Raw genomic sequence first — 72,089 nt, forward strand, 5'->3', positions numbered from 1 at the left:
GGTTCGTTTGATTCCGATGAACGGTTTAGGAGAAACGGCCGTTTTAAGTAACGACGTTTCGCGAACAAACCCTTACCCCTCGCCTTACTTTGAAACATAGGTTAAAGACCTTAAAGGGTTAATTAATGTATGAAACAATTATGTTAAGTGTAATAGGCAGTTGGTAAGACACTCGCGAAGGAATTGCCTTAAAACTCGTAATGGTTAAATTATTAAAAATGGTGGAGCCGAGGGTACTCGAGTGACTTAAGAGAATCAGTAAGCGCAAAGCGAGCGTTAGAGTCTAAGTTGGTTAATATATAGATTTACAAGTGACTTTGGTTTAATTCCAACTTACTTGTTGTTTATAGGTTACCAGACTCGTCCCGAGCCATTGTAACCCCCAGTCGCTCAGGCAAGTTTTCTACCCGTTATACTGTTGTTGTGATGTATACACTTGTATATGCATTATCTTGTAATAGATGCATGACGGTTATATTAGCAAATTCTTGCGATATATTGTAGCATGTGATATGGTTCATATGCATGCCTGTTTCGTATTTTTTCCATATATATCTGTTGGTTCAGTTGATAATACCTATGCTAGAGAATAGCGGTAAATTACATATACCCTTAGTATATGGACCCAAAGGTGAAAACATTTTCTAAAACCGGGAGTCGAGGATCCCGAGTAGATTTTATATATATATATATATTTATATATATATATGGTTATAGTTTTCAAAACTATTAATCGAATAAGGTTTATTCGATAACTTTACTTTATTAATGAATATTATTTGGAATATTCATTCGAGGACTTATGACTCCGCTTATTTTATTTAATGAATATTATTTTGAATATTCATTCGAGGACTTATGACTCCGCTTATTTTATTTAATGAATATTATTTTGAATATTCATTCGAGGACTTATGACTCCGCTTATTTTATTTAATGAATATTATTTTAAATATTCATTCGAGGACTTATGACTCCGCTTATTTTATTTAATGAATATTATTTTGAATATTCATTCGAGGACTTATGACTCCGCTTATTTTATTTAATGAATATTATTTTGAATATTCATTCGAGGACTTATGACTCCGCTTATTTTATTTAATGAATATTATTTGGAATATTCATTCGAGGACTTATGACTCCGCTTATTTACTAAATAATATTCTATATTTTATTAAAGAATAATGTTTCGATAATCAAACTTATTTTCGATTATTCAAATAAAGATCATACTTTCGTATAAGTATATCTTTGGTTATTAATATTCATTTCAAGTATGAGTTTTAAAACTTCTACTTCAATTATTTTTATAAAGATTATTCTTTATGGGAATATTATTTAAATAATAATATTCAGATATTTTCTAATATATTGGGACTGATTTATTTTATTAAATCAGCATTACTCCAAATATTCTTAAAAATGTTTTCGAGTCTTCAAAATGATTTCTAAAAGTTAGGGCGGATCCCAAAACTCATTTTCAAATTTAAGATCTTCCTTTCGAAGGGGATTTAAATACTCGCTCAAAACCTGGGGGATCCGGCTCTGTGGTGTATTTTACATTCGCAACGTGGTTGCTGTTTTGAGAAAACAATTTGATTACTTGCCCAACGTTCGGGAAGTAAGTCCATCTAATTGAGTCGGCATAAGCGACAGGCCGGGGTACGGTCTATCAAAGTGTAAGTGGCTGGGTGGCAATCCATCAACGCGTAAGAGGCCGGGTGGCGGTCCAGCACAAGGTCCTTATGTGGCCAGGGTGATGACCGGTGGGGGATTCATTCATCTACTAGTACAAAAGGTTACTTATTGGTATATTTGCCTGATCAGCAAGATATCAGGTTTATGCCAAAATTTCTTTTCTTTCCAAATTCATTGGATATTGCAACTCTGTTCATACTTTACATGACAGAGGTTTTCAGGAAATGTATGAGAGATATATATAGGTGTATATATATATCGGGACTTAATGAAGTATCTCGTAACTTCATTTCATTCAATAATATTTCAAAGATTGAATCTATTCAAGTATTATCTTGTAGTCTCATCTATGTGATGAACTTTTGAAACTAATTATAACTTGAACGGTGGTAGTTCAAGTAGTATTTGGAAAATATATAAGTATATTGGAGTATCTTGTAACTTCATCTTTTAAACTTATATCTAGTAAATGATTATCTTGTGCATGTCAAAGATTTTCAGAAAAACGTTGAGACAAGGTTAGATATATGAGATCACCTTGCAACGGTATTTTTATACAGTTATACACTGGAACTCTGTGTGTATTATAAATGGAAGAGGACTTCCAATATTTTGAAAAGTATATATATATATACTGAATATTTTGCGACTTCATCGCATTAAGATATCAACTTGGTTCATTTCTTCTTAACCAAGACTTTCTTGAGTACTATGAGAATGCTCATATATTGTAAATTATTATACATATTATTTTGGTGGGCTTGCTGCTCACCCTTGCTTTCTTTTTTCATCACACAACAACAGATAGAAAAGATGAACAGGACCAAGCTCCCGATTCGCAAGCGATTAGGAAACGTTCCGCAGTTTCCTATAGGCGTTGATGTCGCTGTAGCTGAGGTAGGAACTACCAATAGGCTAGGCTTTCAACTTATGATGTACCAGACTTATGTATAATTATGAATTGTAATAATGGCAAAGAAATGTAAATTTATTCAGAAACCTTTTAAGGTGTATTGACATATAATTGTGGAATAAAATGACTTGTGATTATTTTTGGATGTTCATCTCTGAGACTATAACGTGTGGTGTGTGTGTTTATTGTGGGGTCACAGTACAGAGTAGTTGATTAATTATTAAGATTGGGTGTTATTAAGGGAAATGGAACTCGTGACAACCCGGATCCCCGACCCCGGATTTGGGGGTGTTACAGCTTGCATCTAGATTTAATAATTTCTCCCCCGTTTTGGCATCATCACCAAGCAGTAGAGAAAGAATCAGCTTCATTGAAGTTTGTACCTATGTAAGTTGTTTAGACATTTGAGTTTGTGTAGCTTCCAATCTAGCTTGATTGGCTTCAATCGTAGACTATCTGGCTATAACACCCCCAAATCCAGGATCGGGGATCCGGGTTGTCACGAGTTCCATTTCCCTTAATAACACCCAATCTTAATAAACAATCAACTACTCTGTACTGTGACCCCATAATAAACACACACACCACAAGTTATAGTTTCAGAGATGAACACTCAAAAACAACACAAGTCCTTATATTCCACAATTATAAACCGTTACACCTTAAAAGAGTTCTGAATAAATTTACATGTTCCTTGCCATTAATATAATTCATATTATACATAAGTCTGGTTCATCAATAGTTGAAAACCTAGCCTATTGGTAGCTCCTACCTCAGCTACGGCGGCATCAACGCTTCCAGAAGACTGCGGAACGTTTTCTAACCGCTTGCGAATCGGGAGCTTGGTTATGTTCATCTTTTCTATCTGTTGTTGTGTGATAAAAGAAGAAAGCAAGGGTGAGCAGCAAGCCCACCAAAATAATATATATAATGATTAACAATATATGAGCCTTCTCATAGTATCATGAAAGTCTTGGTCAAAAGAAATGAACCAAGTTTGATATCTTAATGCGATGAAGTCGTAAAATATTCAGTATATATACATATATACTTTTCATAATCTTTGAAGTCCTTTTCCATCCATAATATACACAGAGTTCCAGTTTATAACTGTATAAAACTATCGTTGTAAGGTGATCTCATATATCTAACCTTGTCTCAACATTTTTCTGAAAATCTTTGATATGCATAAGGTAATCATTTACTAGATATAAGTTTAAAAGATGAAGTTACAAGATACTCCAATATACTTATATCTTTTCCAAATATACTTGAACTACCACCGTTCAAGTTATAATGAGCTTTCAACAGTTCATCACATAGATGAGACTACAAGACAAGATTTGAATAGATTAATCTTTGAATATCATTATAAATAATGAAGTTACGAGATACTTCATTAAGTCCCGATATATATACACCTATATATACATTCTTTATACAGTTCCTGAAAACCTCTGTCATGTAAAGTATGAACAGAGTTTGTAACATCCAATAAATTTTTGGAAGGAAAAAGAATTGTGGCATAAACCCGATATCTTGCTGATCAGGCAAAGATACCAATAAGTAACCTTTTCTACTAGTAGATGGACGAATTCCCCACTAGTCATCACCCTGGTCACAATAGGACCTTATGCTGGACTGCCACTCAGCCACTTACGCATTTGATGGACTCTACTGAGCCACTTACACTTTCATGGTAACCCACTGAGCCCATGTTGCTTATGCCGACTCAATAGATGGACTTACTTCCCGAACGTTGGGTAAGTAATCAATTCATTTATCAAAACAGCAACCTCGTTGCGAATTTAAATACACCACAGAGCCGGATCCCTCTGGTTTTGAGCGAGTATTTAAATCCCCTTTAAAAATGAAAATCTTAAATATATAAAAATGAGTTTTGGGATCGGCTCTAACTTTTAAAAATCATTTTAAAGACTAGAAAACACTTTAAAGAGTGTTTGGAGTAATGCTGATTTAATGAAATAAATCAGTCCCGATATATTAGAAAATATCTGAATATTATTATTTAAATAATATTCCCTTAAAGAATAATCTTTATACAAATAATTGAAGTAGAAGTTATAAAACTTATACTTGAAATGAGTATTAAATAACCAAAGATATACTTATACGGAAGTACTATCTTTATTTGAATAATCAAAGATAAGTTTGATTATCGACACCTTATTCTTTAATAAAATAAAGAATATATTTCAGTAAATAATCGGAGTCATAGGTCCTCAAATGGATATTCAAATAATATTCATTAAATAATATAAACTGAGTCATAAGTCCCCGAATGAATATTCATTAAATAAAATAAAAGGGGTCATAAGCCCTCGAATGAATATTCGAATAATATTCAATAAAAAAAAGGAGTCATAAGCCCCCGAATGAATATTCGAAATAATATTCATTAAATAAAATAAAAGGAGTCATAAGCCCCCGAATGAATATTCAAAATAAAATTCATTAAATAAAATTAAACGAGTCATAAGCCCCCGAATGAATATTCGAAATAATATTCATTAAATAATATAAAGTTATCGAATAAACCTTATTCGATTAATAGTTTTGAAAACTACATCAATATATATATAAATATATATATAATATACTCGGGAACATCTACTCCCGGTTTTAGAAAATGTTCACCTTTGGGTCCCGTTTCCTAAGGATATACGCAACTACTGCTTATCTCTAGCATAGGTATTATGCAACTTATAAGCATTGAAATCAACAGATAGATAACCAGATTACGAAACATACATGCATATATATACTATCTCAGCATGCTTCAATATATCGCAAAATTTGCTAATTAACCAACATGCACTTATCACAAGATAATGCATATACATATATACATCACAACACAGTATAACGGGTAGAAAACTTGCCTGAGTGACTGGGGGTAATAAAAGGCCTGGGACGAGTCTGGCAACCTATAAACAACATATAAGTCGCAATTAAACCAAAGTCGCTTATGAATCTATACTGTAACCACTCTAGACTCTAATGCTCTTTGCGCTTTACGCTTCACTTAAGTCGCTCGAGTACCCTCGGCTCCACCATTTTTAATAAATTAACCATTAAGAGTTTTAAGGCGATTCTTTTGCGAGTGCCTTACCAACTTCCTATTACACTTTACATAAATGTTTCATACTCCAATTAGTCATTTAGGGTCTTTAACCAATGTTTCAAAGTAAGGCGAGGGGTAATGGTTCGTTCGCGAAACGCCGTTACTTAAAACGGTCGTTTCTCCTAAACCGTACTTTGGAATCAAACGAACCACATATCAAAACGAAGCTCATAACATGAACTATCTAAATATGGCAATGGTTAATACCTAGCAGGGAGTTCTCGGGTCCTAATGTTATGAACAAAAGCAGTCTAAAGTAAATCGGACATTACGACGACTATGTTTACGCGATTTCCCAATTTTATACCATCTCAAATCGACCACCAATCAATCCCAATTTATTCATACAACCAAAATCCCTCCAAAACACACTACAACAGTCCCAACACCTCAAGTTCTTCCAATTTATGTTATTCTCATCATGAATTTAAACTATACTTAATTCCTTTAACAAATCAACAAGATTCAACATTCATTTCACTACCACTCCAACCCAAACTCTAAACAAACAAGCTTCATGCTTTACATATACTATATCAATCATAACCATTCCTAAATACTCAAAACTAAAGCTAGGGTTTGGATTTTATACCTTCTTGAAGCTTCTTAACACAACACAAGAGTTTTGAATGCCTAAAGAACCTTGATCCTTGCTTGTATAACCTTAAACTTTCATAAAATTCAAGAAAACTAAAGTTATTTTTTTGAAAGTTACTATTCACCATCTTCTTCCTTGAATTATTGGAAGAGATTGTGAAGGAATTTGAAGCTTAAACTCATGGGATAGCTATATCTATGCATAAGGAGTACTAGATAGTTAACTTACCAATTAAGGAAGCTTGGAACTTGAATTTTGAAATTCTTCTTCTTGAAAATGGGGAAAAGTCGAGAGCAAGCTTGGAAGAAAGAGAGATTTTTGTGTTTGTGATTTGTTTAGCTTAGCTTGGTTGGTTTTGTTTTGATTTTTGGTTAATTACCTTATTAACCTTATATTTGTGTGGTTATAAACCAACCACACCTCCTCCTTCCCTATGTCATGCTTGCATCACCTTATTGTGTCATCATCTCTTACTTGCCCTCTCCTTATTGGTTGGATGACCTCATCATCCCTAACCTCCTTGATTAACTTCCTAATTGTTTGCCTAATGACCGCTGATCTGTTATACGGTTCGCTTAACTTTCGTTTTCGTTTATCGTTTGAGGGATCATACCCGGGATCTTATTACTGGGGTTTCCTTAACCTTTCTCAATACATTATAATCCTTTTATGATCCTCTCTTAAAATCCTTTAATTTAAATCCTTTTTATCCTGTTACCTTATACTCAATTCTTTCCGTATCTAGTGGATTTCCGGGAAAAATCAAAGTGTTCGGAATTGGATTCTGACGATCATTACATACACTTATATACCATATAGAATACTAATAAAATCTCAGAATATCAATCAAAGAACCCCTACATAGTGTGGCAAGAAAAGTTTCTTTATTCAGCATAATCAGCAAAACACTATTCATAAGGGTTACAAGAAAGTTCAAAATTTTGGGGTTATTACAATCTCCCCTCCTCAAAAGGATTCCGTCCCGGAATCAGATAGAAAATGAATAGGGATACTCTGTTAGCATTGCACTTTCTAACTCTCGAGTAAATTTTCCCACATTGTGGTCCTACCACCAAACTCTGCCTAGTTTGATAACCCTTCTCCTAAGCACTTGTTCCTTTTTCACTCTATAACCCTTCCTGGTTGCTCCATATAGGTTACGTCGGGTTGCATGTCTATGCGCTCATATATGCCCCTATTTATCTGGCATCCGAATTACACTTCCTTAACATTGATATGTGGAACACGTTATGAACTTGCTACAGGTTCGGGGGTAGGGCTAGCTCATAGGCTAACTTCCCAATATGTCTTAATATAACCAAAGGTCCATCAATTCGTGGACTTAAACTTTCCTTTCTTTCCAACCCTCATCAGTTCTTTTCAAGGGAATACTTTTAACAATAGAAGGTTCCCTCCTTCATACTCTTTGTCCTTTCATTGTCAAATCAGCATACTTCTTATGTCCATCTTGGGCTACTCCCAGCCGTCCTCCGATTAGATCTATTATATCCCTGGTCCTTTGGACTACTGCGGGTCCGAGCATCTTGCGCTCTACAGCTTCATCCTAACATAAGGGAGATTGACATTGTCTTCCCTCAAGGATCTCATATGGCGACATCTCGATAATGACATATGATCTATTGTCGTAAGAAAACTCAATCCGTGTTAAGTGATCATTCCAATTTCTTTCAAGTCTATTGCACAGACTCTCATTATAGCTTTTAGCATTAGAGCTTTTGCTTCTCAATACCCATACTTTTCCAGTTCGTAATCGCTACTACCTTCCGTTCCTAATATTATATTGGTTATACTTTTGCTCGTTAGCGTTCTATAACCTTTTAATAACCACGTCAACCTTAGTATCACGAACGCGTTAGAATCAGAAGACCACCGTACTGATACTACTTCCTTTAGCTGCTTCCATCTTCGAAAGCTTGATCCATCATATAGAAGTAAAGGAATTTGTCGAGAGATCACTATGATCATGAACACTTGTTCTATTGCATAGTTAGTACAGAAGGTGGCCAGCCTTTAGTACTTGACAAGCAATTAAACAACATGTGGTATCCTACTAGGCTTCTATCACACAGATAGATAGTCATTCGGCAATACCTCCCCTTCTGGAAGGGTTGTTCTTCTCAGCTTATATGAAATGAAAAGAAGAGAAAAGAACGAATTGAAGAGAATTGTATATATGAAAAAATATACTGCCACAAAATATCTGGCTTGGAACCTACCTCTGAGTTATAGAGGTTTGTCATAGGAGAACAAAACATATGCGTATATATATCAACATCAGGTATTATAACATCGTATTTCACCTGCCTAAATATTTTTGATATTCTGTCCATCATTCTATGGACCCATGTTCTTGCTCAAGCTTATACACAATCACCTTTGAAACTCCCTCGACATCGAAAATCGAATCTGGGATTTCATTCTAGACATCATCGTTACTAGAATTCTATGCTTGCACCGCAACCTTCCTCATATAGTAATACCACTCTCTTTTCATAAGAGGGAATAAATATTCAATAGGTAGATACTCTACTTAATTAGTCTATCAATGATAACTTATACACTACCATGACCCGATTAGTGGTACTCAATCTCAACATCCATTCCAATACAACTCTCACGGTTGTAAGTAATCGGCTCATTACTCGTAGAATCATTCCCGCATTACTGTGGTCCACCATTGACCTACTTAGTCATTCGTTTTCCATGAAGTCTTAATAGCTAACCATACGGAGTCCATACATATGGTTAGGAGTCCATACATATCATATCGAATTCTTCTAAGGAGGTAACATGATCACCGTTCATGATTTATGAAGAACACTCCTGAACTTGACGTACATATGACATGAAGCAGATAAAATTGCAGAAGAGTTTCAATGAAAGCAACGATAGCAGGTTAATACCATTATTAACCATATGTCTTTATTAGGAGACATGAAGCTCAAAGGTTCATTTAGTCCTTTCGTAACATGGTCCTGGCTTATCTTAAGATATGACCCTCTAAGATAGATAGCCCGCTCATGGCGATTATACGAATTAAACCTTTACCAAACTACTATTACAGTTGAGTATTGCACAGTCATCAGAAGGAATGTCAATCTTCCGAACCATAATACAACCTTCCCGGCTTCAACCATCATCACTGTATTCCTCTCGCACGAGCGCCTATAATTATCCTCTTACATTTAAAGTGTCGGCCACCTCTTTGGCCTTTCCTGATAGTAAAATTTCCTTACAATCAATGTCATTTTGACCACCTCCAACTAAATTTTCTACCTCATTTCAATCACTGCTTATGTGAAAATACTTTTCTTAAGTCCTGGTGAGAAGAAAAAAAATCACCATTTTTTTTCCATAAGTCATTGCCTTAGTCATTAGATGTGAACATTGCCACGACTGACTCTCAATCATACTTAGAACATCTTTTATCTTAGGCCCTAATGGCCCTGAACAATTTCAACATTTACTGGTTCGATCCATACTTTCTCGTGGTTTAACACGTGCCCCACTTGGCATCATTATAATTACGTCATATTTCCTTTATCAACATTTTTACTCTTGAGAATTTTGAATATTACCTTTCTCCTTATAAAACCTCTAAGGTTATCCTTGAATCGTTCCTCCTGTATTCCCTTGACACAGGGCATATCGAAATACCCTTTACTTATACTAGAACCATTGTTTATATGTTTCTGAAAAATTTCTCCACTGATACTTAAAGGTTGTTATTACCTTAATCCTTTCCAATTCATACTGTCAAAACTCATACTATCCCTATTAAGGGTGAAATGCCAACCTTTATGCATTCCCCTAGGATTCATTTTAAGTTACTGATGTTCTATCTTTAATGCCACCTTTAAAAAGATACATGCATCCTTCCATGGATAAATCAAGTCATATATCCCTGATAAGGGTGTCTTATTCAATCATTCCCACCTCGATAGTATATGCCTATTTTCACAATAACATCTGTATTCAAAATGAGGTCAATCAATATGGCCTCCAAAAGATAACTACGGTTATCTACTTTTCTTGCTTGATTTGGTAACGATAACAAGGATGTTCTGGAAGATATTGGTCATGTTCAACGTGAACCTCTTCTTAATAATTCCTTATTTACTTTTGTTGTTTATCTCAATAGTCATCTCAATGTTGGGATATCTCTCATACCTGGCGTCTCCCTTCCTGGGTATCAAGCCGCCGGTCTTACACTTCACATTCTTGAAGGTCACTTCCTTAATCCAATTTTCCTAATTTCTTACTTCCTTGTCTCCTCGGTCTATCCGCGTCTCAATATTTATCCTTCGAACTTTCTCAAGGTTTCCTCAAATCCTCCCAACTTACAGGGGATAAAATATATGTATCTCTTATTCCTTCAATCATCAACTTTAACTCATGGTGAATCACCCTCATCCTGACGATTACATACTTTTCTATTTCTATTGCTACGAATCTTTAGGGTTTCCTCATACCCAACTCCCTTATCATTCGTCAAACTCTGTTGCCTTTATATTCCTTTCCACTTCAGTTTCTTTTTTATTTTCCTTTCTCTTATCATTATTTCATGAACCCACTAATCATTGACTTCAAGCATCACATCGTTCTGGGATTCTTGTCATCAGAACGAATCTTGATAACTTTTACAACTTAGCTTCATATTTCATCATACTCGTCCGCCTTTGTTCTGACTCTAAAGCTTTTACACTATCTCCATAACCTTGGGAATTACTTTCCCGAAAACAATTGACTGAACTTTAATCAGTTTATTCTAACCTCTGGCTCCGTGCCTTTCTTGGTCTTTCACCAGTGGTGGCCCTTCTCTTAGGAGGCTAAGTGACAAAAATAGTCTTTTGTGATTCGTCCATCATTTAGAATCTCAAATGATTCCTATATTTCCTTTAGCCAGGCTCTTTCCTCGACTGGGTCAGCTTGTTCCTTGGAACTCTAAGGGCTTAGCGATTTAAAGGTCCTGAAAGAATTTTTCACCGCATTGTTTCCTCAGGGTGGTGGTTGGGAATAATAGTCTAAGTTCTGTCTAGAAAGGTCCATAAATTTTCGTATAGGAGTACCGTCTCGGGTCTCCTTTCCTTACTCGACTTATGTTTCCTTAGTCTGAACATTCCCTCCTCCTCCCCATAATCGGGGTCCTCCTACATATTTTAAATCCTCATTTTCCACTTCATCATGTTATGGGTTCCTTCTATCTTGATGGCGACCTCCCTGACTATCACGTTCAGGGTTTGCTCTAAATCTTATTCCTCAAACTAGCTTTCATCTAAGATCTCATCTTTAAGCTCTTGAACATTTGGAACCCAAATTCTGTAGGAATACCTCATTATTCCCTTATCATCTTTCTCGGTATTAATCTCTTATCTATTTGTTGGCTCTCTGCCTTCATTCATCACTTTTTCTGGCACAATCTGTTCTTTTCCAATTATTCGGGTTGTATTGCAATCTCAAACAGCTTTTCGGTACCGGCTCCGGTTACCTTCACTTCTATTTCCATTTTCTCAAAACCTCTTATAAACTCTCTCAAAGACATTATCATCTTGAGTCTCTCCTTTTTACTAAGGGCATCAGCTACCACATTGGCTTTCCCTGAATCATAAAGAATCTCATAATCGTAATCCTTGATTAGCTCTAACCACCTCATTTGGCGCATGTTGAGCTCTTTCTGCGTGAAAATGTACTAGAGCACTTATGGCTTAGGTAAATCTCACACTTCTCTCCATACAAGTAGTGCCTCCAATCTTTAGGGAAAAACTATTGCCACGAGCCCAAGCTCATGGGTGGGGATATCGAATTTTATATTCCCTTAATTGTCTTGACGCGTACACGATTACCTTGATGTGCTGTATAAGAAGCACCTTAATTCCTTATGCGAAGCGTCACTACAGATCACAAAATCTCCTTTTCCATCCGGCAATGCCATCATAGGGGCCGTCACCAATCATTGCTTCAGTTCTTAAAAGCTGTTCTCGCATTTCTCTGTCCATTCGAACTTCTCATCCTTATGAGTAAGCCGCGTTAAAGGGGCTACTATCTTTACAAACTTGAACGAACCTCTGGTAGTGACCGGCCAATCCTACCTCTGGTAGTCGCCCTTACCATGGTCATCAATTCCTTAGTGGTCCTTTATTCATTCTTGTTAGGATCCTCCACGAGATCCTCCTCAGCAACAATCCCATCTAGGACAACATCCTCAACCACTACATCCTCAATATGAACATCATCCGGTCCTGCGTTAGGACGCTCTATCGGATCCACAATCCGATCTCCAATTAGTAATAAAACATCCTCTTGCCGATGCTCCTGAACCTCAGGGTTCGGTGCCCCGCTGCCCTATACGAGAACGAACCATGTTACTATTACGATATTTATAAGGGTTCCCGTAAGGGTTTTAACTGTCAGTACTACGTTAGGTAGCCCGACTATGAACTTGGCAAGAGTTCTTATTATCTTTGTGAGTTTATTATTATATCGTCGCATCATCTCTGAGGTTTATAACGCTTAGCTCTGATACCACTTCTGTAACACCCCCAAATCCGGGGTCGGGGATCCGGGTTGTCACGAGTTCCATTTCCCTTAATAACACCCAATCTTAATAAACAATCAACTACTCTGTACTGTGACCCCATAATAAACACACACACCACAAGTTATAGTTTCAGAGATGAACACTCAAAAATAACACAAGTCCTTATATTCCACAATTATAAACCGTTACACCTTAAAAGAGTTCTGAATAAATTTACATGTTCCTTGCCATTAATACAATTCATATTATACATAAGTCTGGTTCATCAATAGTTGAAAACCTAGCCTATTGGTAGCTCCTACCTCAACTACGACGGCATCAACGCTTCCAGAAGACTGCGGAATGTTTTCTAACCGCTTGCGAATCGGGAGCTTGGTCATGTTCATCTTTTCTATCTGTTGTTGTGTGATGAAAGAAGAAAGCAAGGGTAAACAACAAGCCCACCAAAATAATATATATAATGATTAACAATATATGAGCCTTCTCATAGTATCATGAAAGTCTTGGTCAAAAGAAATGAACCAAGTTTGATATCTTAATGCGATGAAGTTATAAAATATTCAGTATATATACATATATACTTTTCATAATCTTGGAAGTCCTTTTCCATGCATAATATACACAGAGTTCCAGTTTATAACTGTATAAAACTATCGTTGCAAGGTGATCTCATATATCTAACCTTGTCTCAACGTTTTTCTGAAAATCTTTGATATGCATAAGGTAATCATTTACTAGATATAAGTTTAAAAGATGAAGTTACAAGATACTCCAATATACTTATATCTTTTCCAAATACTACTTGAACTACCACCGTTCAAGTTATAATGAGCTTTCAACAGTTCATCACATAGATGAGACTACAAGACAAGATTTGAATAGATTAATCTATGAATATCATTATAAATAATGAAGTTACGAGATACTTCATTAAGTCCCGATATATATATACACCTATATATGTACATTCTTTATACAGTTCCTGAAAACCTCTGTCATGTAAAGTATGAACAGAGTTTGTAACATCCAATAAATTTTTGGAAGGAAAAAGAATTGTGGCATAAACCCGATATCTTGTTGATCAGGCAAAGATACCAATAAGTAACCTTTTCTACTAGTAGATGGACGAATTCCCCACTGGTCATCACCCTGGTCGCAATAGGACCTTATGCTGGACTGCCACTCAGCCACTTACGCATTTGATGGACTCCCACTGAGCCACTTACACTTTCATGGACGCCCACTGAGCCCATGTTGCTTATGCCGACTCAATAGATGGACTTACTTCCCGAACGTTGGGTAAGTAATCAATTCATTTATCAAAATAACAACCTCATTGCGAATGTAAAATACACCACAGAGCCGGATCCCTCTGGTTTTGAGCGAGTATTTAAATCCCCTTTAAAAAGGAAAATCTTAAATATATAAAAATAAGTTTTGGGATCCGCTCTAACTTTTAAAAATCATTTTAAAGACTAGAAAACACTTTAAAGAGTGTTTGGAGTAATGCTGATTTAATGGAATAAATCAGTCCCGATATATTAGAAAATATCTGAATATTATTATTTAAATAATATTCCCTTAAAGAATAATCTTTATACAAATAATTGAAGTAGAAGTTGTAAAACTTATACTTGAAATGAGTATTAAATAACCAAAGATATACTTATACGGAAGTACTATCTTTATTTGAATAATCAAAGATAAGTTTGATTATCGACACCTTATTCTTTAATAAAATAAAGAATATATTTCAGTAAATAATCGGAGTTATAGGTCCTCAAATGGATATTCAAATAATATATATTAAATAATATAAACTGAGTCATAAGTTTCCGAATGAATATTCAAAATAATATTCATTAAATAAAATAAAAGGAGTCATAAGCCCTCGAATGAATATTCGAATAATATTCAATAAAAAAAGGAGTCATAAGCCCCCGAATGAATATTCAAAATAATATTCATTAAATAAAATAAAAGGAGTCATAAGCCCCCGAATGAATATTCAAAATAATATTCATTAAATAAAATTAAACGAGTCATAAGCCCCCGAATGAATATTCGAAATAATATTCATTAAATAATATAAAGTTATCGAATAAACCTTATTCGATTAATAGTTTTGAAAACTACATCAATATATATATATATATAAATATATATATATAATATACTCGGGAACATCTACTCCCGGTTTTAGAAAATGTTCACCTTTGGGTCCCCTATCCTAAGGGTATACGCAACTACTACTTATCTCTAGCATATGTATTATGCAACTTATAAGCATTGAAATCAACAGATAGATAACCAGATTACGAAACATACATGCATATATATACTATCTCAGCATGCTTCAATATATCGCAAAATTTGCTAATTAACCAACATGCACTTATCACAAGATAATGCATATACATATATACATCACAACAACAGTATAACGGGTAGAAAACTTGCCTGAGTGACTGGGGGTAATAAAATGCCTGGGACGAGTCTGGCAACCTATAAACAACATATAAGTCGCAATTAAACCAAAGTCGCTTATGAATCTATACTGTAACCACTCTAGACTCTAATGCTCGCTTTGCGCTTAACGCTTCACTTAAGTCGCTCGAGTACCCTCGGCTCCACCATTTTTAATAAATTAACCATTAAGAGTTATAAGGCGATTCTTTCGTGAGTGCCTTACCAACTGCCTATTACACTTTACATAAATGTTTCATACTCCAATTAGTCATTTAGGGTCTTTAACCAATGTTTCAAAGTAAGGCGAGGGGTAATGGTTCGTTCGCGAAACGCCGTTACTTAAAACGGTCGTTTCTCCTAAACCGTACTTTGGAATCAAACGAACCACATATCAAAACGAAGCTCATAACATGAACTATCTAAATATGGCAATGGTTAATACCTAGCAGGGAGTTCTCGGGTCCTAATGTTATGAACAAAAGCAGTCTAAAGTAAATCGGACATTACGACGGCTATGTTTACGTGATTTCCCAATTTTATACCATCTCAAATCGACCACCAATCAATCCCAATTCATTCATACAACCAACATCCCTCCAAAACACACTACAACAGTCCCAACACCTCAAGTTCTTCCAATTTATGTTATTCTCATCATGAATTTAAACTATACTTAATTCCTTTAACAAATCAACAAGATTCAACATTCATTTCACTACCACTCCAACCCAAACTCTAAACAAACAAGCTTCATGCTTTACATATACTATATCAATCATAACCATTCTTAAATACTCAAAACTAAAGCTAGGGTTTGGATTTTATACCTTCTTGAAGCTTCTTAACACAACACAAGAGCTTTGAATGCCTAAAGAACCTTGATCATTGCTTGTATAACCTTAAACTTTCATAAAATTCAAGAAAACAAAAGTTATTTTTTTGAAAGTTACTATTCACCATCTTCTTCCTTGAATTATTGGAAGAGATTGTGAAGTAATTTGAAGCTTAAACTCATGGGATAGCTATATCTATGCATAAGGAGTACTAGATAGTTAACTTACCAATTAAGGAAGCTTGGAACTTGAATTTTGAAATTCTTCTTCTTGAAAATGGGGAAAAGTCGAGAGCAAGCTTGGAAGAAAGAGAGATTTTTGTGTTTGTGATTTGTTTAGCTTAGCTTGGTTGGTTTTGTTTTGATTTTTGGTTAATTACCTTATTAACCTTATATTTGTGTGGTTATAAACCAACCACACCTCCTCCTTCCCTATGTCATGCTTGCATCACCTTATTGTGTCATCATCTCTTACTTGCCCTCTCCTTATTGGTTGGATGACCTCATCATCCCTAACCTCCTTGATTAACTTCCTAATTGTTTGCCTAATGACCGCTGATCTGTTATACGGTTCGCTTAACTTTCGTTTTCGTTTATCGTTTGAGGGATCATACCCGGGATCTTATTACTGGGGTTTCCTTAACCTTTCTCAATACATTATAATCCTTTTATGATCCTCTCTTAAAATCCTTTAATTTAAATCCTTTTTATCCTGTTACCTTATACTCAATTCTTTCCGTATCTAGTGGATTTCCGGGAAAAATCAAAGTGTTCGGAATTGGATTCTGACGATCTTTACATACACTTATATACCATATAGAGTACTAATAAAATCTCAGAATATCAATCAAAGAACCCCTACATAGTGTGGCAAGAAAAGTTTCTTTATTCAGCATAATCAGCAAAACACTATTCATAAGGGTTACAAGAAAGTTCAAAACTTTGGGGTTATTACAATCTGGCAACAATTGGTGCAATCTGCTTCTGAATTTGCTGATGAGTTGTTAGCCTTGAAGCAATCAAAGATTCTTTGATATGATTGATTTGAGAAATAGTTTCTTCTTGAGCTGTATACAGAGATCTGACTATCAGAGAAGATGCTTTCAGATGATTCAGCATGTCAGGATTTTGAATTTCCTGTTCAGCTATTTTCAGATGTTCAACAACATTGGTTCTGGAAATAGGATATGCAGCATCTTTCCATTTATCATTCCAGATGTCATCAAAAATAATCTTGCTTCTTTTTAGCATCTAACTCCTTCAGCTTCTGTTGCCTTACATGTGTAGGCATATCTTCAGGGAATAATAGATATTCTTAAGGATCTATAAAAGCATTTAAAACATCAGCTTCTTCACCACTATTAGATTCTTCATTTGCAACTGGATCTTGAACTATCTGCTGAACTTCATCTTCAGCTTCAGCATGTAGTATAGAATCATAAATTGGTGTTGTATGTGATCCAGCAGCTTCCATACCATCAGCATTTAGCTCCTCATCTTCAAGAATTGTAGATAAATGAACTGGAGCTTCAGGATGTACTTCCAGAGCACCAGTACCTGTGGAGTGTGTTAGGACGAAAACATGCTATATTATTCACGCAAGAATACGCGATCGCAAGTTATATAGAATTAATTCTAGTTCGTTCCCAGAGAGAATGGTTTAGGTTAATTTCAATTGAAGCACTTATGCAATGATGGTATGGTTATTATTCAATGTTAAGATGATAATGAGTTGAAATTATTTATAACTAATATTATTAAGTAACATGCAATTAACTAAGAGATTAAAAGGTTGATTTACTTATATAACACAAACATGGGATTCTAACTTCATTACTACTTCATTCAATACCCTTTTTGTTCTTAACATTAACATCCAATGGTGATGACACTAATCAGATAACACGAAACTAGTAAGCGCCAACTTTCATTGTATGAATACCCTACTACAAGACATCCACAAAAGAGATAAAAGCTGAATAGACACCAATTATATTGAGACCCTATATGTCTATAGAATTTGACAACATAACATTTTAATGAACAAGTTATCTATCATTATTACATAAGTCAAGTAAGATGGTTAAAATTACTTATGAATCATGTATATCATGTACATGAACCTATGCTAGCATGGCAAGTTCTAAACCCATATATTTACTTTCGCTTCAATAGAGATTAACACACTATCTTATAAGTTCGTGACGCTCATAAGATGAATAAGCACAACCAATACTAGGATATCATACAATCACCACACACTAAGGTATCAAAACATATTAACTATTGAAATCCATAAGTAAATCCGCTAGAACCCCACGATAACGATTAGCCCATAACCGAACTCATCATCACCGTGAGTTCCGATGAAAGCATGGTACAATAAACTAAGTATTTATAAAACTGAATAATTAATAAAAGTACGTTAAATGAGAGTACAGGTTCAACAAACAAGAAAACTAGCATCCAAGATTACAACTTAAAACAAAGAATCATAAGAATAAACTAGATCCTCTTCACCTTGGTTGTATTTGTGCTCTTAGGTCTTCTCGATATCTTCTCCTTAAGCTCTCTTCGGAAAAACGTCTTTAAGTTGTCTTTATATAGCAGCTCAATCAGAAAAGAAGTCCAGAAAATCTCTCTTGTACTTGAAACAGGATTCTCAGCTTTCGAACTGGCGCGACCGCGCGCTTCATCAGCACGGGTGCGTTGTCTTTCTGTTTCTCTAGCGCGGGCGCGCGCAAGCACTACGCGGGCGCGGTGACATTCTGGAAAAAGTTCTAATTTTTATTTTCTTGAATGGTTTGAGATGGCCACGAGTCTTTATCCTAGACACATTCCTAACACCAATTTAGCACCATAGCAATGCTAAATCTCCTTGATCCCTTAATTATGCATGAAATGTAAAAACACTACAAAAACACATCAAAAACACAAATAACTCATGTACAAAACATCAATTCAAGCCTTTATAGGATGTTCTAAGTGGACATAAATGCCACTTAACACACCCCCAAACTTGAACCGATGTTTGTCCTCAAGCATAAACAGACTCAAAGAACAAGAAATAAAAATGCATGAATGCAACTACATGAATGTGAGGAGCCCCTCATAATAACTAAACCCAGATGAGCAACATCTCAACAAATTCAGTTATTCGCACAAAGATCAACCAAATCCCACAAATCAACTTACAAGCCAGAAACGTGCGTGTGTGCAGGTGCTTAAAAGATATACTCTCGCAACTAGATCAATAATCATGACTCATTACTCATCAAGGTAATCACAAGGTTATAAATTGAATAAACGCTAAACTCAAAATGACTGATAACACTTCAATTCTTATATCGAAATTATTACATGCATTCATGCTTTTATTTACAATAGAAAAACAATCACAAATATGCTTATTTGATCGTGCAATGAGTGAGGTCCACAAAAGACTTATGCAATAATGCCCATGTAGCGAGTGTTAGGTTAGCAGATCCCAGACTATAAAAGCCTTAGGTCACTAGGCACAAAGTCCCCTAAGAACTTAATAACTCGAGTATTAAAGAGCCCACTCATGATCAATTATGCATAAACACAATTTTTTTTATATTTATTTTTTACATGATTTCTGAACGAGTGTGTTTCGCTCTATCTCACTCAACCCTAGACTACTCATATAAATATGAGCCGGCTACTAGCCATTTGACACCTAGCTATAATAACTTGCAATGAAATCCAATTTTTTTTCCTCCAATTTTTAAATATCCATGTTATATTGCCATTAAGAGAATATCCTAAATTCTAAATATAAACAAGCAATTAAACCTCGACAAACAAATAAACCATGATCATGATCTAGCACTCAAGCAACCTATAAGACTTAGTGAAATTTTTATTGCTTATAGCATGCAAATCAACTCGATAGGACTTAATCATCACTACACACGACATCATTACACTAGCATCAATATCACAAATTAATCGGAAAAACAAACTTAAGGGATCATGTTATAATGTATATGCAACTATATGCAACATACTAACATTCAAAATAAAAAAAACTACATAAAAAATATGCAACTATATGAACTAAACTATTATAAATATGCAAACTATATGGACTCACACAAACATATTCCTTAACTACCACCCCAAAACTTAAAATATTCACTATCCTCAGTGAAGGTAATAGTAAGGAATCAGGCATACCTAGTCGAAACCAGGATCATCACCCTCAATGGGTGGAGTGTCAGGAGTGTTAGGAGGCGGGTACACAGAGTCCTCACCGAAAACTGACCACTGGATATCAACTCCTATAGCTCTGAATGCAGTCCCCAACTGGGTGAGATCATGTGCAAACCTACTATGGATGTCATGCATGGCATCCATCATCCTTATCAAGCGCATATACTGCGCTGAACCCAAACCAACACTGCTCTCATCATCCTGCTGCTGCTGCGACTGTGAAGGACTGGCCTCGCCCAACTGAGTTCTTCATGCTGCTCTGCTCTCCTGAGTCATCCCACCAACATATTTTTGAGGTGCTGGCCGTCCACCTGGAAAGTGATCATATGAGTAACCGAGCCCCTTCGGATCAGGCTTCCCTCCGTACCAATCCTGCATCACGGCTATCGTCAAACTGTCAATCGGGGCACTAGGCATCTGCAGCTGCTCGTGTGCTGGCCAATGAACTCCAACCGCCACACACAACTTCGTCACAATAGACACATAAAGTATAGAACCCGTAGTACTCCCTCGCAGGAAACCTTAAAATACCCTGATAAATCACAGACCCAAGTCCACATAATCACCCTGCAGAATACCCCACAACAACTTTTCCCGGTCCATCGTAACATCATGCACATGTGATGAAGGCATAATGGTAGCGCAAATAAAAGAGTTCCATGCACGGGCATACCTGTTTATACCACGAGGCAGGGAAAATGGAATACTCATTCGTGCCCCTCTTAAACTTCCAATGAGTCTCAGGAACACACAACGTAACAATAATCAAATCCAAGTTAAATCCTCGCCGGTCTTCGTCACCCAATCATCCTGACCCGGTTGTCTCTCGGGCTGATTTATCACCTAACGAATAGCCTCAACACTGTAATCCACAATCAACCCCCTCACCACAGTAAAACCATTCTTATACGCCTTCACATTCGTGTAAAACTCGCAAACCACACTCATAGGTATAATAGCGGGTGTCTCACAAAAAGCGACCTAACCCACCTCCAGAATCATCTCAAGCAACTTCCCATCCCTCCCCGATGGCAGAAATCCTCTCTCCTTGGCTATCGGCTTCGACAGCAATCTCGTATACTCCGCTTCAGCCTCAGGAGTAGAAAACCTAGGCCTCACACCGCCTACACTCAAAGAATTGGCGGTGATGCTGCTAACTTGGGTCCGTTGTCTCTTAGGTGCCATTAAATCGAATGAATTTGAGAGAAAAGATGTAAGCAAGAGAGATTTAGATTTTTGAGAATTGAAAAAGTGATGGAGAAGATTGTGTATAAGTGTGTGTATATATAGGAATATAATTAGGTTTAGAATAGAAGTAGGAATTGATTATAGGAATAATGGGAGTAATGGGTTGTTTGAAACATATTTGAAGAGGGAAATATGGAAGGTGGGAGAGGTAAATTCAGATGTAATTGATTTTGTGTTTGAAATTTCAATTTTTCTATTTTTTTCCAGCAGGGAGCCAGCGCGGCCGCCCCGCTTGGTAGCGCGGGCGCGCCGTGCTACTAGAATTCCAGAGCGGCCGCCCTGCATCCAAGCGCGGGCGCGCCGTGCTATTGTAGTTGGCACTAATTTTTTTCTTTTTTTCTAATTTTTTTGTAGTTTTCTCCTTATTTTCTTCTTCCTCTATCTACTAATGTTCACCAAACTTGGGTTGCCTCCCAAGAAGCCCTTGGTTTACGTGACTAGCTTGATGTAGAATTCCCGAGAACAAGTGGAAAATAAAATAGCACTAACCACCTCATAGTTTGTCGTATCTCCATAGTAATACTTCAACTGCTATCCATTCACCTTGAAAGCTTGGCCTGGATCATTCTCAAAAATCTCTATCGCTCCATGTGGAAACACAGTTTTGATAACAAACGGCCCTGACCACCTAGACTTCAATTTTCCAGGAAAAAGACGGAGAAGAGAGTTCAACAAAAGAACTTGTTTCCCCGACACAAATGATTTGAGCACTAGACCTCTATCATGCCATCTCTTAACTTTCTCCTTATACATTTTGTTGTTCTCATACGCTTGAAGCCGAAAATATCCTTTTCTTTCCAGCTGCATCCATATTAAGGTTCAACTTCTTCAAACCCTAATATGCTTTATGCTTGAGCTCCACGGGCAAATGACATCCTTTTCCATAAACCAACTAAAATGGTGACATGCCTAACAGAGTCTTGTTTGTTGTCCGATACACCCAAACAGCTTCATCCAGTTTCAAAGACCAATCCTTCTTTGATGGACACACAACTTTCTCTAAAATACGCTTGATCTCTCTTTTAGATACCTCAGCTTGACCATTAGTCTGAGGATGGTAGGCTGTAGCAATGCGATGATTCACATTATATCGCTGCATCATAACAGTGAACTTGTGATTACAGAAATGCGATCCCTCGTCACTGATTATGACTCTTGGAGTCCCAAATCTTCTGAATATCTGCTTGTGAAGAAAATTAAGCACTACCTTTGTATCATTTGTTGGCAAAGCCTTGACTTCAACCTATTTCGAGACATAATCAACCGCCAACAAGATATACTGATTATTGCAAGATGAGACAAGTGGCCCCATGAAGTCAATTCCCCAAACATCGAAGAACTCAACCTTGAGAAGCATATTAAGAGGAATCTCATCCCTCTTGGACATATTACCAACACGCTGGCATCGATCACACTCCAAAATAAACTGATGCGCATCCTTAAATAATGTAGGCCAGAAAAATCCCGCTTGATGGATACGAGCTGTTGTCTTTTCTCCACCATAATGGCCTCCATAAACAGTCGAATGACAATATCGCAAGATACCCTCCGTCTCGCTGCACGGAATACATCTCCTGATGTTTTGGTCAGCTCCTTGCCTAAACAGGAATGGCTCATCCCACATGTACCACTTCACCTCATGAACAAACTTCTTCCTTTAAGCAGAAGACAAATCTGGAGGCATAATATTGCTCATAAGGTAGTTCACAATGTCTGTGAACCACAGTTCTTCCTCTTGCACCCCAAAAGCTGCTCATCGGGAAAAGACTCATTTATCAATGTTTTATCCTGTGAAGTTGCACTCGGATCTTCTAACCGTGAGAGATGATCAGCCACTTGATTCTCAGTACCTTTCCTGTCCTTGATCTTTAACTGAAATTCCTGAAGTAAAAGAACCCATCGAATCAATCTAGGCTTCGAGTCCTTCTTCGAGATGAGATAGCGAATCGCAGCATGATCAGTGAAAATTGTCACCTTCGTCCCAAGAAAATAAAATGAAACATCTCAAAACCATAGCCAATAGCTCCTTCTCAGTAGTAGTATAGTTCAGTTGAGCACTATTGAGGGTCTTACTAGCATAGTAGACCACATGAAATATATAGTTCTTTTTTTGCCCAAGAACTGCACCAACTGTATAGTCATTTGCATCACAAATTCTTTAAGCTCTCAAAAGCCGCTAGACACTCGTCATCAATCTTGAAAGGAACATCTTTTTCTAACAAATTGCACAATTGTTTAGAGATTTTAGAGAAGTCCTTGATGAAACGCCGATAGAAACCCGCATGACCAAGAAAGCGGCGGACTCTCTTAACAGAAATTGGTGGATGAAGATTTTCAATGACCCCCACCTTGGCTTTGTCCTCCTCGAGACCTTTACCAGAGATCTTGTGCCCAAGAATGATGCCCTATTGCACCATAAAATGACATTTCCCCCAATTGAGAACCAGATTGGTCTCAACACACCTTTTAAGAACAGCGCCGAGATTTTGCAAGCACTCGTCAAAAGAATTACCGAACATAGAGAAATTGTCCTTAAACACCTCCACATTCTGACCAATCATGTCATAGAAGATAGCCATCATGCATCTCTAAAATGTGGCAGGTGCACCACACAAACTAAAAGAAACTCTTCTGAAGGAAAAAGTCCCAAACGGACATGTGAAGGTAGTCTTTTCCTGATCTTCTAGAGCAATGAAAATGTGATTATAGCCCGAATAGTCATCCAGAAGAAAATAGTACTCATGTAATAACCCCAAAATTTTCAACTTTTTGTAACCCTTGTGAATAGTGTTTTAGCTGAATGAAGAAACTTTTCACGCCCCACTATGTAGGGGTTCTGTTATGGATATTCTGGGATATTATTAGTACTCTATGAAGTATTTAAGTGTATGTAAAGATCGTCAGAATCCAATTCCGAACACTTTGATTTTTCCCGGAAATCCACAAGATACGGAGAGAATTGAGTATAAGGTAACAGGATAAAAAGGATTTAAATTAAAGGATTATAGGAGAGGATCATAAAAGGAATATAATATATTGAGAAAGGTTAAGGGAACCTAAGTAATAAGATCCCGGGTATGATCCCTCAAACGATAAACGAGAACGAAAGATAAGCGAACCGTAAAACAAATAAGTGACCAAGAGACAAGCTTGTACAAGAAGCCAGGGATTGTGACATCATCAAACCACAAGGTGTGGACAAGTGGGAGCATTATGACATGTGCAAGGTGACACAAGCATGACTTGGGAAGGAAGGAGGTGTGGTGGCTTTTTAACCACACAAATTCAAGGGCAACAAGGTAATTAACTAAATCAAACACAAAAACAAGCCAACCAAGCCAAGCAAAATCATTTTCATCAAAATCAAAAAGAAACCAAGGCATGGTTCATCATGCTCTCGGCTTTTTACTATTGCAAATGGGCAAGAATTCAAAAATTCAAGATCCAAGCTTCCTAAATTGGTGAGTTAATTCCCTAATCATCTTCATGCTTAGTTAGGGCTATATCATGAGTTTAAGCCATCAATTCCTTCTCCATCTTCTTCATTTAATCAAAGAAGAAGACTATGAATAGTGTTTTCAAGTTTTTAACTTGAAGTTTTTCTTGTTTTCCTTGAAGATCCAAGCATTCCTAAGACTTCTCAAAGCTTCTTAAGGCTTCCTAGCTCCTCCCACCACTTCAAGGAAGGTATACCATCTCCAAACCCTAGATTCCTATATATTATAAGATGATTTTGATTAGTAGGATGATATTGTAGCTTGTTGTTGTGATTAGAGTTTGGGATTTGAAATGGTAGTGAAATGGAATGGTAAATGTTGAGGTTTTGATGAAAAGAACTTAAGTATGATTAAAGTTAAGCTTAGGCATAAGTATGAATGATTAAATTGAATTGGTTGGGGTTGTTATGATGTGATGAGGTTGGATGTTGGTTGTATGTTGGATTTGAGGTTGATTTGGAATGGGTTTGAATGGTTTAAAATATTGGAAATCGCGTAAACATAGCCGTCGTAACGTCCGATTTTCTTTGGACTGTTTTTGTGCATAGCATTAGGACCCGAGAACCCCCTGCTAGATTATGACCACTGCCATGTTTAGATAGCTCATGTTACGAGCTTCGTTTTGATATGTAGTTCGTTCGATTCCGATGCACGGTTTAGGAGAAACGACCGTTTCAAGTAACGGCGTTTCGCGAACGAAACTTTTCCCCTCGCCTTACTTTGAAACATAGGTTAAAGACCAAAAAGGGTTAATTAATGTATGAAACACTTATGGTAAGTGTGTTAGGCAGTTGGTAAGACACTCGCGAAGGAATCGCCTTAAAACTCGTAAAGGATTAAATTATTAAAAATGGTGGAGCCGAGGGTACCCGGGTGACTTAAGCAAATCAGTAAGCGCAGAATAAGCGCTAGAGTCTAAGTTAGTTAAAGTATAGATTTACAAGTGACTTTGGTTTAATTCCAACTTACTTGTTGTTTATAGGTTACCAAACTCGTCCCGAGCCTTTTATCACCCCAAGTCGCCCAGGCAAGTTTTTCTACCCGTTATAACTGTTGTTGTGATGAGTATATGTATTTGCATTATCTTGCGATAGATGCATGTTGGTTAATTAGCAAATGTTGCAATATATTGAAGCATGCTGCTATGGTATATATATATGCATGCCTGTTTCACATTCTTTCAATACATATCTGTTGATTCAGTTGATAATACCTATGTTAGAGGATAGCGGTAATTTGCATATACCCTTAGTACAGGGACCCAAAGGTGAAAATATTTTCTAAAACCGGGAGTCGAGGATCCCGAGTAGATTTTGTATATATGGATATAAATATATATATATATACTTATATATATATATGGTCATAGTTTTCAAAACTATTAATCGAATAAGGTTTATTCGATAACTTTAACTTTATTTTATTATTGAATATTATTTCGAATATTATTCGAAGGCGTATGACTCCTTTTATTTTATTAAATGAATATTATTTTGAATATTCATTCGAGGACTTATGACTCCTTTTATTTTATTATCTGAATATTATTTGAATATTCATTCGAGGGCTTATGACTCAGTTTATATTATTTAATGAATATTATTTGAATATTCATTTGAGGATCTATGACTCCGATTATTTGCTGAGATATATTCTTTATTTTTTTAAGGAATAAGGTGTCAATAATCAAACTTATTTTCGATTATTCAAATAAAGATAGTACTTTCATATAAGTATATCTTTGGTTATTTAATACTCGTTTCAAGTATAAGTTTTAATACTTCTACTTCAATTATTTTTATAAAGATTATTCTTTATGGAAATATTATTTAAATAATAATATTCAGTCATTTTCTAAATATACTGGGGACTGATTTACTTCATTAAATCAGCATTACTCCAAACACTCTTTAAAGTATTTTCGAGTCTTCAAAATGATTTTTAAAAGTTAGAGCGGATCCCAAAACTCATTTTTATATTTAAGATCTTCCTTTTTAAGGGGATTTAAATACTCGCTCAAAACCTGAGGGATCCGGCTCTGTGGTGTATTTTATATTCGCAACACGGTTGCAGTTTTGGTAAATGAATTGATTACTTACCCAACGTTCGGGAAGTAAGTCCATCTATTGAGTCGGCATAAGCAACATGGGCTCAGTGGGCGTCCATGATAGTGTAAGTGGCTCAGTGGGAGTCCATCAAATGCATAAGTGGCTGAGTGGCAGTCCAGCATAAGGTCCTATTACGACCAGGGTGATGACCAGTGGGGAATTCGTCCATCTACTAGTAGAAAAGGTTACTTATGGGTATCTTTGCCTGATCAGCAAGATATCTGGTTTATGCCAAATTCTTTTCCTTTCCAAAATTTATTGGATATTGCAATTCTGTTCATACTTTACATGACAGAGGTTTTCAGGAAATGTATAAAGAAGATGTATATGTGGATATATATATATATATATATATATATATATATCAGAACTAAATGAAGTATATCATAACTTCATTTCCTTTAATAATATTTCAAAGATTGAATCTATTCAAATCTTGTCTTGTAGTCTCATCTATGTGATGAACTTTTGAAACTGATTATAAGTTGAACGGCGGTAGTTCAAGTAGTATTGGGAAAGATATAAGTATATTGGGGTATTTGGTAACCTCATCTTTTAAACTTATATCTAATTAATAAGTGTCTTATGAATGACAAAGATTTTCAGAAAAACGTTGAGACAAGGTTAGATATATGAGATCACCTTGCAACGATATTTTTTTATACAGTTATACACTGGGACTTTGTGTATATTATGCATGGAAGAGGACTTCCAATATTTTGAAAAGTATATATGTATATATACTGAATATTTTGCGACTTCATCGCATTAAGATATCAAACTTGGTTCATTTCTTTTGACCAAGACTTTCATGAGTATTATGAGTAGGCTCATATACTATTAATCATTATACATATTATTTTGGTGGGCTTGCTGCTCACCCTTGCTTTCTTCTTTCATCACACAACAACAGATAGAAAAGATGAACAGAACCAAGCTCCCGATTTGCAAGCGATTAGGAGACGTTCCGCAGTTTTCTAGAAGCATTGATGCCGCCGTAGCTGAGGTAGGAACTACCAATAGGCTAGGCTTTCAACTTTTGATGTACCAGATTTATTTATATTTATGAATTGTAATAATGGCAAAGAAATGTAAATTTATTCAGAAAACCTTTTAAGGTGTATTGGCAGATAATTGTGGAATAAAATGACTTGTGGTTATTTTTGGATGTTCATCTTTGAGACTATAACGTGTGGTGTGTGTGTTTATTGTGGGGTCACAGTACAGAGTAGTTGAGTAATTATTAAGATTGGGTGTTATTAAGGGAAATGGAACTCGTGACGACCCGGATCCCCGACCCCGGATCTGGGGGTGTTACAACTCATGCCCAGCCAACCTGTCAAGTATCTGATCAATAAAAGAAAGAGGGAAGTGTTCCTTCATTGTGGCTTTGTTCAGCTTCCTGTAATCCATGCAAACTCTCCACCCCGTAACTGTTCGAGTAGAAATGAGCTCATTCTTCTCATTAGCAACAACTGTGATGCCTCATTTCTTCGGCACACACTGAACTGGACTCACCCACGAACTATCAGAAATGGAAAAAATGATCCCTGCATCTAGCCACTTAAGAATTTCCTTCTTCACAACCTCATTCATTATTAGATTTAGCCTTCTCTATTGCTCAACAGTAGGCTTTTTACCTTCCTCTAGTAGAATATTATGCATGCAATAAGAAGGGTTGATTCCCTTGATATCTGCTATAGTCCACCCAATTGCTGATTTGAACTCTCTCACAATTCTCAAGAGCTTTTCCTGATCACTACCTCAAAGGTCCGATGCAATAATAACAGGAAAAGTAGATGCATCACCTAAAAAACATACCTTAAGTGTTCAGGAAATGATTTAAACTCGAGTGTAGGAGCTTCCTCAATAGATGGCTTGAGACACTTTGGAGATTTGTTCAGCTCCTCAATCCAAGAAATTCAAAAGGCATATCCAGCCTTCGCTTCTAAGGAGAAGCATTCAAATACTGCAACTGCTCATCACCTTCATCATCTTCTCTATATGAATTCCCCAACAAGGCCTTCTCTAAGGCATCAGACCTTAGCATTTGATCAAGTTCTGAAGTAACCACAGAATCGACCCACTCCACTTTTAAGCACTCCTCATTATCGGTAGGAAATTTTATAACATTGAACACATTAAAAGTCACATCCTGATCCAGTACTCACATAGTGAGCTCCCCCTTCTGCACATCAATCAAGGTTCAGCCAGTAGCCAAGAATGGTCTTCCCAAGATTATGGGAATCTTCTTATCCTCCTCGAAATCAAGAATTAAAAAATCAGTAGGAAAGATGAGTTTGTCCCCCTTGACCAAGACATCCTCCACAATGCCTCGTGGATATGTAATAGAGCGATCGGCCAAATGCAAGGACATATAAGTAGGCTTTGAATCAGGTAAATCCAACTTCTTGAAGATAGACAAAGGCATCAAATTGATGCTAGCTCCCAAGCCACACAAGCATTTATCGAATGACACTTTTCCGATGGTGCAGGGAACAGTGAAGCTTCCAGGATCTTTAAGCTTCGGAGGTAACTTTTGTTGCATCACAACACTGCATTCCTCTGTGAGAGCAACGGTCTCTATTTCAACGAGCTTCACTTTTTGAGAGAGAATATCTTTCATAAACTTTGTATAGCTAGGTATCTTCTCAAGAGCTTCAACGAAAGGTATGTTGATATGAAGTTTCTTGAACACCTCCAGAAACTTCGCAAACTTCTTATCCAACTTTTGCTTCTACAACCTCTTAGGAAAAGGAGTTGGAGGATAGACCTGTTTTCCCCTGTATTACCCTCAGGAGGAGTGTTGACAATAGTTATCTTCCTTGGTTCCACTTCTGCTTCCTTCTGCACTTCTTCTTCAGCCACAACTTCAACTTCTGGAACTGGAGATTTTTCAGGATTTGCAACCTTCCCAGACCTCAATGTGATTGCCTTGACCTACTCTTTAACTTCCCTCTTGCATGGCACTTCAGTGTAACTAAGGAGTGTACCAGGTTGTTGATTCAGCAAGACACTGGCAATTTTCCCAATTTAATTCTCCAAGGTCTTAATAGAAACCGCTTGGCTCTTGCACATGAGCCTCAACTCCTCTAATTCAGATTTTTCATTAGATTGTTATAGTTGGAGTTATTTTCTTAGTGCGTATTACGGTTTCTGAAAACCAGGAGGGTTGTATTTCTTAGTTGCATACTGCTGATAAGGCTGTTGCACTGCATTCTGAGTGTTGCTCCAGCTGAAGTTATGATGATTGCGGTTGTTGGGATGATAGATGGCTGAAGATGGTTGATGCGACCTCTGAAAGATGCTCACGAACTGAGCTGATTCACTAGAAATAGCACACTGCTCCGTCTCATGCGCACCAGTACAAAGCTCACAAACACTAGTGATCTGATTAACTCCAAAATTAGTCAATGAATCCACCTTCATCGCCAAAGCCTGAAGTTGAGCAGCTATAGCAGTAGTTGTATCTACTTCCAGAATTCCTGCTACCTTGCCTTGAAGCATTCTCTGAGTTGGGTTCTGGTATTCATTATCAGCCATCAGTTCAATCAATTCATAAGCTTCATCATAGCTTTTAGCCGATAAGGCTCCTCCTGATGCTGCATCAAGCATGGATCTAGAAGTTGCACCCAACCCATTGTAAAAATAGTTAATGATCATCCAGTCAGGCATCCCATTATGAGGACACTTCCTGAACATCTCCTTGTAGCGATCCAAAGCCTCACACAAAGATTCCCCCGTTTATTGCGCAAATTGAGTAAGAGCATTCCTGATTGCAGTAGTCTTCGCCAAAGGGAAGAATTTAGTGAGAAACTTCTGAGCCAAATCTTCCCAAGTAGTAATAGAGCCTGGTGGTAGAGAATGCAACCAACACTTAGCCTTATCCCTCATAGAGAATGAGAAAAGCCTCGGCTTTATAGCATCTTCAGTAACTCCATTGAACTTGAAAGTGTCGTAGATCTCGATGAAATCCCTGATGTGCATGTTAGGATCTTCTATAGGAGAACCCCCAAACTGAACTGAATTATGTATCATCTGAATAGTGCTCGATTTGATTTCAAAGGTGTTAGTCGTGATGGCTGTCCTGAAATGTTAGAATGAATATCATTGATCTTCGGCTTAAAATAGTCCATTAAAGCCTTAGGATTCGCTGCTTGATCACCCATTATGACTAGAGCTTCTTCTTCAACTTTCTCCTCAACAAAAGCTTCTTCAACCTTCTCTTCAACAAGAACTTCTTTAACTACTTCCTCCGCTTTATCCAGTGTTCTCTTGCGAGATCGAGAACACGTTAGCATACACGCTCTCTAGAGTACCTGAAATACAACAAGTACCCAAGTAAGTAATAATATCCATTTCAGTGAACTTTAACTACCACTGATGACAAGCACATAAACTAAAAATTAACACCGAGTCCCCAACAGCGGCGCCAAAAACTTGTTAGGACGAAAATATGCGCTAATATTCACGCATGTATACGCGATCGCAAGTAATATAGAATTAATTCTAGTTCATTCCCACAAAGACTAGTTTAGGTTAATTTTAATCAATGCAGTTATGCAACGATGGTATGGTTATTATTCAATGCTAGATGATAACGAGTTGAAATTGTTTATAACTAAGAATAATAACTAACATGCAATTAACTAAGAGATTAAAAGGTTGATTTACTTATATAACACAACGATGGGGTTCTAACTTCATAACTACTTGATTCAATAGCCTTTTTGTTCTTAACCTTAGCATGCAATGGTGATGACACTAATTAGATAACACGAAACTAGTAAGCGCCAACTTCCATTGTACGAATACCCTACTACCAGACATTCATAAAAGAGATAAAAGCTGAATAAACACCAATTATATTGAGACTCTATATATCTATAGAATTTGACAATATAACGGTTTAATGAACAAGTTATCTATCGTGATTACATAGGGCAAGTAAGATGGTTAAAATTACCTATGAATCATTTATATCATGTACATGAACCTATGCCAGCATGGCAAGTTCTAAACCCTTATATTCACTTTCGCTTCAATAGAAATTAACACGTCATCTTATAAGTTCGCGACACTCATAATATGAATAAGCACAACCAATACTAGGATATCATACAATCACCACACACTAAGGTATCAAAACATATTAACTATTGAAATACATAAGTAAATCCGCCAGAACCCCATGATAATGATTAGCCCATAACCGAACTCATCATCACCGTGGGTTCGGATGAAAGCATGGTATAATAAACTAAGTCTTTAGAAAACTGAACAATTAATCAAAGTATGTTAAATAAGAGTATAGGTTTAACAAACAAGAAAACTAGAATCCAAGATTACAACTTAAAATGAAGAATCACAAGAATAAACTAGATCCTCTTCGCCTTGGTTGTATTTGTGCTCTTAGGTATTCTCGATGTCTTCTCCTTAAACTCTCTTCTGAAAAATCTCTTTAAGTTGTCTTCATATAGCAGCTCAATCAGAAAAGAAGTCCAGAAAATCACTCTTGTACTTGAAACATGATTCTCAGCTTTCGACCCGGCGCAGCCGCGCGCTTTATCAGTGTGGGCGCGCTGTCCTTCTGTTTCTCTGGCGCGGGCCGCGCCAGCACAGCGCGGGCCGCGCCAGCACATCGCGGGCGCACTGACATTCTGGAAAAAGTTCTGATTTTTATTTTCTTGACTGGTTTGAGATGGCTTTCCATGAGCTTTCATCCTACACACATTCCTAACACCAATTTACCATCATAGCAATGCAAAATCTCCTTGATCCCTCAATTATGCCTGAAATGCAACAACACTAAAAAAACACATGAAAAACACAAATAACTCAAGTACAAAACTTCAAGTCAAGCCTTTATAGGACGTTCTAAGTGGACATAAATGCCACTTAACAGAGTGTTGTGGTGAATCTATAGTGGATAGAACTTTATGAATGGACCGTTGTGCTACTATATCTTCAACAACAACATGGAGAATCTCAGGTGATGAAATAGTAGAATAAATGGAATGTTTTTCAAAAAAACATGGATTGCTACAGATGGTGGAATAGTAGATTGAATGGACTACAGGAAAGTATCAGTACTTAAACTTGCAGGGAGATTATCAGCACTTGGTACATCAAAGTTTATCGGAGGGTCAACAGACTATAGTTCATCAACTGTTTCTTGTGTACTCTATGCACCTTGTGAATCTGAAGATTCAACTTCCTTACAGACATTCAGTGGTGGTACTGATAAGATATCAGTAGATGGTGGAGACGGGTGAATTCTGCCTTCAACATCTATAACTAGAGTAATTGCAGAAGGAGTGAAGCCTTCATTGTAACTTTGATGCAATTTTTCTTGTATGGATGGAGAATCATGAGTTGCTGGATGACTTTGACACCCTGGTTCTTGTGTACTCTTCTCCATATTTGCAGTGTTGAACTCCTGAGCAGGCTCTTCTTGAAAAATAGTTATCTGGCTGAATCTTTTAGGATCAAATTGTCTGCAGAAATCTTTGATTTGAGACACTTCTGCATGAATTCTGGAAGTTGCAGCATCATCCCATTCTTGAGATAATTTCTGAGCAAGAGGCTCAATTCTTTTAACATTTGCTACATCATTTTGAGATGCAGGTTCTTGTGGGATTGGATCAGGAGTTGCAGCTGCTCTAACCTTTTGAGATATAGGTTCTTGTGTTCTTGATCCAGGGAAAATCCCTTTCCCTTGTAGCCTCTTGACACACTCTTCAACTTGTTCATGAGATATTTCTCTTGTTCTCTGCTGTATTGCTTTACTGGAGAATCAGACAGTTCCACAAGTACATCAGTAGTTGTCTAGAATTCAGGATTTGGAGAAGATGCACTCCGTGTCTCCTCATAAATTTCCTTTTTAATCTAGAGCAAGTTCTGATTGTAGTATGCTTTGACCAGTCTTTTTTTCTTTGTCCTTGGGCTTGTACCAGCACCAGTAGTTATGCCCTCATTAGTTGGTAGTACAACTGGTCTTGGAGAAGAACCAAATGACAGGTTTGAAAATCTAGAAGATAAGGTAGCATTGTCCTCATCTGAATCCGATTCTAATCCAGCAAGCACAAGTTTCCTTTTGACAAATTCTGAAGGTTTAGAAGAATGATAAACTTTTTTTGCTTTAGCTTTTGACTTAGCTGTAGTAGGATTTGTAGCTCTCTTAGCCAATTCTTTCTTTCTTTTAATAACAGGAGCCTTTTGGGAGACACCTGAGGTGGCTTCTGTTTGTGGTTGTTGTGGTGGTTGAGTTTGTGTTTGGGTTGTTGTGCTGGGGTGAGCTACAGGAGGGTTCCCAATGGTAATTTCCTACAGCTTAGCACTCTGTCTGTTAGGCAAACCATAAGTCTCAGGAAGCCTTGTAATGAGCAAGTTCCTAGCAACCAATGGCAACCTCAAGGGAGCTAAATTCAACCATTTTTCATCTTATGAGATTAAATCAGAGAAAGCCCTCTTTGTTAGCTTAAATACATACATAATTTGATTATTGGAGATAGGGATATCAGGGAAACAGACATTAAAAATCAACTGACAGAATCTAGTATAATACACAATATACCCATCAGCAGATAATCTATCACCTATGAAAGATAAAACTACTCTACCAAATTTATAATTGGTACCATGAATTAGAGAGTACCCTATCTGTTGTGTCATGATGGGCAGAGCATCAAAGTTAGAAGACTTGTTATTGAAGGCCTTTGTGATGTAGTCAAAGAATAAATTCCATTCCTTCCTAAGACCATTCCTTTTTAACTGACCAAGGTTCTTCAAATCCTTGTCATACCCTATAGTTCTTCAAATATTTATCATACCCTATCTCAGTAAAGAATCTCCTACTTTTAGCATCTCCCACAAAGGTAATGTAGGAGTTATGAGTAGGAAACTGTAATGCATACCTTACCGTTTGAGGAGTTACAATCCTTGTTTTATTATCAAATTCAAACACAATATTTGGAAACCCATTAGCTCCTCCATCATCATAGACTTCGATCCTCCACATAGCAAGCACCTGGTCACCATAGATTGTGGGTGGAGCTGTGAGAGCAAACCCAATGTCACTGGATCTAAGAAAGTCCTGAAAAATGTGAAAATCAACATTTACACTGTTGTTATTCAGGATAGCAGAATAGTTGTTAGTCACAAACTTTGCACCACCATAATCAAATGGTTTAGAAGCAACTGGCGAAATCATGGTTAATTTGCAAGAAAAAGTTTTCGTACAGAAATTAGGGTTTTAGAGTTTATGGGTGAGAGAAGATAAAGTAGTAGAGAGAAAAGTAATAGAGATGAGTAAATTGTTAATTGAAATCAAGAATTGATTTCGTATAACACATAACTCCACTAATTTAGAAACAATTCAATTTATTGGGAAACGTGGCAGTATATGATTGATTGTAAAAGTAATCATGTAAACGTGTGTTACTGCATGCACATTTACCGAGAATAAAGTTTTGTATTAACTGGACGTTTTCCATCACGCCATCGCGTAAACAACTGTAATCATGGAAAAATTACCTACTTACAAATAACTTCAACCCTGTAATCAAAATACAGATTAAAACAATATGTGAATAAATTCAAAAATTATCATCATAATATAATAGTCAATCAGAGTTTGACTATTATCAGTATTTAATCAACAACTATCAGGATTTATCAGTCAACATAAGTTTGACCAATATAAGAATTTAACAACTACTGTCAAGATCTATCAGTCAAAACAAGTTTGACCAATATCAGAGCTTATACACATAATCAGAGTTTAACATGCAGCTACCAGCTAGGATTAATATAAATTAATTGCATGCTATCATGGCATCATAATTTAACATAATAATTAGTATCTAGCAAGTACTGATACATAATAATAAGATACCATACTTTAACTATTAGTAGTTATTCCTTAGTTATCAGAGTTTGAGAAATGTCCTGATATCATTCCCAATTCATTCACCAATCTTGTGAAGGTAGCTTCACAGAGAGACTTGGTGAATATGTCTGCTAATTGCTAATCTGTTGGAACAAAGACCAATTTCACTATACCTGCATCCACATGTTCCCTTATGAAATGGTACCTTATGCTGATGTGTTTAGTCATCGAATGTTGTACTGGATTTCCTGTCATTGTAATAGCACTTTGATTATCACAATATATAGGAATAGCATAATAGTCTAACCCATAATCCTATAACTGATTCATCATCCATATAATTTGAGCACAACATCTTCCTGCAATAATATACTCAGCTTCTGCAGTTGATGTGGAAATGGACTTTTTTTCTTGATAAACCAAGAAACCAATCTGCCATCAAGAAATTGGCAGCTTCCAAAAGGGCTTTTCCTGTCTATTTTGCATCCTGCAAAATCAGCATCTAAATATCCGATTAGCTTAAAATTTGAATCTCTAGGATGCCATAATCCAAGATTCATGGTGCCTTTGAGATATTTAAAAATTCTTTTCACAGCTAATAGATGAGGTTCCCTTGGATCAGCTTGGAACTTTGCACATAGATAGGTAGTATACATGATATCTAGTCTACTAGAAATCAAATATAAGAGTAAGCCATTCATACCTCTGTTGTTAGTTATATCTACTGATGAACCAGTATTTAAATCTAACTTGGTTGCTATGGCCATGGGAGTTGTTGCAGTTGAACTATCTTGCATTCCAAATCTTTTGAGCAAATTCCTGGTGTATTTGGATTGATTTATGAACATTCTTTCTTCAGTCTATTTTACTTGTAAACCCAGAAAATAATTCAATTCTCTCATCATTACTCATTTGGTACATTGACTGCATTATCTTTGCAAACCTTTTGCAGAGTTTATCATTAGTAGATCCAAAAATGATATCATCAACTTTTATCTGTACTAATAACAAGTCTTTACCATGATATTTATAAAACAAGGTTTTATCAATTGCACCTCTTATGAAACCACTTTCTAACAGAAATAGAGCAAGTGTTTCATACCATACCCTTGGAGCTTGTTTTAGTCCATAGAGTGCTTTATCGAGTAAGTAAACATGATCTGGATATTTTGGATCAATGAACCCTGGAGGTTGTTCAACATAAACTTTCTCTTCGAGTTCTCCATTCATAAAAGCACTTTTTACATCCATTTGGAATAGTTTAAACTTTATGTGAGCAGCATAGGCTAGAAAAATTCTAATTGCCTTAAGTATTGCAACTGGAGCAAATGCCTCATCATAATCAATGCCTTCTTGCTGAGAGTAACCCTTTGCAACCAGTATTGCTTTATTTCTTGTAATGATGCCCTCACTATCAGTTTTGTTTCTGAACACCCACTTTGTACCAATAATTGATATGTTCTTTGGTCTTGGAACAAGAGTCCAGACTTTGTTCCTTTCAAATTTATTGAGCTCCTCTTGCATTGTTGTGACACCAGTCAGCATCCTGAAGATCTTCTTCCACTTTCTTTGGTTCAGTTTGAGATAGAAAAGAATGGTAGAGACATTCATTTTAAGTGGCTTTTTTGGTCATTACACCAATATCAGGATTGCCAATGATCAAGTCAGGTGTGTATGACTTAGACCATTTTCTTGCAGATGGAAGTTGACTCCTTGAAGTAGAACCTCCCCCTTGATCCATGAACTCTCTTGAATCTCTTTGATTAGTACAACTGTCACCTCCTGATTATCCCCCTAAATCAGTATTTCCAGTGCTATCAGTACCTGATCCGTCAGAACTTGAGGAATTTGTGTCTGATGTATTATTTACTGATGTCTCTTGAGTTGAATCACTTGTAGAAGACTCTTGATGTAAAGTATGTTGCTCCCCCTCAACATATGATTCAGCATTTTTATAATTTCCACAATCATATGGATCACCAAAGTTTAGAGTGATATCAGGATTTACTGTTTCAGGATTTGTCAGAATACCAGGATTTAACTATTCAGCATATGGTACTTCATTTTCAAATCTCAACTCATCATGGTCATCTGCATCTTCTAGACTTGTGATCTTCTTGTCATCGAAAGATATATGTATAGACTTCATGACTGTCCTTGTTCTCAAATTGTAGACTCTGAAGGCTTTTGTAGACAATGGATATCCCATAAAAATGTTTTTATCACCTTTCACATCAAATTTGGTAGCTGTTCTAGATAAGTTTTGAGAACAAAACATTTACAACCAAAAATGTGAAAGTATTTCAAATTTGGATTTTTTCCCTTTACCATCTCAAATGGTGTTTTACCATGCCTGTTGATCAATGTGCATTTTGTGTGAAGCAAGTAGTTTGCACAGCCTCGGCCCAGAAGTAGGTAGGCAGTTTTGCTTCCTCTATCATGGTTCTTGTAGTTTCTAAGAGAGTTCTATTCTTTCTTTAAACAACTCCATTTTGTTGTGGAGTTCCAGGGGCAGAGAATTCTTATTTTATTCCCTTGTACTTGCAGAACTCTTCCATAGAACTATTCTTGAATTAAGTTCCATTATCACTTTTAATGATCTTCACTTTGTATGTTAATCCTTTTTCCAGTTCTCTCACATGATCAAGAAGAATGGATAGATTTTCATCCTTAGTGTGCAAAAATTATACCTATGTGTATCTTATATATTCATCAACAATTACAAGTGTATACCTCTTCTTGGAAATCGACATAATATTTACTGGACCAAAGAGATCAATATGAATCAGATGATATGGTTCAAGAATGGAGAATTCAGTTTTACCCTTTGTTAGGTAATGAATCACACACAGAAGGGGGGGGGGGTGAATGTGTTTTTTTAATTTTAGGCTTTTCTTGAAAGTTAATGGTTGAAAAAAGTAAATTAAATCTTGGATAGAAAAGTGTTCATGTAGAATTTAAACTTGCAGAAAATAAAGAACACAAATATTTAAAACTCACTTAATTTTTATATTAAAAATTAAGCCTGTTTTGCTACAAAATTTCTAAGCTCTTTGATGTTAAAGAGCTCAGCTTCTTCTTGAGAGTGATACAAGAGATTTGATCTAAATTGTTACATCTAACTAGAGGACCAGTGTTAACTTTATAATTCTGTTAACTGTTGGTTTACACAGTGGATAATAAACATGCAATTAGCTTTTCTAAACTATCACTTGTCATTTCTATTTATAGAAAAGCAAATCTTCCATTTCTGGCTTAGCATATCTTTAGCATCCCGTGTTTACATTAATCTTCCTCTGTCAGTTAATCTTTGCCATTGATCTTGCACACTCTTCAAGCTACTTTTTGTAGACTTGTCAATCCAGCTGTTGGATTATTTGTTGATTGTTTATCTTGGATATCTGTACTTTGAGACTATACTTCGAGATCTCCAGTTTGAATTAATAGAACACTTGACATCTCGATAAGTACATAGGCTTATCGAGATCTCTAGCACTCCATATTGAGTTTGACTTGTAGAGGTCTTCAGCTTGTCGAGATCTCTTGTCTTCATATCTTCACTTTGAATTATCGATAACTCTGAGTTCTCTAATGAAGGAATGACTTGACGATATATCCAATCTCCAGTTCTTTAAATTAGCTTGTCGATATCTTCTTCAGTTCTCGAGTAGCTTTCCTGACTTCTCCACTCCTGGTGGATATTGCTCATCCATCGAGTAGATATATAGTTCATCCGTCGAGTAAATATTGCTCATCCATCGAGTAGATATTGCTTATCCATCGAGTAGATATTTATCATCTGTCAAGTAGATATTGCTCATCCATCGAGTAGATATTGCTTATCCGTCGGTGCTCTCTAGAGTTCTCGAATGACTTCTCTATAACATTAAATTTATGACTTGTAGAGATCTTGACTTATAATATTTTTCTCCAAACAGATTTATTCAACTCCAAGCTTTTTTAAAATTCTTCTGAGGCATGATCTTCTTGATCTTCTTCCAGATGGAATCCTTAGGCTTGATACTGTTTTAGGAAAAAGACTCCAGTCTGCTCCTTTGTATTTTTACAGACTTTAATTGTTACAAGTACAAAATGCAGATTTAGATAGCCATACAACTTACTTAAGGCTGACCCCAAGCTTAACAGATTACTGAAAATAACTGTTCATTAATCTTCTACTTAGATCAGATGTCCATTTGATTTGCTTCATACTATGATCAAAGATGCTAATGACATTGTTAGCTCCAATAATCTTTGACATCATATATTATATATTACAATCTCCCCCAACTTGTTCATTATGAAATTATGCACAAGTTCTGATTGATGATTTCAAAACTTTAACTAAATACAGAAACCAATCTTCCTATCTGGTCTTCTTTTTTTGAGTTGCATTTAGATTTATTCTTCTCTCCCTTATCTGGCAACATCCATTAGCTGTTTTGGCAGGAATTTAGATATATTATCCCCCTTTTTGACATTTATCTCCAGGGAGAAAGATCTAGCTAGATGCACATTGTTCAAGCTGTTGTCATTGTCCATTGGGAACACTGTCTGCAGCTTCAAGCTTCAGTGAGATTTATGGTGATGAGTTTATCAAATAGAATAGAAGTTTCACTTAGATCTGCAGAAAAAATCTGACAGTGATAAAAGTCCTAAGCTCTCTGTTCTTTTGAATAAGTAGTCTCACTACTTCTCACTGCACTAGTCTCATGACTTTTGAGAGTCAGAGTTCCCTCACATGGATTACTAAATCCATACACTCATCTACCTCTCCTTTTTCCAGGAAGGATGCTACCTCTCTTATTCTCTGTTTTTCTCTCAATCTTTTCTTTTATTCTCACATGAAAGGGTCAATTGTGTTTGACTAACAGAAATAAGAGGGGGCTGAGAAGAGTTTTCTGTGACCATATGATTAGGGGTAATCCATATAGGTCTAATCGTACTCATTTCATCAGAAAAGAGAATATTAGCTTGAAGGTGTGAGGTGAATGAATCATTAAGAACACTTGTGACTAGGGTCACAATTTGACTCACAGATTACTATGTGGTTTTGATAGTGTGCTGTTCTTGACCTATAGTGGGAACCTCCAACTGAATTGGAGGGGATTTGACTAGGTTACTATCATGTACACCAGCCTCAAAACCTTGTATGTCTTGCAACACACTGATACATAAATGTGCTATACTTGCCCTTCCCATGATATTGTCATAGGCAATTGTACTTTTTGCTTTGACTGCTAAGGTAGCTTGTGCTAGAGTGATGAGGGGAGTTGTTCCTTTTTGAGGAACCTCCAATTGAATTAGAGAGGATTTAGATAGCTCCCCCACAGGAGTACTACCCTGAAACCTTTCAGTCTGTGAAGACTGTTTTGCACATGAATGTGCATTAGGAATACTCATGAGATATTCAGTAAAAACTGATAAATTTTCCATGTTTGTGGTGGTTTTTCTTCTCAATCAACAAAACACTCTGAAGAATATTATGAAATTGTTGTCCTTTTGTAAAACAGGTTTCTTTTGAGAGTCACCTGAGTGGGATTGTGTTTGAGTTTGTGTTTGAGTTGTTGTATCTGGGAGAACTGCAGTTTGGTTTATAGATGTTTTAGCTGCATTTTAACACAAATACCTGTTGATTGAAAATTTGAATTTCCTTTTGTTGTCTGAGTGGATTGTGTTGAACCTGTAATGCATTGAACATATTTATCTGTTTTGATTAGGCATACGCATTGAGACATACAGTTGCAAGCATTATGACAGGAAAACTAATAACCAATTAATTTGTAAACACAAGGCAATCATGATATTAAACAATCAAGCAATAAAAACAAATTGATAGAGAAGAAGAATATTTTCATTAATATTAACCATAGAGTACATTAAGATTCAGATTACATCAAGTAAATCCTAACCCTAACTACTCTAACTTAGGCTTCTTCTTCTCAGCCTCCAACCTCCTTGCCCTGCGCTGGTAAGCTCTGGACATGGAGTGTGCAAGAGAGATGATCCTCTCCTGCAACTCCAAAGCAGCAAGGCATTTCTGCTCAGCTACCCTTGCACGTCTCTCCTGCTCGAGAGAGACTTCCATCTCAAAGAAAAGAATTCTGAGTTGATCATCCCATGAGAGTTCGTCAAAGATCTCTCGTGGAATATCAAAGGGGCTGCAAACAACCCCCCTGAGATGGACACGTAGTCCGAAGGGATCAAAGTAAATTTGCTCTTCATCTAGATGATGGAAAGGCTGGTAAGCTCCATGAATAAGTCTGTAGAAGACTGGGATATCCATTTGAGTGAGAGAGAGAGATGAACAGGAGGTGAGTTTGAAATTAGATATTTGTTGAGAATAAGAGTAGTGATGAATGATAAAGGGTGAAGCGTTTTAATTTATAGAGGGAGTAAAGATAGAAACCAAGAGACTCTTGAGTTGACCGGATAATAAGAGTAATAATCACATAAACATATTTGATAGTTAGAAATAACTAGTTACTATTCCCCATGCAAGTACTCAAGAATCTTAGTTCACTATTTAGAATAACTATTCCCCATGCAAATAAACAAGTACTCCCTACAAAAAAGTAACTCCTCCTATCAGCATATAGTCAAATAATTTAACCATTATCAGCTTTCTCAAAACATCAGATATAAAGTACTAGTCTAATTACATTAGACTAACATATTTCCACAAAAAAATATAAGCACGTAAATATGTCAATAAGTCAGAGTAATTATAGACAAAGTATGTCAAAAGTATATTGCTGAACATAATTTATGAAATAAATTATTTCAGTTTTTCATACTATTTGCATCTTTTGATCTGTTATTTATTAACTTCATATAGTTAGAATATGAATTAATAAATATTCAGTTTGCTTAGAATTTCAAGAAATTCCAAGTTTAAATAATCGAGAAGTCTGAGTATTTACAGTAAAAGTAGATAACTTGTCGAGAACTCAAAAATAGACATTTGGAGATTGTGTATCGAGAAGTCATTTTGAGAAGTGAAGTAAATATCGAGAAGTCATTTTAAATTACTCTTATTGAGAACTCAAATTTGACTTATCGAAATGTCAAATAAATACCCAGTTTGTCCAAACAGTGGACTGAACTAATTCTAACTTTTACTTGAATAAATTCAAAATAAAATTAGAATACATTTTTCAAAAGTATTTTACCAAAATAATTTATTAATTTAAATTATCTCAGTTCTGAGTTATTGAAAAGTCAAGAATTGTACTTGTAGAGAACTCTGTGAATGAACACTATTAGAGAACTTTACAAGGACTTATCGATAAGTCATTTTAAACCTATCGAGAAGTCACTCGAGAAGTTAGTAAATTGACTTATCGAGGACTCACTGGAGAAGTCTTAAAATGACTTGTCGAGAAGTTAATTTATACTTATCGAGAACTCAGTTCTCTAAATACTCTTGGTTATTGTAATTCTACCTTGAATTAATTTTATATATTAAGGATGTAAATTAACAACTAAACAATTTACTCAGAATTTGAAAAATTCCAAGTTAATTGAATTTGAAAAACAAATATGCAGAGATTTCTGAAATATTTATAATTCATATTTCAGTTAATTTCCAATTTAATCAAATTAATTTTGATTTCCTGGAGAGTAATCTGCTGCAGAACATTAGCTGAGTTCTTGCCTTAGGATGAAGAATTGAGCATTCCAAATTCATTTACAAGTCTAGTGAAAGTTGTTTCATCCAAAGGTTTAGTAAAAATGTTAGCTAGTTATTTTTCTGTTGGTACAAAAATGAGCTCAATGGTACCATTAGTAGCATGTTCTCTAATAAAATGGTACCTCACATCAATGTGCTTTGTCCTAGAATAATTAACTGGATTAGCTACTATAGATATAGCACTAGTATTATCACACATGATAGGAATTTTGTGTAACACTAGGCCATAATCCATTAGCTGATTTTTTAATCCAAAGCACTTGAGCACAATAACTTCCTGCAGCTATGTATTCAGCTTCAGCTGTTGAAGTTGATACAGATTGTTATTTCTTGCTGTACCAAGATACAAGTCTTTGTCCAAGGAATTGACAGCTTCCACTGGTACTCTTTCTGTCAACCCTGCATCCAGCAAAATCTGCATCTGTGTATCCAACAGCTTCAAAACCAGTTCCCTTAGGATACCATAATCCCAAGTTAGGAGTCCCCTTCAAGTATCTAAAAATCCTCTTTACAGCCATCAAATGTGATTCTTTTGGATTGGCTTGAAATCTTGCACATAGACATGTTGCAAACATGATGTCTAGTCTACTTGCTGTTAAGTAAAGCAATGATCCAATCATCCATCTGTAGCTTGAGATATCTACACTCTTGCCCTTTTTATCCTTATCCAAATTTGTTGTAATAGACATAGGTGTAGATGTAGGTGAACAATCAACCATTCCAAACTTTTTCAAAAGATCCTTGACATATTTAGTTTGGCTGATGAAGATACCATCATTCTTTGGCTGACTTGAAGTCCAAGGAAGTAACTCAGTTCCCCCATCATACTCATTTCATATTCACTTTGCATAAGCTTGGAGAATCTTTGGCACAGCTTCTCATTAGTGTAACCAAAGATGATATCATCCACATAGATCTGAACTAGGATTATATCTTCACCATGTTTCTTGTAGAAGAGAGGCTTTTCTATGGTTCCTCTAGTAAAACCATGCTTCAATAGGAAATCTGATAGTGTGTCATACCAAGCTCTAGGTGCCTGTTTTAGTCCATATAGAGCATTGAGTAACTTATACCAAAAATTTAGAAATTTTGGATCCTCAAAGACAGGAGGCTGTTGCACATAAACTTCTTCTTCTAGCTCACCATTCAGAAAGGCACTTTTGACATCCATTTGATACACTTTAAAATTTGAATGTGCAGCAAATGCTAGAAAAATTCTTATAGCTTCAAGTTTTGCAATAGGGGCAAAAGTTTCATCATAATCAATTCCTTCTTCTTGTGAGTAGCCTTTTGCAACCAACCTTGCTTTGTTTCTGGTAACTATACCATTTTCATCTATTTTGTTCCTGAACAACCATTTTGTTCCAATAATGCTTCTGTTCTTTGGTGCAGGAACTAACTTCCAGACTTTGCTTCTTTCAAACTGATTCAGCTCTTCTTACATGGCAGATATCCAGTAAGGATCCAATAGAGTTTCATCAATTTTCTTAGGTTCTACTTGAGATAGAAAACATGCATGTAGGATCACCAATAATTGCTTTTCTAGAGTGACTTCTATCCCACTTCCTTGTGTGAGTTTGTTGACTTGTGCCTTCATCATTTTCTTCATTATTGGTATGACTGGTAGATCCTTCTTCTCTTTCTCCCCCTAAGTTTGTGCTATCAAATTCAGGTGTTTGAGATGACCTTCCATTCCCATGATTTTCATGTTCAGTAGTTTCTTCATTCATCATTTATTGTGCATTAACTTCATCTTCTCCATTAGAATCACTATCAATGTTGAGGTTTTCAAATACAAGGGCTTCGGCTTCATTATCATCAAGGCATTCCAAGCCTGGACACTTGTCATCATCAAGGGTCACATTTGTGTTTTCCATGATCTTTTTTTGATCAATCACATAGACTTTGTAGGCTGTTCTTTCCAGTGAATATCCCATAAAAATTGCTTCAAAGACCTTTGAGTCAAATTCTCCCACATATTCAGAGTTGTCTTTCAAAATATAACACTTGCTTCCCAACACATGAAGATGCTTTACAAAAGGCTTTCTCTTGGACATGATTGAGTAGGGTGACTTGCCATGTGCCTTGTTAATGAGATATCTGTTCTGAGTATAACATGCAATATTGACAACCTCTTCCCAAAAACTTGTTGGCAGTATGGCATCTTGCAACATTGTTCTAGCAGCTTCAACCAACATTCTGTTCTTTTTCTCAACTATTCCATTTTGTTAGGTGTCCTGGCAGCTGAGATCTCTTGAACAATGCCTTTTCCTTTGCAGAATTCACTTAATGTAGCATTTTTGAATTATGTTCCATTGTCACTTCTCAGTCTTTTTATACAATTGTAATCTTCAGCCTATTTTTCTATCTTCTTGATGTGCTCAATTATGATATGTGGAGTTTCATCTTTAGAGTACATGAACTCTACCCAAGTGTATCTTGAGAAACCATCCACCATCACAAGTGCATATCTGTTCCTTGAAATTGATAAGACATTTACTGGCCCAAACAAGTCCATGTGAATAAGCTACAAGGGTGCACTAATAGAATTCACATTTTTTGACCTGTGACTAGATCTTTTCATCTTTCCTTTCTGACAAGCTTTATAGACTTCAACTTGAGGAAACTCCAGCTTGGGCATGTCTCTCACTAACTCCTTTTTGACTAAGTTGTTAATTGCCTTGAAATTCAAGTGAGACAGCTTCTTATGCCATAGCTTGCTTTGTTCTTCTGATGCCTTGGCGTAGAAACAGAAAATACCATCCTTATTTGTTGAGTCCAAGTCTGCAACAAATAAGCTTCCTTTCCTTGCTCCTTTCAGAGAAATTTCACCAGTTGTCTTGCTGATAAAGGTGCATTCTTCTTTGTTGAATAAGACTTCAAAGCCTTTGTCTGCAAATTGGCTAACACTGAGAAGATTCACCTCAAGACCAGCTACTAGTGCTACATCATCAATGACAATATTTTCAGAAACAATCTTGCCATATCCCATTGTGAATCATTTGCTATTGTCTCCAAAGGTCACCAATGGGCCAGCTTTCTCCTCAAACTGTGATAAGAGGGCCTTATCACCTGTCATATGTCTGGAACATCCACTGTCAATGATCCATATAACTTTCTTCACTTTGCCCTGAACACAATGAGATTCAGGTGTGTTTAGTGACCCAAGCAGTGTTGGGTACTTTCTCCTTGTTAACTGATTTAGCAGAAGTGGAGTGATTTGTTTCAGATAAAATAAAATTCAATGATTGTTGTGAACTATCCCTTTCTGATGTAGACTCAATTTTTGATTCTTTAAGATCTACTCTCATTTTGTGGCAACTCTTCATCACTTTCAAGTTGCAAGGGATGCAGTCAAACTTATCACAGAATGAGTAGGGATCATTTAAATCTGCTTCATTGTATTTGCAAGCTCCTTCTGTTGGCTTACTAACACCCTTTTTACAAAGGTGAGTTAGATGATTTATAGAACCACATTTTCCACACTTATTGCAAGGAACATCTTCAACATAGGCCAGATTATTGCTTTTGGTTATCCCCTTTCTCCCATTTCTATTTTTCTTCTTCTTTCTTGCAAGATTCAATCTTGGTTTCTTTGACAGGAGTCTTGGTACTTTGATTGTCCATAAGATTTTCTTCATCCTTGGAAGATTGATTTGAACTTGCATTTTTCTTTTCATTGTCCTCATCTGCAATTTCTTGGTTGATGATCAATTCTTCTTCACTGAAGTTTACTTCACAAGTTTTAAACATAGGTGACCCAACATTTCTCAGCATTGCTGGAACATTTTCACTTTTTGTTGCTTTTCCTCTACCACTAGTGTTTTTCTTTTTGCTGTTTAAGGTATCATAATCAAGACCAATAGCAATGTTTACACATGGTTTATTTTTCTCATGGTACTGACCAACCAATTCAGATGCATTCTTAAAGGACTTCAACTTTACTTCACTTTTCTCTAGTTTTTCCCTTAGCACAACCTTAATCTCATTTGCGCACTTAAGCTTGTTTTCAAATAGCCATTTTCTTGTTTCAAGGCTTCAAGCTCCACTGTCAACAATTCAGCTTCTTGTTTTTCACTTTCAAGCTTCTCATTTAACTTTATTAATCTGCTAACTTCTTCATTAGCAGCAACCATGCTTGTATGAATGTGAAACATTTATGTGCTCATCTTTTCAATAGTTTATTTATATTGATTCACATGTAAATCAGTGGATGTAAGAGTCGGTACCTGTGATTTAGATGAGAATGATTCTCCTTGCTCCAAGGCCATGAGTGCATAGTTTCCAAGTTCTTCATCTTCATCATTTTCAAAGTCATCCCAACTTTTACCTTCTGTAATATAAGCTTTGCTTTGCTGTTTCTTCAGAAGAGCTTCATACTTTTGTTTCAAGTTCAAGATAAGCCTTATCTTTCTTTGCCTAATTGGGTTTCCTGCATTCTGTAGCAAAGTGGCCTAGTTCATCACAATTGAAGCACCTTATATTAGATCTATCAACAGATCCAGTTTTGTAACCACTCTTGCTATCAGAATTGTACTTCCCTTTTTCCTTCCAGCTGCTATCTTTATTAAAAGACTGTCCTTTACTTTTGAAGTATCTTGGCTTCCTTACTTTAATGTTAGAGAATTTTCTAGCCAGATAGGCCATTGACTGATCTAGCTCATCCAGTTCTTCAAGAGTATAGAACTCATCCTTTTCCAATTCCAGAATGACTTGTTCCGTAAATCAATTGTTCTCTGCTCACTTGTTGAGGTAACTGAAATATGAGATCTTAGTTCATCATTAGATGTTTGACCTTCGTTTACTATTAAAGCACTTGATCCATCTACAACATGTCCTTGGCCTGATCTCAATGATTGCCATTAAATCATCTCTAGTTCATATGTTTTGAGAATTCCATATAGAACTTCCAGAGTTATTCTTCTCAAGTCTCTTCCTTCCCTGATTGCTGAGATTTTCTGTTCCAAATAATCAGGAAGAGTAAGCAAGAACTTTAGATTCACCTCTTCAGCTTCATATATTTGTCATGAAGCTGCAAGTCATTTATCAGCTTAATGAATCTTTCAAACACATCAGTAATGCTTTCCTTAGGCTTAGCCATGAAACCCTCATATAGTAAAATCAGTATCCTTCTTTGATTAGATCTAACCTCCTCAGTTCCTTCACAGAGTATTTCAATCTTCTCCCATATTTTTTTGGCAGTGTCATAGTTAACAATATTATTATACATCACATTGTCAAGTGACTCAATCAATATCAATTGCAAGCTGCTATCCAGGGAGACCTTCTCCTTTTCAGGGTCAGAATACTCAGCTGGATCTTTGGGAGCATAATGAGCTGGTATGACCATGTCTCCATCTGTAGATTTCTCAACTCTTACCATAGGAATGAAGGGTCCATTCTTGACGATCTGAATATGGAATGGATTGGCCATCTTGATAAATAGCATCATTTTCTTTTTCCAAAGAGTGTAGTTAGCTTTGTGAAAGGTAGGAATGTTGATGCTACTGATTTTCAGTGTATTCATTCTTCCAAGATCTTGAATCTGTGTACTTTCATATTTTGCTCTGATACCACTTGTTAGGTAATGAATCACACACAAAGGGGGGGTGAATGTGTTTTTATGATTTTAGGCTTTTCTTAAAAGTTAATGGTTGAACAAAGTAAATTAAATCTTGTATAAAAAGTGTTCTTGCAGAATTTAAACTTGCAGAAAATAAAGAATACAAATCTTCAAAACTCACTTAATTTTTATATTAAAAATTAGGACTGTTTTACTACAAAATTTCTAAGCTCTTTGATGTTAAAGAGCTCAGCTTCTTCTTGAGAGTGATACAAGAGATTTGATCTAAATTGTTACATCTAACTAGAGGACCAGTGTTAACTTTATAACTCAGTTAACTGTTGGTTTACACAATGAATAATAAACATGATATTAGCTTTTCTAAACTGTCACTTGTCATTTCTATTTATAGAAAAACAAATCTTCCATTTCTGGCTTAGCATATCTTTAGCATCCCGTGTTTACTTTAATCTTCCTCTATCAGTTAATCTTTGCCATTGATCGTGCACACTCTTGAAGCTGCTTTTTGTAGACTTGTCAATCCAGCTGTTGGATTGTTTGTTGATTGTTTATCTTGGATATTGAACTGATATGCAATTCTGTACTTTGAGACTATACTTCGAGATCTCTAGTTTGAATTAATAGAACACTTGACATCTCGATAAGTACATAGGCTCATCGATATCTCTAGCACTCCATATAGAGTTTGATTTGTAGAGGTCTTCAGCTTGTCGAGATCTCTAGTCTTCATATCTTCATTTTGACTTATAGATAACTCTGAGTTCTCTAGTGAAGGAATGACTTGACGATATCTCCAATATTCAGTTCTTTAAATTAGCTTGTCGATATCTTGTTGAGTTCTCGAGTATGTAACACCCCCAAATCCGGGGTCGGGGATTCGGGTTATCACGAGTTCCATTTCCCTTATCAATACTTAATCTTAACAGTTAACCAACTACTGCGTACTGTGACCCCATAATATATACACACACACACCACAAGTTATAGTCTTAGAGATGAATACCAAAAATAACATAAGTCATCTTATTCCACAATTATAAGTCATTACACCTCAAAAGGGTTTCTGAATAAGTTTACATATTCTTTGCCATTATTATAATTCATAAGTATACATAAGTCTGGTACATCAAAAGTTGAAAGCCTAGCCTATTGTTAGATTCTACCTTAGCTACAACGACATCAACGCCTACAGGAAACTGCGGAACGTTTCCTATCCGCTCGCGAATTGGGAGCTTGGTCATGTTCATCTTGTCTATCTGTTATTGTGTGATGAAAGAAGAAATCAAGGGTGAGCAACAAGCCCACCAAAATAATATATATAATAATTAACAATATATGAGCATTCTCATAGTACTCATGAAAGTCTTGGTCAAGAAGAAATGAACCAAGTTTGATATCTTAACGCGACCAAGTCGCAAAATATTCAGTATATAAGTATATATACTTTTCAAAATCTTTAAAATCCTCTGCCATGCATAATATACACAGAGTTCCATTTTATAACTGTATAAAAATATCGTTGCAAGTTGATCTCAGATATCTAACCTTGTCTCAAAGTTTTTTCTGAAAATCTTTGTCATGCATAAGACAATCATTTACTAGATATAAGTTGAAAAGGTGAAGTTACGAGAGACTACAATATACTTATATCTTTTCCGAATACTACTTGAACTACCACCGTTCAAGGTATAATCCGTTTCAAAAGTTCATCACAGAGATGAGACTACAAGATAAGATTTGAATAGATTCAATCTTTGAAATATCGTTATAAATAATGAAGTTACGAGATACATCATTAAGTCCCGATATATATACACCTATATATATACATTTCATACACTCCTTGAAAACCTCTGTTATGAAAATTATAAAACAGAGTTGTAATATCTAATGAATTTGGAAGGGAGAAAATATTGGCATAAACCTGATATCTTGCTGATCAGGCAAAGATACCAATAAGTAACCTTTTCTACTAGTAGATGGACGAATTCCCCACTGGTCATCACCCTGCCCGCAATAAGACCTTATGCTGGACTGCCACTCAGCCACTTACGCATTTGATGGACTCCCACTGAGCCACTTACACTTTCATGGACGCCCGCTGAGCCCATGTTCCTTATGCCGACTCAAATAGATGAATTTACTTCCCGAACTATGGGCAAGTAATCAAGATGTTTTCTCAAAATAACAACCTCGTTGCGAATGTAAAATACACCACTGAGCTGGATCCCTCAGGTTTTGAGTGAGTATTTAAATCCCCTTTGAAAGGAAGATCTTAAATAAAAAAATGAGTTTTGGGATCTGCTCTAACTTTTAAAAATCATTTTGAAGACTCGAAAATATTTTTAAGGATGTTTGGAGTAATGTTGATTTAATGAAATAAATCAGTCCCGATATATTAGAAAATATCTGAATATTATTATTTTAAGTAATATTCCCAAAAGGATAATCCTTATAAAAATAATTGAAGTAGAAGTTTTAAAACTTATACTTGAAATTAATAATAAATAACCAAAGATATACGATCTTTATTTAAATAATCAAAAATAAGTTTGATTATCGAAACATTATTCTTTAATAAAATAAAGAATATTATTTAACAAAATAAGCGGAGTCATAAGTCCCCGAATGAATATTCAAAATAATATTCATTAAATAAAATAAACGGAGCCATAAGTCCTTGAATGAATATTCAAACTAATATTTATAAATTAAAATAAATTTATCGAATAAACCTTATTCGATTAATGGTTTTGAAAACTATTCATATATATATATATAAATATATATATATATATATATATATATTATACTCGGGAACATCAACTCCCGGTTTAGAAAAATATTCACCTTTGGGTCCCTATACTAAGGGTATACGCAACTACTGCTTATCTCTAGCATAGATATTATGCAACTTATAAGCAATTGAATCAACAATTAGATATCAAGATTACGAAATAGACATGCATATATACCATATCAGCATGCTCCAATATATCACAAAATTTGCTAATAACAATCATGCATTTATCACAAGATAATGCATATACATATATTTACATCACAACAACAGTATAACGGGTAGAAAACTTGCCTGAGTGTTCCCGGATAGACTTAAGCTTAGAGTGGGTCCGATAACCTATGAACAACAACATAAGTCGGAATTAAACCCCGGTCGCTTAAGAAACTAGACTTTAACCAATTGAACCCTAACGTTCACTTATGGTCACTTCTACGCTTAACGAATCACATAAGTCATTCGAGTACCCTCGGCTCTACAATTTTTAATAAATTAACCATTAAGAATTTTAAGGCAATTCTTTCGCGAATACCCTACCAACTGCCTAATACACTTCACATAATTGTTTCATACTCCAATTAGTCATTTAAGGGCCTTAACCAAGGTTTTAAAGTAAGGCGAGGGGTAATGGTTCGTTCGCGAAACGCCGTTACTTAAAACGGTCATTTTTCCTAAACCGTACATCAGATTCAAGCGAACCATATATCAAAACGAAGCTCGTAACATGAACTATCTAAACATGGAAATGGTCAGAATCTAACAGTGAGTTCACGGGTCCTGAAGTTAAGAACAAAACAGTCTAAGGTAAATCGGGCATTACGACGGCTATGTTTACGCGATTTCCCAAATTTTACCATTCCAAATCATATCAATCCAACTACCAATCAACAACAATTCAAGATACACATCAATGCTACTCATTTCAGTCATAATAAGCCCAAGAATCACAATTTAATCCAATATCATACTATCTTCAAATTCAACCAAACTACTAAATCAAACAAGGTTCAATTCATGCTTAAATATTTAAACTACTACTCCTCCATTAACAATCATCAACACCTCAATTAAAATCCAATCACTACAAACCCAACCAAACTTTAAACACACAAGCATCATGCTTCTCATGAACTATATTAATCAAAACCACTCCTAAATATTCAAAGTAAAACTAGGGTTTGAAGTTTTATACCTTCCTTGAAGCTTTTAATCCATGAAAGATCCTTGGAATGCCCATGGAAGCCTTAATCTATGCTTAAGCTACCTTGACCTTACAAATAAAATCAAGAATCAAAAATTTGTTCTTGAAAGTTACTATTCACCCTAAACTAAAATGATTTATTTGAGCTAGCAAACCTTGGATTCAAGCACTCAAACTACTTGCTCTTCTTAGTTATGAAATATAGAATCCAAGGAAACAAACCTCTTGAATTATGATTGACTGGAGCTTGGGTTTGGAATTTTTTCTTCTTATTTTTCTTCAAAAAAACCGTGAACAAGGAGATGGGGGGCAGAAATGAATCTGTTTGCTTGGTTGCTTCCTTTTGTTTGTTTAATTAAATTATTACCATGGTAAAAATTGTGTGGCTTATAATCAACCAACAAATCCTTCCCATTTGGTCATGCTTATGTCATCCACTTATGTCATCTTCCCACACTTGTCTTCTTCTTGTTGGTGTGATGACATCATCATCATTAACCTCTTTGATTAATTCCTAATTACTTGGCTAATGATCGATGATCTGTTATATGGTTCGCTTAACTTTCGTTCTCGTTTATCGTTTGAGGGATCATACCCGGGATCTTATTACTTGGGTTTTCTTAACCTTTCTCAATACATTATATTCCTTTTATGATCCCCTCTTATAATCCTTGAATTTAAATCCTTTTTATCCTGTTACCTTATACTCAATTCTTTCGGTATCTGGTGGGTTTTCGGGAAAAAATCAAAGTGTTCGAATTTGGATTCTGACGATCTTTACATACACTTATATACCATATAGAGTACAAATAAGATCTCAAAATATCAATAAAAGAACCTCTACAAAGTGAGGCATGAAAAGTTTTCTTATTCAGCATAATCAGCAAAATCACTAATCATAAGGGTTACAAAAAGTTCAAAATTTTTGGGGTTATTACAGTCTCCCCTCCTTAAAAGGATTCCGTCCCGGAATCAGATAGAAAACAATTGGGGGTACTTTTCTAGCATTGCGCTCTCTAGTTTCCAAGTTGATTCCTCCATATTATGATTCTGCCATAGCACTCTGACTAGCTTGATCACTTTGTTCCGAAGCACCTGTTCCTTCTTATATATAATCTTTACTGGTTTCTCCACGTAAGTTAGATCTGGTTGCATATCCACCTGCTCGTACTCCACTATGTGTCTGGCATCCCGATGATACTTCCTTAGCATTGACACATGGAACGCATTATGAACTTGCTACAGTTTCGGGGGGTAGGGCTAGCTCATATGTTAACTTCCCAATACGTCTTAATATATCCAAGGGTCCCATAAATCGTGGACTTAGCTTTCCCTTCTTTCTGAACCTCATCAATCCTTTCCAAGGGAATACCTATAACAGCACTAGGTCCCCTACTTCCTATTCTTTGTCCTTTCGAGTCAAATTAGCATACCTCTTATGTCCATCTTGGGTTACTACCAGCCGTCCTCTGATTAGATCTATTTTATCCCTGGTCCTTTGGACTACTACGGGTCCGAGCATCTTGCGCTCTACAACTTCATCCTAACATAAGGGAGATCGACATTGTCTTCCCTCGAGGATCTCATAAGGCGACATTTAAATAATGACATATGATCTTTTGTCGTAAGAAAACTCAATCCGCGATAAATGATCATTCCAAATTCTTTCAAGTCTATTACACAGACTCTCATAATAGCTTCTAGCACTTTAGCTTTTGATTCTCAATACTCCTTCTTTTCTTGTTCGTAGTCATTACTATCTTCCGTACATAATACTATACTGGATACACTTTTGCTCGTTAGTATTCTATAACCTTTTACTAACCGCGTCAACCTTAGTATCACGAACGTGTTTTGATTTTGGAGACAACACACTTGCAGTACTCATTTTCTAGCTGATTCTATCTTTGGAAGCTTGATCAATCATATAGAAGTAAAGGAATTTATTGAGAGATCACTATGATCATGAACACTTGTTTTATTGCATAGTTAGTACAGAAGGTGGCCAGCCTTTAGTACTTGACAAGCAATTAAATAATATATGGTATCCTACTAGGCTTCTATCACACAGATAGTCATTCGGCAATACCTCCCCTTCTGGAAGGGTTGTTCTTCTCAGCTTACATGAAATGAAAATGAGAGAAAAGAACGAATTGAAAAGAATCGTATATATAAATAAATACTGCCACAAAATATCTGGCTTGGAATTTACCTCTGAACTATAGAGGTTTGTCACAGGAGAACAAAACATATACGTATATATATCAACATCAAGTATTATAGCATCGCATTTGACATGCCTAAATATTTTTGTTATTCCGTCCATCATTCTATGGACCCATGCTCTTGCACAAGCTTATAAACAGTCACCTTTGAAACTTCCTCAACATCAAAAATCGAATCTTGGATTTCATTCTGGACACCATCGTTATTAGAATTTTATGCTTGCATCGTAACCTTCCTCGTATAGTAATAGGACCCTCTATTGATAAGAAGGAATAAATATTTAATTGGTAGATAATTGACTTAAATAGTCTATCAATAATAACTTATACATCACCACAACCCTATTAGTGGTACTCAATCTCAACATCCATTACAATACAACTCTCACGGTTGTAATCGGCTCATTATTCAAAGAATCGTTGATGCATTACTATAGTCCACCACAGACCTACTATAGTCATTCATTTTCCATGAAATCTTAATATCTAACCATACAAAGTCCATACCTACTTTATCAAATTCTTCTAAGGAGTTAACATAATCATCATTCATAATTCATGAAGAACACTCCAGATCCTGACGTACATTCATGACATGAAGCAGATAAAATTGCAGAAGAGTTTCAATCAAAGCAAGGATAGCAAGTTAATACCATTCTTAATCATATGCCTTCAATATAAGACTTAACTCAAAGGTTCGTTTAGTCCTTTTTGAAATATGGTCCTGGCTTATCTCAAGATAGTACCTTCTAAGATAGATAGCCCGCTCATGGCGATTACATGAATTAAACCTTTACCAAACTACTATTACGGTTGGGTATTGCACAGTCATCAGAAGGAATGTTGATCTTCCAAACCATAATACAACCTTCACAGCTTTAACCATCATCACTGTATTCCTCTAGCACGAGCGCCTATAATTGTCCTCTTACACTTAAAGTGTCGGCCACCTCTTTGGCCTTTCCTGATAGTAAAATTTCCTTACAATCAACGTCTTTTAAATGACCTTCAACTAAATTTTCTACCTCATTTCCAATCATTGTTTGTGTGAAAATGCTCTTCCTTACACTTTGGTAAAAAAATATATCACCATTTTTTTATAAGTTATTGCCTCGGTCTTTTAGAGGTTAACATTGTCACGACTGACTCTCGATCATACTTCAGACGTCTCTTATCTTGGGTCCTACTAGCTTTAACAATTCTGACCTTCATTGGTTCAATCTATACTTCTTATGGTTTAACACGTGCCCACCTGGCATTATTATAATTACGCCATTTTTCCTTTATCAAATTTCTATTCTTGAGAACTTCGAATATTACCTTTCTCCTTATAAAACCTCTAAGGTTATCCTTAAATCGTTCTTCCTGTATTCCCTAGATACAAGGCATGTCAAAATATCATTTACTAATACTAGAACCATTGTTTATACACTTCTGAAAAATTTCTCCACTGATCCTTAAAGATTGTTGTTGCCTTAGTCCTTCATTTCGTACCATCCAAACTCATAATGTCCCCATTAAGGGTGAAATGCCAACCTTTATGCATTCCCCCCATGGTTTATCTCAAGTTATCGAGATTCTATCCTTAATTCCACCTTTAAAAAGGTACTTGCATCCTTCCATGGATAAATCAAGTCATATATCCCTGATAAGGGTGTCTTATTCAATCATTCCCACCTCGATAGTATATGCCTAATTTCACAATAACTTCTGTATTCAAAATGAGGTCAATCAATATGGCCTTCAAAAGATAACAATGGTTATCCGCTTTTCTTGCCTAATTTGGTAACGATAACAAGGATGTTCTGGAAGATATTGGTCGTGTTCAGCGTGAACTTCTTCTTAATAATTCCTCATTTACTTTTGTTGTTGATCTCAACAGTCATCTCAATGTTGGGATATCTTTCATACCAGGCGTCTCCCTTTCTGGGTATCATGCCACCGGTCTTACACTTCATATTCTTGAAGGTCACTTCCTTCATCCAATTTTCCTAATTTCTTACCTTCTTGTCTCCTCAGTTTATCCGCGTCTCATTATTTATCCTTCGAACTATCTCAAGGTTTCCTCAAATCCTCCCAACTTACAGGGGATAAAATATATGTATCTCTTATGCCTTCAACCATCAACTTTAACTTATGGTGAATCACCCTCATCCTGACGAATACATATTTTTCTATTTCTATTGCTATGAGTCTTTAGGGTTTCCTCTTACCCAACTCCCTTATCATTCCTCAAACTCTATTGTCTTTATTTTCCTTTCCACTTCAGTTTCTTTTTATTTTCTTTTCTATTACAATCATTTCATGAACCCACTACTCATTGACTTCAAACATCACGTCGTTCTGGGATTCTTGTCATCAGAACGAATCTTGACAACTTTTACAACTTAGCTTCATAATTCATCATACTCGTCCGCCTTTGTTCTGGCTCTAAAGCTTTTACACTATCTCCATAACCTTGGGAATTACTTTCCCGAAAACAATTGACTGAACTTTAATCAGTTTATTCTAACCTCTGGCTCTGTGCCTTTCTTGGTCTTTCACCAGCGGGTGGCCTCTCTCTTAGGAGGGTAAGTGACAAAAATAGTCTTTTGTGATTCTTCCATCATTTAGAATCTCAAATGATTCCTATATTTCCTTTAGCCAGGCTCTCGCCTCTACTAGGTTCGCATGTTCCTTGGAACTCTGAGAGCTTAGCGACTTAAAGGTCCTGAAAGAATTTCCCACCACACTGTCTCCTCAGGGTGGTGGTTGGGGATAATAGTCTAAGTTCTTTATTAGACAGGTCCATGAATTGCCGTATAGGAGTACCGTCTCGCGTCTCCTTATCTTGCTCGACTTCTGTTTTCTCAGTATGAAATGTTTCATCCTTCTCCCATAATCAGGGTTATCTTATACGTTAAAATCCTTGTTTTTCATTTCATTATATTATGGGTTCTTTCTTTCTTGATGGTGACCTCCCTGACTATCACATTCAGGGTTTGCCCTAAATCTTATTCCTCGAACTATGGCTTTCATCTAAGATCTCGTCCTTAAGCCCTTGAACGTTTGGAACCCAAATTCTGTAGGAATACCTCATTATTCCCTTATCATCTTTCTTAGTATTAATCTCTTCTCCAGTCATTGGCTTTCTGCCTTCATTCATCATTTTTTTGGCACCATATGATCTTTTCCAATAATTCGGGCTGCATTACAATCTCAAACAGCTTTTCAGTACCGGCTCCCGTTACCTTCACATCTATTTCCATTTTTTTTTCAAAATCTCTTATCAATTCTCCCAAAGACATTTTCATCTTGAGTCTCTCTTTTATACTAAGGGCATTAGCCACCATTTTGGCTTTCCCTGGATGATAAAGAGTCTCATAATCGAAATCTTTGATTAGCTCTAACCACCTCCTCTGGCGCATGTTGAGCTCTTTCTGTGTTAAAATATACTAGAGCACTTATGGCTTGTGCAAATCTCGTACTTCTCTCCATACAAGTAGTGCCTCCAATCCTTAGGGCAAAACTATGGCCACGAGCCCAAGCTCATGGGTAGGATATCGGATTTTCATATTCCCTTAATTATCTTGACGCGTACGCGATTACCTTGTTGTGCTGTATAAGAAGAACCCTAATCCTTTGTGCGACGCGTCACTTCAAATCACAAAATCTCCTTTTTCCATCTGACAACGCCAACATAGGGGTCGTCACCAATCTTTGCTTCAGTTCTTGGAAGCTGTTCTCGCATTTCTCTATCCATTCAAACTTCTCAGTCTTACGAGTAAGCCGCATTACACGGGATGCGATCTTTGCAACTTGAACGAACCTCCGGTAGTAACCGGCCAATCCTACCTTTAGCAGTCTCCTTGACTACGGTCATCAATTCCTCAGCGGCCTTTCTTCATTCTTGTCAGGATCTCCCACGGGATCCTCTTCAGCAACAATCCCTTCTGGGATAACATCCTTAACCGCTACATCCTTAATATGAATATCATCTGGTCCCTCATTAGAACGCTCTATCGGATACACAATCTAATCTCCAATAAGTAATAAAACATCATCGCGTTGTTGCTCCTTAACCTCAGGGTTCGGAGTCCCGCTACCATATACGATAACGAACTACGCTTCTATCACGATATTTATAATGGTTCTCATAAGGGTTTTAACTGTCAGTACTAGGTTAGGTAGCCCGACTATGAACTTGGCAAGAGTTCTTATTATCTTAGTGAACTTATTATTTTAACGTCACATCATCTCTGAGATTTATAACGCTTAGCTCTGATACCATTTCTGTAACACCCCCAAATCCGGGGACGGGGATTCGGGTTGTCACGAGTTCCATTTCCCTTATCAATACTTAATCTTAACAGTCAACCAACTACTGCGTACTGTGACCCCATAATATACACACACACACACCACAAGTTATAGTCTCAGAGATGAATACCAAAAATAACATAAGTCATCTTATTCCATAATTATAAGTGATTACACCTCAAAAGGGTTTCTGAATAAGTTTACATATTCTTTTCCATTATTACAATTCATAAGTATACATAAGTCTGGTACATCAAAAGTTGAAAGCCTAGCCTATTGGTAGATCCTACCTCAGCTACAACGGCATCAACGCCTACAGGAAACTGCGGAACGTTTCCTATCCGCTCGTGAATTGGGAGCTTGATCCTGTTCATCTTGTCTATCTGTTGTTGTGTGATGAAAGAAGAAAGCAAGGGTGAGCAACAAGCCCACCAGAATAATATGTATAATAATTAACAATATATGAGCATTCTCATAGTACTCATGAAAGTCTTGGTCAAGAAGAAATGAACCAAGTTTGATATCTTAACGCGACCAAGTCGCAAAATATTCAGTATATAAGTATATATACTTTTCAAAATCTTTGAAATCCTCTTCCATGCATAATATACACAGAGTTCCAGTTTATAACTGTATAAAAATATCATTGCAAGGCGATCTCATATATCTAACCTTGTCTCAACGTTTTTTCTGAAAATCTTTGTCATGCATAAGATAATCATTTCCTAGATATAAGTTGAAAAGGTGAAGTTACGAGATACTCCAATATACTTATATCTTTTCCGAATACTACTTGAACTACCACCGTTCAAGGTATAATCCATTTCAAAAGTTCATCACAGAGATGAGACTACAAGATAAGATTTGAATAGATTCAATCTTTGAAATATCGTTATAAATAATGAAGTTACGAGATACTTCATTAAGTCCCGATATATATACACCTATATATATATATACATTTCATACACTCCTTGAAAACCTCTGTTATGAAAATTATAAACAGAGTTGTAATATCCAATGAATTTGGAAAGGAGAAAACCTTGGCATAAACCTGATATCTTGCTGATCAGGCAAAGATACCAATAAGTAACCTTTTCTACTAGTTGATGGACGAATTCCCCACTGGTCATCACCCTGGCCGCAATAGGACCTTATGCTGGACTACCACTCAGCCACTTACGCATTTGATGGACTTCCACTGAGCCACTTACACTTTCATGGATGCCCGCTGAGTCCATGTTGCTTATGCCGACTCAAATAGATGAACTTACTTCCCGAACTATGGGCAAGTAATCAAGATGTTTTCTCAAAACAGCAACCTTGTTGCGAATGTAAAATACACCACTGAGCTGGATCCCTCAGGTTTTGAGCGAGTATTTAAATCCCCTTCGAAAGGAAGATCTTAAATATAAAAATGAGTTTTGAGATCCGCTCTAACTTTTAAAAATCATTTTGAAGACTCGAAAACATTTTTAAGGATGTTTGGAGTAATACTGATTTAATGAAATAAATCAGTCCCGATATATTAGAAAATATCTAAATATTATTATTTAAATAATATTCCCAAAAGGATAATCCTTATAAAAATAAATGAAGTAGAAGTTTTAAAACTTATACTTGAAATGAATAATAAATAACCAAAGATATACAATCTTTATTTAAATAATCAAAAATAAGTTTGATTATCGAAACATTATTCTTTAATAAAATAAAGAATATTATTTAATAAAATAAGCGGAGTCATAAGTCCTCGAATGAATATTCAAAATAATATTCATTATATAAAATAAACGGAGTCATAAGTTCTCGAATGAATATTCAAACTAATATTCATTAATTAAAATAAAGTTATCGAATAAACCTTATTCGATTAATGGTTTTGAAAACTATTCATATATATATATATATTATACTCGGGAACATCAACTCCCGATTTAGAAAAATGTTGACCTTTGGGTCCCTATACTAAGGGTATACGCAACTACTGCTTATCTCTAGCATAGCTATTATGCAACTTATAAGCAATTGAATCAACAATTAGTTATCAAGATTACGAAACAGACATGCATATATACCATATCAGCATTCTCCAATATATCGCAAAATTTGCTAATAACAATCATGCACTTATCACAAGATAATGCATATACATATATTTACATCACAACAACAGTATAACGGGTAGAAAACTCGCCTGAGTGTTCCCGGATAGACTTAAGCTTAGAGTGGGTCCGATAACCTATGAACAACAACATAAGTCGGAACTAAACCCCGGTCGCTTAAGAAACTAGACTTTAACCAATTGAACCCTAACGTTCGCTTATGGTCACTTCTACGCTTAACGAATCACATAAGTCATTCGAGTACCCTCGGCTCCACCATTTTTAATAAATTAACCATTAAGAATTCTAAGGCAATTCTTTTACGAGTACCCTACCAACTTCCTAATACACTTTATATAATTGTTTCATACTCCAATTAGTCATTTAAGAGCCTTAACCAAGGTTTTAAAGTAAGGCGAGGGGTAATGGTTCGTTCGCGAAACGCCGTTACTTAAAACAGTCATTTCTCCTAAACCGTACATCGGATTCAAGCGAACCATATATCAAAACGAAGCTCGTAACATGAAATATCTAAACATGGCACTGGTCAGAATCTAACATTGAGTTCACGGGTCCTGAAGTTAAGAATAAAACAGTCTAAGGTAAATCGGGCATTACGACGGCTATGTTTACGCGATTTCCCAAATTTTACCATACCAAATCAAATCAATCCAACTACCAATCAACAACAAATCAAGATACACATCAATGCTACTGATTTCAGTTTTAATAAGCCCAAGAATCTCAATTTAATCCAATATCATACTATCTTCAAATTCAACCAAACTACTAAATCAAACAAGCTTCAATTCATGCTTAAACATTTAAACTACTACTCCTCCATTAACAATCATCAACACCTCAATTAAAATCCAATCACTACAAACCCAACCAAACTTTAAACACACAAGCATCATGCTTCTCATGAACTATATTAATCAAAACCACTCCTAAATATTCAAAGTAAAACTAGGGTTTGAAGTTTTATACCTTCCTTGAAGCTTTTAATCCATGAAAGATCCTTGGAATGCCCATGGAAGCCTTAATCTATGCTTAAGCTACCTTGACCTTACAAATAAAATCAAGAATAAAAAATTTGTTCTTGAAAGTTACTATTCACCCTAAACTAAAATGATTTATTTGAGCTAGCAAACCTTGGATTCAAGTACTCAAACTAATTGCTCTTCTTAGTTATGAAATATAGAATCCAAGGAAACAAACCTCTTGAATTATGATTGAGTGGAGCTTGGGTTTGGAAATTTTTCTTCTTGTTTTTCTTCAAAAAACCGTGAGGAAGGAGATGGGGGGAGAAATGAATGTGTTTTCTTGGTTGCTTCCTTTTGTTTGTTTAATTAAATTGTTACCATGGTAAAAATTGTGTGGCTTATAATCAACCAACAAATCCTTCCCATTTGGTCATGCTTATGTCATCCACTTATGTCATCTTCCCACACTTGTCTTCTTCTTGTTGGTGTGATGACATCATCATCATTAACCTCTTTGATTAACTCCTAATTACTTGGCTAATAATCCCTGATCTGTTATACGGTTCGCTTAACTTTCGTTCTCATTTATCGTTTGAGGGATCATACCCGGGATCTTATTACTTGGGTTCCCTTAACCTTTCTTAATACATTATATTCCTTTTATGATCCCCTCTTATAATCCTTGAATTTAAATCCTTTTTATCCTGTTACCTTATACTTAATTCTTTCGGTATCTGGTGGGTTTTCGGGAAAAAATCAAAGTATTCGAATTTGGATTCTGACGCCCACTTATATACCATATAGAGTACTAATAAGATCTCAGAATATCAATAAAAGAACCTCTACAAAGTGAGGCATGAAAATTTTTCTTATTCAGCATAATCAGCAAAATCACTATTCATAAGGGTTACAAAAAGTTCAAAATTTTTGGGGTTATTACAAAGTAGCTTTCCTGACTTCTCCACTCCCGGTGGATATAGCTCATCCGTTGAGTAGATGTTTCTGTCGAGTAAATATTGCTCATCCATCGAGTAGATATTGCTCATCCGTCAAGTACATATTGCTCATCCGTCGAGTAGATATTGCTCATCCATCGAGTAGAAATTGTTTATCCATCGGTACTCTCAGGAGTTCTCGAATGACTTCTCTATAACATTAAATCTGTGACTTGTAGAGATCTTGATTTAGAATATTTTTCTCCAAACAGATTTATTCAACTCCAAGCTTCTTCAAAATTCTTCTGAGGCATGATCTTCTTCTAGATAGAATCCTTAGGCTTGATACAGTTTTAGGAAAAAGACTTCAGTCTGCTCTTTTGTATTTTTACAGACTTTAATTGTTACAAGTACAAAATGCAAATTTAGATAACCATACAACTTACTCAGGGTTGACCCCAAGCTTAACAGATTACTGAAAATAACTGTTCATTAATCTTCTACTCAGATCAGATGTCCATTTGATTTGCTTCATACTATGATCAGAGATGCTAATGACATTGTTAGCTATAGTAATATTTGACATCATCTATTATATATTACACCCTTGGAAGATGTTTTCCTTTACTTGGCTTTCTGGCATGAGTCACATAAGCCATCAGGACTAAATACTGTATTGGGCAATCCTCTCACAAGATCTTTCCTCACAAGTTCATTGATGTTGTTGAAATTAAGGTGAGAAAGTCTTTTATGCCAGTTCCAGCTGTCTTTCACAGATGCTCTACTAAGTAGACAAACTTCTAGTCTATCAGTATTTGTGGAGACCCTGGATTCATATAAATTACCAAGTCTTACCCCAGTCAGTGCAATCTTGCCATCAGATTTACTGACTATTTCACAATGTTCTCCATAGAAATTCACATGATAATCTCAGTCACATATCTAACTCATACTGATCAAGTTATACCTGAGACCCGCAACCAGAGCTACATTTTCAATGATGACATTCCCAATTTTGATTTTGCCATAACCCAAAATTTTTCCTAATTTTCCCTCTCCATAAGAAACACTTGGGCCAGCCTTCTCCTTAAACTCTTATAGTAGGGATTTATAACCAATCATATATCTTGAGCATCCACTGTCCAAGACTAGAGAATTTCTCATGTTACCCTGCAATTAATATTTAAACTCAGTTAGTGTTTTTAAGGACCCATACTTGCTTGGATCCTTTGGCCTTTTTAAGTTTGTTAACATATGCAGCATAAGACTTCATATCAGATTTTATGTTAACATTCTTACTATTAGTATTTACACATGCAGAAACAGATTTTGCTTTATTTAAAGAGAGTTTTAGTTCATAATAATTAAAGTACAAACTGTTATACTCTTTACATGTATAAATATAGTGCCAAACACTACCACAATGAAAATAAGGGTTCTGTGGTTTATATGTAACTGTTCTATTCCTAAACTCTGATTTGGAAGAAACAATATTTATCTCTTTATTCTTCCTGCAAGAATTAGCAAGATGATTAGTATTACCAAAGTTCAAGCAAATTTTTCTAGGTGCATTGGGAGCGGTTACATAATTACCAGTTTTATTAACACCTACTTTGCCATTCCTGTTTTTCCTATGATTTTTCTCCTTCTTTTTCATATGTATATCCTTCAGTTTTTTCTTAAGTTGTTTATGAGTCATTAAACCAATATTTACTGATCTTGTGTGAACGTGTTCACTCTTATTAGTATTTAAGTTTGATCTAGGTGTAGAGGTTGAACCTACCTCATTAAATGACTTAACAGAATCAACACTTAGATTAAACTTAATGGGTTTTAACAGAACCTTATTCAGTTTACCCATACTATTAGTATTTACAGGTTTAGTTTTTTCAGTTTCTTTTCCAATTTTCTTATCAGAATTAGATCTATTAGCATATCCTAATATTGATCCCCAACAGCCATTTTCTAAGATTTCATGAGTTGTCTTTCCTGAGTTAGTCCAAAGATTAATTACTTCTCTTCTTTAGCTAACTCCTTTTCTAGATAAACATGCTTTTCTAACAATTTTTCTTTAACATAAACAACGTTATCTCTTTCTTTTTGAATTTCTAGCATGGAAAGTAACTCAATTTCTAGGTGATCATTCCTTTTCCTTAACTCGGAGTTTTCACTCTTAGTTCTATTATTTTGTAAAGTTTGATCCCTATAACTAACATCCAGAGATTTAAGAAACAATCTTAATTCATGGATATCATCAGTATCAAAAGCAAGGGTGGTATGAGGTACCTTTAGTTCAGAATTCTCAACCTCAGTTTCAGCATTTTCCATGAAATTATAGTTCATATCTTCATCCAAATTTGATGAGTCATCCCAGTTTTTCTTCTTTGTGATCAAAGCTTGTTTCTTTTCAGCTTTTGGTTTTCTGCAGTCAGCTACAAAGTGTCCAATTCCATCACAGTTATAGCACCTTTCCTTTGACTTTGCAGATTTTCCATTTTTTGATTCGTTCCAATCAGTATTTCTTTCGTTGTTCCTCTTACCAGAGTTTGAGGAACTGGAACCTTTTCCAAGAAAACCTTTTTCCTTTCTTGAAGTTCTTGTGGACCATCTTCTTAAAACTTTTAACCAATAGAGCACCCATTTGTTCAATATCTTCATTGTTGTCATGATCACTATCATAATCTGATTCATTATCAGTATCTGAATCATCATCAGAGTTTGATGACTCAGTATCAGACTTTGCAATCATAGCTTATCCTTTGGAGTGTCCTTTGCTCCTAGCTTTCTCATTTGGCTTCTCTTCAACTTTGAGTGTAATTGGTCTAGTCTTTGATCCTTTTCTCTTGCTTCTTTGTTCCATCTCTAGTTCATAAGTTTTCAACATACCATAGATCTCATCTAGAGTTATTTCATGAAGCTCATAATTATCCATTATTGATGTGACCTTAAAGTCCGACTTTTCAGGGAGTGCAAGTAGAAACTTCAAGTTTGAGTCCTCCATATCATATTTCTTGTTGACCAAAGATTGGTCATTCAAAAGCTTTTGAAATCTATCATAGATTTCAGTTAAGGACTCATTGTCTCTTGAGTCAAAGTGCTCATATTCCTGTGTAAGTATTGTCCTCCTATTTTTCTTGATAGAAGTAGTTCCTTGGCACTTTACTTCTAAAGCATCCCAAATTTATTTTGCTCTTTTACATCCAATAACCCTATTGGACATAACACTATCAAGACTGCCGTGAAGAATATGTCTTACTTTTGCATCTTTCATAATGGATGAAAGATCTTTAGGAGTGTAGTCCTTTTCATCCTTATCAACCATATTTTCTTCTTATCCTGCAACATAACAACTACCTTCATTGGTCTGTGAGGACCATCATAAATCCTGCTTAGATATTCAGGATTTGTTGCTTCCAAGCACATGACCATCTTTACTTTCTAAATTGGATATTCATGAATCTTCAGAATTGGAACCTTGATAGCCTCATATATGCTCATATTATGACTTATTGGTTGTTTTCTGGTGCGGCTGGGGGTGGTGGTGGATTATGTTGTTCTTCCTTGTCTACCATTACAGATTGATTTCCAGATCTTAAACTATTTGTATATCAACAACAAGCTTTGATACCAATCGTTAGGTCCGTAATCAACTGTAGCGGGGGTGAATACAGTTTATTCAATCAGTTCGACAAAAAATTAACAAAATCAATCCGTTTTTATATTAATCTAATAAAAACTGTTACACAAGTACTCTCTCAAAGATGAACAATTATCCTTGAGAGCTGCTAGGTTACACGAGAGATAAATCAATCTGTTTCGCAACATATATAACATAAAACTAATATATGTTTTATATAGAGCACAGTTACACAATTAATAAGGAATCCTATTCTATTACAATAAAGAAACCTATTACATATCCATGTATGATTGCTTCTGAATAAAGTCCTTCACCGCCTTGAATTTCTGCTTTCATTTTCCTCCTCGAATATCTACTGAAGTGACAAATCCTGATGGTATCAAGTGCTGATCATCAAGTACTGATATAAGTACTAATGACGTCACTCTTCAGTAAATACGGATATTAAGTCCTTATAAGTACTGATAGTTTCTGTCCTGATATCATCAGTAATATCCAACAACTTAACTAAGTTACCACAATAGGATTGTGAATCTAGAGGCATGGAGTTTGGAAAGATTTATTAGATAAATATGAATAAATGTTGTTCCACCGAACTATCTAAGAGTTATATATAGTTGATATAATTTGTTACCCAGTAAGGTTAATTATTCAAGGGGGTTGGATACAATTAGCCAATAAATCAATTTATCATAGAAGTAAAGTAATAATAACAAAGAACAGTTGAATCAAATAACACTTTATATTGATCTTTAATAAACTGTTATAAAACTCTCTCAAGAACAATATTCTTAAGAGATGCTAGGTTAAATACTCGAGTTAAGCACACTAAAAAGTGAGAACGTATTCTTTGTTTATATATCACACAACTACTCAATCAATCCCTATCAATTACATGATATATTATAGTATAAATTAGGGTTCCCTTCCCCAACCATGGTTGTTGGGGTCTATTTCACAGCCATCCAACCCTTCCACAATGAAACATTGCGGAAGGACCAAAAATTGATAATTTTTATTTTCTGTAATTAATTGATTTTATTCGATTAAAACTCAAAAATAGGTATAACCGAGATAATTTCAAGCAATTAAGACGATGGCAGAGGCAATTTCTTGTTATTTTCCTTCCACAAGTAAATTTATATTATTTTCAATTTTTTATAATTTTTAAAGTAATAAAATTTGAAAATTTTGAATTAAGTGATAAAAAAGGGAAAATAATTTTTTTTTAAAAAAAATCCAGAAAAATGCAGGAAAATAAAAAATTTAAGAAAATAAATATTGTAATTTTTTGAATAAATTTATGTTAATTTTATTTTTTTTATCATTTTTTAAGTAATTTAAATATGTAAATTAGAATTAAGCATTAAAAAAGGAAAAATAAAAAAATATTTTCAAAAAATTACAGAAATAAATATACAAATTTATTTTTCTAGAAAATAAAAAGTATAATTTGTTTGACCAAATTTATATTATTTTCAATTTTTTATAATTTTTTATGTAATTTATATTTGAAAATTCGAAAAAAAAGGTTGGTGAAAATGCATTTAATGCTCATTTCCACAATGATTCATTGCGGAAGAAAGTTGGTGAAAGTGCATTTAATGCTTCTGCAATGATTCATTGCGGAAGGAGGTTGGTGAAAATGCATTTAATGCTTCCGCAATGAATCATTGCAGAATGAGTATTCAATTTTCTAACCAACCAACACGCAAGTGCCGCGCGAATTATAAAAAGTTATCTCTCCTTCTGCAATGAATCATTGCAGAAGCAGTGAATTTTTTTTTCTTTTCTTTAAACAAGTTTTTTGTGTCACAAAAAAATTAATAAAAAATTTTAAAATTCATTATAAATTTGATAACCCTTGTTAAATTTATATAAATTTTTGATATCTTTCTTTAAAATTTTGTGAACATAAATATTATTTATTTTACCTTCTATTTTGGTAAAATAAGTACACTAAAAATAAAAAATAATATTTATGTTCACAAAATTTTAAAGAAAGATATCAAAAATTTATATAAATTCAACAAGGCTTATCAAATTTATAATGAATTTTAAAATTTTTTATTAATTTTTTTGTGACACAAAAAACTTGTCTAAAGAAAAGAAAAAAAAATTCACTGCTTCCACAATGATTCATTGCAGAATGAGAGAAAATGTTAGATATATTTGATAATGTCATGGCTAATATAATTTATGTTTAGATTTCAGATCTTACTTAACAGGACAAATCGGTACTTAACTGTTGATCAGTACTTATACTGGAAGTCAGGACTTAAGGATATCAGTACTTATATTATCAGGAGATAATCATCAGAAGCTAGATATCAGAACTTAAGTGCTGAAGGACGGTCAGATAAGGACAGTAGCTAATTAAAGGAAAGAAGATCGAGATAAACATAAGAAGAGATATGCATGAAGAAGGAGTTCCGTGAGGAATGGAATACTTGGATGAAAAGATATCTGATTGATATATTTTAGGAAGCAGAATTATATTCCATATCAATTAGCGATTATCTTGTAACTTTGTAGTATATAAACACAGACATAGGGTTTACACTATAAGTGTTATCATATTCGAGAAGATTATTCATTGTAACCCTAGCAGTTCTCGTGATATTTGTTCATCACTGAGAGGTAACAGTTCCACACTGTAACAGAATTTATTGTTTCAATAAAGTTTGTTTTCTGTTACTTAATATCGATTTGATTGTATTATACACTGTATTCACCCCCCTCTACAGTGTGTGTGACCTAACAAGTGGTATCAGAGTTTATCTGTTAACACACATACAGTTAAAGATCCAAACACAATCATGTCGGACACAGAAACTCCAACTAAGCCAACCAAAACTGAGGAACCACCAAAAATACAAATTCAGAGTCGGTATGAGACCATCAGAGTTCCCATACTGAGACCATCTGAATATCCCATATGGAAGGTAAGGATGACCATGTTCCTGGAAGCAACAGATCCAGAATACCTTGATAGAATCAAGGAAGGGCCTCACAAACCAACCAAGCTCGCTGTTGCAGTTGCAGGTGAAGCAGCAAAGACCGTACCAAAGGAGAAGAGTGATTATACTGCTGAAGATATAACATCAATTGCTAAGGATGCTAAGGTATGACACTTACTGCATAGTGCCATTGATAATGTAATGTCAAACAGGGTAATCAACTGCAAGACTGCTAAGGAGATATGGGATGCTCTGGAAACAAGGTGTCAGGGAACTGACACAATTAAGAAGAACAGGAAGACAATACTCACTCAAGAGTATGAACATTTTGACTAATGAGTCATTGAATGATTTATATGATAGATTTGTCAAACTTTTGAATGATTTGTCATTGGTTGATAAAGAGTATGATCTTGAAGATTCAAACCTTAAATTCCTGTTAGCTCTTCCTGAATGCTGGGATTTGAAGGCAACGACAATAAGAGATAACTACAATCTTGATGAAACAACTCTTGATGAATTCTATGGAATGCTCAAGACTCATGAGCTTGAGATGGAACAAAGAAGCAAGAGGAAAGGAGGAAAGTCAAGGACAGTTGCTCTTAAGGCTGAAGAAGAATCCCCCAAAGCAGCTTCCTCAAGGAAAGACAAGGGTAAAGCTCTTGTCATAAAGTCTGAAACTGAGTCATCAAGCTCTGAAAGTGATGATGACTCAGATTCTGAAAGCTTTCCTGAGACTGATGCTGATGAGGAGATGATGAAGCTGTGTGCTCTTATGGTGAAAGGAAACACAAAGAGTGCATACAGGAAGTTCAGGAAGGGAAAGAAGTTTTCCAGGAAAGGCATAAGTTCTGACAAGAAGAATTTTAGAAGATCTGAAAGCAGAGGAGGAAAGTCTGACAGAGGAGATTATACCAATGTTAAATGCTATAACTGTGGTGAGAAAGGCCACATATCTCCTGATTGCAAGAAGGCAAAGGGTGACAAAGGCAAGGCTCTTGTCACAAAGCAGAAATGCTGGACAGACACCTCAGAATCTGAAAGTGAGGAGAACTATGCATTGATGGCAAATGCTGATAAAGAAAGTGCTGAGAGCAGTTCTGAAGCTGCTGAAACAAAGGTACCTCAGACTACTTATGCTTTTCATACTGATGATATTAATGAGTTGAGAAGATATCTTAAAACCATGTTTGTTAGTTATAGAGATCAAACTTTAACATGTGAAAGATTAACTTCTGAAAATCTTGCTTTTAAGAAAAGAAATGATTTCTTAGAAAAAGAGTTAGTCATGTTCCATCAAACTCAGAAGGATAGAGATGATGCTTTTTATGTTAGGGATGAAGTACTAAAAATGAATGAATCTCTAAAAACTGAGTTAGAAAAGGAAAGAGAGATTATCAGGACTTGGACTAACTCTGGCAAAACAACTCAAAATTTGCTAAGTAGTGGAAACTAGAAAGAAGGC

General features: G+C 35.6%; 1 non-coding gene across 1 annotated transcript; it reads left to right on the forward strand.

The window, feature by feature from the left end:
• The first annotated feature begins 30,979 nt into the window (after positions 1-30,979).
• On the forward strand, positions 30,980-31,086 carry LOC141715565 (small nucleolar RNA R71). The gene has a single exon (XR_012572322.1). It is a non-coding gene; the product is annotated as a small nucleolar RNA R71 (small nucleolar RNA).
• The last annotated feature ends 41,003 nt before the right edge of the window (positions 31,087-72,089 follow it).

The sequence above is a fragment of the Apium graveolens genome, chromosome 3 (assembly GCF_009905375.1).
Source record: "Apium graveolens cultivar Ventura chromosome 3, ASM990537v1, whole genome shotgun sequence".
In the NCBI taxonomy this organism is placed as follows: Eukaryota; Viridiplantae; Streptophyta; class Magnoliopsida; order Apiales; family Apiaceae; genus Apium; species Apium graveolens.